General features: G+C 32.2%; 5 protein-coding genes and 1 long non-coding RNA gene across 9 annotated transcripts; 3 read left to right on the plus strand and 3 right to left on the minus strand.

The window, feature by feature from the left end:
• Positions 1 to 400: 400 nt before the first annotated feature.
• LOC123919588 lies at positions 401 to 5,448 on the minus strand. 2 transcript variants are annotated; one of them, XM_045971541.1, is made up of 8 exons: positions 4,762 to 5,422; positions 4,509 to 4,658; positions 4,034 to 4,186; positions 3,162 to 3,332; positions 2,808 to 2,972; positions 2,195 to 2,676; positions 1,026 to 1,408; positions 461 to 915 (listed from the first exon to the last, which is right to left on the minus strand). In XM_045971541.1, exons 1-8 carry the CDS (start codon positions 5,336 to 5,338, stop codon positions 861 to 863), a joined length of 2,136 nt encoding a protein of 711 aa, XP_045827497.1. In that variant the 5' UTR covers positions 5,339 to 5,422; the 3' UTR covers positions 461 to 860. The 2 variants fall into 2 exon arrangements, with proteins under 2 accessions (XP_045827495.1, XP_045827497.1); XM_045971539.1 differs by having other exon boundaries at positions 401 to 1,408; positions 4,762 to 5,448.
• A 9,531-nt stretch (positions 5,449 to 14,979) lies between these two features.
• LOC123921329 (1-aminocyclopropane-1-carboxylate oxidase-like) lies at positions 14,980 to 17,025 on the plus strand. The gene is made up of 4 exons (XM_045973821.1): positions 14,980 to 15,169; positions 15,310 to 15,536; positions 15,690 to 16,023; positions 16,406 to 17,025. Exons 1-4 carry the CDS (start codon positions 15,065 to 15,067, stop codon positions 16,691 to 16,693), a joined length of 954 nt encoding a protein of 317 aa, XP_045829777.1. The 5' UTR covers positions 14,980 to 15,064; the 3' UTR covers positions 16,694 to 17,025.
• A 5,262-nt stretch (positions 17,026 to 22,287) lies between these two features.
• On the minus strand, positions 22,288 to 26,281 carry LOC123924586 (probable tyrosine-protein phosphatase DSP4). The gene is made up of 5 exons (XM_045977531.1): positions 25,590 to 26,281; positions 25,183 to 25,276; positions 23,153 to 23,210; positions 23,002 to 23,045; positions 22,288 to 22,900 (listed from the first exon to the last, which is right to left on the minus strand). Exons 1-5 carry the CDS (start codon positions 25,871 to 25,873, stop codon positions 22,715 to 22,717), a joined length of 666 nt encoding a protein of 221 aa, XP_045833487.1. The 5' UTR covers positions 25,874 to 26,281; the 3' UTR covers positions 22,288 to 22,714.
• A 6,030-nt stretch (positions 26,282 to 32,311) lies between these two features.
• Positions 32,312 to 35,895, plus strand: LOC123882013 (DExH-box ATP-dependent RNA helicase DExH9-like). Of its 3 annotated transcripts, none has more exons than XM_045930790.1 (5): positions 32,312 to 32,917; positions 33,415 to 33,565; positions 33,683 to 34,021; positions 34,612 to 34,722; positions 35,386 to 35,895. In XM_045930790.1, exons 2-5 carry the CDS (start codon positions 33,461 to 33,463, stop codon positions 35,401 to 35,403), a joined length of 573 nt encoding a protein of 190 aa, XP_045786746.1. In that variant the 5' UTR covers positions 32,312 to 32,917; positions 33,415 to 33,460; the 3' UTR covers positions 35,404 to 35,895. The 3 variants fall into 3 exon arrangements, with proteins under 3 accessions (XP_045786746.1, XP_045786748.1, XP_045786747.1); XM_045930791.1 differs by lacking the exon at positions 32,312 to 32,917 and adding an exon at positions 32,946 to 33,127 and having other exon boundaries at positions 35,386 to 35,844; XM_045930792.1 differs by lacking the exon at positions 34,612 to 34,722 and having other exon boundaries at positions 32,350 to 32,917; positions 35,386 to 35,841.
• Positions 35,896 to 43,404: 7,509 nt separating this feature from the next.
• LOC123923760 lies at positions 43,405 to 44,283 on the plus strand. The gene is made up of 2 exons (XR_006814490.1): positions 43,405 to 43,852; positions 44,000 to 44,283. It is a non-coding gene; the product is annotated as an uncharacterized LOC123923760 (long non-coding RNA).
• Positions 44,284 to 64,811: 20,528 nt separating this feature from the next.
• On the minus strand, positions 64,812 to 67,372 carry LOC123921934 (ribosomal protein S19, mitochondrial-like). The gene is made up of 2 exons (XM_045974671.1): positions 67,233 to 67,372; positions 64,812 to 65,383 (listed from the first exon to the last, which is right to left on the minus strand). Exon 2 carries the CDS (start codon positions 65,376 to 65,378, stop codon positions 64,998 to 65,000), a length of 381 nt encoding a protein of 126 aa, XP_045830627.1. The 5' UTR covers positions 65,379 to 65,383; positions 67,233 to 67,372; the 3' UTR covers positions 64,812 to 64,997.
• Positions 67,373 to 72,089: the final 4,717 nt, after the last annotated feature.

Here is a 72,089-nt window from a genome sequence, read left to right on the forward strand (position 1 = left end):
ATAATGTGATTCTCCATGTCACTATGTAGTGGGTCACACCACGAGTACGTGATATTGTCTGCTTTGAACCACATGTGAGGTGAGTTCTTACGGTTTTGTTCTTTGCAAAAGACATCTTGTAGCCTTTCGAGCGATATGGAGGGCATGTAGCTTTTGTGAAAGGCACCTCGTGAATATTGTATATAAACTACTTTAGCATCAACAACCAAACGATATGAGACTTTTAGGTATACCGGAACAGTTACCCCCTAGTCGAGGCCAAGGGGTTAGAGGGCAGGTAGTGTCTGCCCCTCCTCACAATTTTAGCCTTTGTAAAAGGCGCATCGTGGGTTGAAAAGTGCGAGTGTTTTATGTAAATTTTCTTTTGCCTAAATTCTCAAATAATGTAAGAAATTTTAAGTATACGGAACACCGATTATTATTACATTCTCAAACTCCACTCCAAGCTTAAATCAATTACACTCTTAAACATCATATTTGAATCAAAACTTTATCTCCAAATTATACAAAAAATTCTCAACTTTAACACAACCGTAACCACACAAACATAAGAATACACAGAAAAAATAAATCAAATCAAAAGCTCTAAATATTACATAGGAATACAAAGAAAAATGTCCAACACCACACTATAGAGAAGCTCTTGATTATAAACTGTCCTACTAGAAAAATCGGAATTAGACGAGAATATTCCGTCTATATGTGGCATAAATTCCACCGCCACGCAATAGAGACGGATTCAGAGACGGAACAAAATCTGTCTCTGATATTGGCGTCGCTAAACAAACAGCAACGGATTTTATAAACTGTCACCTTTATCAGTTGCCTTTGGCACCTTGGTTAAAATAGCCGTTAGAAGATCAAAGTACAGAGGAAACTGTGCAACAGCATAGAATGTCACAGGCAAACAAGTGGCTGCATAAATCGGAAACAAAATCGACTTAAAATTATGGCTTAGCAGAAAAAAATGTCCGGTGCAGAACGAAACAAACATAGAAGCAATGGCCACAAAAAGAGAACTCAACCCAAGAAGAAGTTTGAATGGCAAATCACGACGAAAATCTTTGGCTTGTTTCCGCGAAGTGAGAATAGAAAGGAACATGATGAGTCCGGTTACAGAGAAACAAAGACCAATGAGTGAAGAAATTGCGAAGACATCAAATGCAGGTTTGCCTTCTAGTATTGGTCTGCCTTCATCGGTTGTTCCACCGGGTACAGCACTTGCTGTCGCAAAGGAGACACCAGCGACAAGAGCAGCTACGACAGAGCAGGATTCGGATGTGTCTTTTAGCCATTCACTGCTTTCTTTTATAAGATCTGCATGTGATTTCTTGAAGATTTCTCGCGATGTTTTGCCATTGTTGTTGCTTCTAAAGTAGAAGTGTTGTGGTACAAGGCTTCTGATATACTGCTCCAAGGTAAAAACGAAAAAAAATGAATCAACTTATACAAACATTTTTACTTCGAAGATATAAAAAAATTATTATAAATTTTTGCTTCATAGTCATGTACTCTATTGTAAACTAATTTTCAAGTCCTATCTCATGATATTTTTAACACTTCCTCATACACATGATTAGTATGCGGAGTGTGACCCGAGTGACCAGATAACATGTGGTTGATGAATCTTAGATAAAATATGATATAATCTTAAAATTTTAGTTAGATTCAACTCAAATCCTAATATCATACATGACTTTCTAGTTACCAAAAAAATGCTTATAAGCTTATATGGAAATTTAAGATAAAGAAACTAATTTCAAAACAAATACTAGAAATATTTGATCGACTAGTGAGTTACCACTTCGGAGTTTTTTTGTTTTATTTGGGGGTCTGATGACAAAGTGATAAACATTAGTGAAACTCAGACACAATTGTGAGGTCCTGGATGAAGGTGTTCAGCCTAATAATATCGACATTGTCAGATGAGTCCGGACTTATAGTTATGGACACTTCGGAGTTAGTTATTACTCTATTAAGAGCTAGTTAGAGTTCATTAGTAGGTAGTTAGTTATTGGTAAGTAGTTAGTTTGTTGATTTTGTACAAACTCTATATATAAAGCATCTCATTTACTTATTAATCATTTTTATGAGATTGAATATTTATCTCTTTGATCATGTGATTTGTAACAAGAACTAAGAAATATATGTTGTTAAAGAATATGAGATTATACATAATTTTTAATTATTGTACCTGAAACCATTTTATATCCCACATCATTTGCAAGGCAGCACCAGCAATCTGCCAAGGTTTATCACCACCAAGTGCCTCTGCTGCCAAATGCAACACTGTATTCTCTTCCACATCCACTGCAAGAATCAAATTATTCCAAAGTTCTGGTTTTGAGTGCTTAATACTTCTCAATGTCTCAACAATAAGGGGTTGCCTATACTTCACTGCAACATGCAATACATTTTCTTTTCTTGAGTTTGTGTTATGGATAGCACTTGGTATTTTTATTAGTATTTCGTTCACCATTTCGACTATGCCATTTTTCGCTGCAACCAAAAACGGTGTCATCTTTTTGTTAATTTCCTTTTCATATTTCGCTTCCTTCTTTGTTTCATTTGGAGTTGATGCCTCTTCCTTTATAACATCCGACTCCGATTCTTGCTCTTGTTCTTGTTCTTGTTCTTGTTCTTGTTCTTGTTCGTCTTCAAACCTGCTGGGTCCACCTGCCATTCTCAAGTCAAAGTATGGACAGTAAAAATATCGTTTTTTGATTTAAGATGAGACGGCTGAAATTAACAATAATGACACGCAATAACTGCGTGTAATTCAAATTTCATAATAGTACTTTACGTACCTTGTTTCCATAAGGGAAAAACGTTAAACATGTCAGTGTCAATTTCCCTATCAGTTGGTCGACCACCGCTTCCGGTGAATGCTGCATAAGGTCTTTTCATTAATGCCTTCAACAGCTGACTACTCCATAAGTGCTTTTTCCTTGCAACCTTTACATCCTTTAACTCTTATAAAAAGAACATTCAAACATGTGACCAATTAATTATAGAAATAGAATTTTTTATTAGTATACATTTTTGTTGTAAAACGTTTAAGAAACGGAGAGGATCTTTACTCTATAAATACTACTAGAGATATTTAAAAAATTAATTTAACAAAATGACATTATATTATAATTTGATTGAAGAAGACATACCCACTCCTGAAAGGCCTAGAGTATGTACATATGCAGACTTGACAAATTGATGAAATGTTTCATAATTTGGTGGGAAAAATCCAACCCAATGTTTCTCTGATCTAATCGGACGATGATTATCGTTTGACGGGTCTTCTGTGTCGTGTTGTTTCTTTTTTGAAACCTGTTTTCCTGACAAAATTCACACAAATTAAAATGTTTTTACAATCAAATAAATATATTTTAACCATTAATCAGTAATGTACTCCCGCTTCCATTGAAATGGTAAGTTAGTAAGTTATAAATTACCTATGATCCAAAAAAAAATTACAAATATAATACATTCACATTCATGCACGTTTGGATTTTCTGCCGCGAATGTGACATATTGCTAGAGTCGTTGACTCGACGACTCTGCAGTATGTTGTCTAGTGGGAACGGATTATACCCAATTACTGCGTTAACACAGTGTTAACGCAGTAATTGTTGTTGACCGTTCAATAAGAAATGAACAATTAAGATAAAAAAATGTGTGAAACTGTATTGAATAAACTATAGACGTTTGATAATTTGGCTACTGTGTGAAACTGCATGTGGCAGTTACAGCAGACGAGCTAGGTCCTTGTAAGGTGCACGTAGCTGTGGAGTATTCAAATCTCATGTGTAATAAGGTAACAAAAGGTTATAAAAGCTTGTGAGATAAGCTAATTCCTTCTTTTTACATGCTCAAGTTAAGTTATTATCCCTTTTGGGGGACCAATATCTATGATGGTGTATCCATGAAAGACACATTAAATTTTGTTTCATTAAATTAAGTATCAATAAAGAATAAAGCAAAAAAAATAAAGAAGAATTAAGAAAGTACTGATGGAATGAGAATCTATATCACATACCAAATAAAAATGCAAATAACCATATAGAAACAAAATCATATAAAGTGGTATAGTTTTCTGGAAACTTCATCTTATCACAATCTGGATTAGCCTCCATCTTTCTCAAATTTGACTTCATTGTTCTTTCAGCATCCAGTGGTTCCACAAGTATGCCTAATTGGAAACAAATACAGTTAAAGACTCAACACGCGTACTCCAGGTAAAATCTGGTCGGGAAATGGATTAAGTGCGGTCAAGTTTGGTGTAGTCAAATCTTTGACACATTTTTTTATCTATATTTTATATAAAATCTGAGTTAAATCTAGACCGCCTGATCTTAACCAGAAGGTCACATATTATTGACTACATGCATGACTGCATGCTCCTCCGAATGCACATAATCCAGATCCATCTGGTCGTAGTTGATATATCTGGTGACCAGATACATCAATTTTTTTTGACTCAAATGTCAAACATAGGATGTATTATTACTTACAGTGATATAGGATTCTTTTATACCATGAAAGATTGCTAGCACTTTTGAAGGCTGAAGGTCTAGTTGCAAGGACTTTGAGAGGAGTAGATTCCTCTTTGTTCAAATGTGTGCTTAGAAAATCATAGTGATGCACTATTATCACAGCCAAATCTGTTTGATAAAAAAAATAACAAAACTTATTAATTTTTTCGTATGTAATGTATAAATAACATTAAAACGACAATTAAAAAGGAACAGAAAAAACATAACTTACCGAAATATTCTCCACGGATTGCAGTGTGAAGAATACTATCACCATCTTCTCGTACAAGATCTTGCAAAGTGACTCTCTCTTTAGAAATATGAGCAAGATAAGCAAAAGTTTGTTTTCTCCAATTAATAGCAGCTTGAAAAAGAGGCGTCTCACCGTGTTCATTTTTACGACTCAACAAATATATTCTCTCATTATTTCTCCCAATAATAAACTTACATATTCTAGCAAAACCTCTTGATGCTGCAAAATGCAATGGCGTGTCACCGCGTTCGTTCTGCATTTCCAATGCTTCAACTCTTTCATCAATATTTTCTTGTCGACTATTATGAATTAAAATTGCATTCACAAGCTCTTTAACAACATTTTCTTCATCTAAATCTATTGCTACATGTAATGCAGTGCCAGTTGAATCAGAGATTATTGCTCTGTGAGCTTGTTCTGGATATTCATAGTATAACATTATAACATTTTCCCATTTACCTTCCCATGTGTATTCACCTAGAAAATCATTTACTTCCTCAGGTGAAATGTTGAGTAATATGTTGTCTCTATCACCAGACATCATAGTTGATGTCATAGTGGCAAAAATGAAGGTGTTTTTGAAATGGAGTAATTGATGTAGTTATGTTTCAATGTTACTATATAGTATATATAGCTAGATTAATTTTGTTCTTGGTCCTATGTATCATTATTTATGAATTGCATGCTGCTATTTTTATACCAAAGAATCTAATGCTTCAATAAAAAATGATATCATGTGAATCATGTGATGTAACTTTATCCATATGACAAGGGAAGAATAAGTATTCACTAAAAGAGAAGAATGGATTGATAGAATGAGTAATTAATTAATGGTTTTTTTTTAATAGAGTGAAATAGATCGAGTGCAGTCAACTGCACGCAGTCAGTATATATGGACCGTCTGATAAAAATCGGACAATTAAAATTTTAAGTTTAGATTTTAGTTAATTTTTAAATATAAAATTTACTTTTAAATTTGACCGTTCGATTTGACACTATGACTCAGATCTACCCGAATGCACTACAGTCAAAAAGCACTAACTGTATTCAATCCTAGTCAGTTAATAGATGTGAACTTAATAGAAGGGAAAAATTACGGATTCAACGTTAAAACATGTACCCAACATATTAAACTTCTCCACGGCCTTTTTATTATTTTTTTTGACAGTAAAAAAAAAAAAAAACTTTACTTTGCTTGTTAAATTCAATTTGCTATTATGTGGTGTAAAACTTTTTTTGTTTTTGCTGGCTTCTTCCTTTTTATGAACTATTCATTTGTCGTTATTGTTACATTAATTTTCTAGCTTTTCACTGTGTGACCGAGAGAATCAGGCAAAAAGAGAGAGTTTAAAATATATATAGGACAACATAAGAACACTTGTGTAAGGTACAAATACAAACTATATAAATTTGAGATCCGATTTTTCTAAAGTGACTGATTCACTTAGAGTTAAAATCAACCATTAATTTACAAATTAAAGGTAAATTTTATAAGTACATCATAATAAATTACGAGGTTTGTTATAACTATAACCGTTGAATTTGTAAGAATTGAATTCTTTGCCTTTTCATTGATATGATTTGCAATAATATACAAGTATATCAATATCTAAATTTGGAAGCTAATAATATACAATTATATATGATTATCCTAATTATAGAGATACTATAATACTCCCCCACAGTCGAAGCGGGAGGTGGTTGGACGCTGAAACTGTCTCTAAAGTCTTGAAAAAGTATCAGGGGGTCCTTTGGTAAAAAAATCTGCAATTTGATGTTTGGAGGGTACGTGGAGAACCCGGACTTGACCCTGAGCTACTTTTCCAAGAACGAAATGAATGTCCATCTCAATGTGTTTCGTTTGTTTTTTTTTTATAAGCAATGTGTTTCGTCTGTTGATGCTGAACCAGATTACTTGAGGGATAAATTGCAATGATGTTGTCACATTATGCCATGGTGGCCTTATCAATAGGACAATGTAACTCGAGCAGAAGATTTCTTAAGCAGTAGGATTTATAGACCATGTTGGCAACACGACACATAATCTATCTTGGCACTAGATCGTGAGAGTGTGGGTTGCCGTTTAGACGACCAAGAAAGTAGATTATCTCCTAGGAACACATAGTAGCCAGAAGTGGAATGTCTACTGTCAGGACAATCCCTCCGATCTACATCTGTATAAGATATTAAGGAATTAGTAGATGAGGGATATAGATGTAAACCGTATTGTGTCTTGAATGTTGCGTAATATTCAGCGGAGAGCATGCATGTGGGTGTCCATCGGATTATGCATAAAAGACAGATTTGTTGTACTGCATATAAGATATCAAGTCGTGTGAAAGTAAGATAGATATTTATCTGATCTATCTATTAACGTGGTACGGGTCTTGGTCCCCTTAAACATGTGGTCAGTGATTCGATTCTGAGTTCATGCGTATGAAGAAAATTTAGTTGAAAGAAGAGAACTCATCTTGTGGGCCCCACAGGTTCCGCGATCGACAGAGATTAGTCATCGCTAATGTCGTTGAAAACTTCGTACCAATATCATGATTAAAAAAAAGTGTATATTTATTTTCTAAATTTTTTAATCCTTTTTTCCCATTTAAATGAGGTTTGGTGTATTAATTTATCCCAATTTTTTTAATGGCGCAAAACATAATTGTTCTTAATAGGTCCTAAAGCAGTTTTGCAGTTTTATTGTCCAAGTCCAAAACCACTTTTTTTTTTTTATAAGGTTTAAAGATATATTATTATTTTTTTAAAGGCCAAGAAAATTTATTAAAATAGGAATCAATCATCATCATGTCATAAAACAAGTCTAATTCATACGTTAACCCGATGTTAGGTTTGGTCCAGTGGTGAATGATTTGGGTAGTATGCGCAAATCCTATAACCGATTCTTTCTTTAAATTGGGTTTCCTGTAACCGATTTAAAATGTCTGATTTAAAATGTGTATTTTTCACTAGTGTTCATCAAATATGCCATTAAGTTTGGTCTAATAGTGAAAGATTTGGGTAGTATGTTATAGGTCATGGGTTCGATCCCTAGCTCATTGTAAACAAAACTACCCACTCCGCTATCCCTAAAGCCTACGTAAGATAAATCACCATATTTCCCGTAACATGAGATCTTAGAACAATGAACCGTGCAGGGGCGTCTCTGAGTTTTAGGAGGCTCTGTGCAAAATATAAAAGTGGCCCCTTAAAATGGAACATCATAATCTAAGATTAAATTTTATGCAAAGATTAAATTGGACTAGAACTATACGAGTATATAGATAACTAATATATTGATACTCATGATATTTATAAACATTAACAATATATAACTATTATTTTAGGGCCTAAAAATTAATCTATTAATATACATCTGATATTTTATGGGTATAAATAATATATAAATAATATTATAGGACCTCAAAATTTTGAGTTGAGACTCTCAAAATTTTGAGACCCTATGCCGTCGCACACCTGGCACATGCATGCGAGCCTGGAACCGTGTTGCGTGAGCCTTTTCCCCAAAACATTAATTTGAGTTGCCACAGCTAAATACAGGCCTAGCGATACGCATCTAACTGTTTAGGATCTCTGTCCGGCTGAGAGTCACGGATAAGCCGCGGAAATTTGAAGAGAATGATAGCCAGAAACTGCTCTCAAATAAACTCCAAGCACCTGCAACAAAGAGAAAGCATCCGGCAAACTCAATCATTGGTTCCTACACAAAAAATAATCTGCAGCATGCAAAACTAGCTCAATCACGCGATTCACTTGAAATATCATCCACTGTGAAATATCATAATTGAAACTTCTTGACTTTACTCTCAGTCAATTCCAAGATAGAGGTTTTGATTCTTCCATGATTGCTCTCATGAATTTTAATTATGGATATTAATAATTTAATAAATAATTTTATTTACTTAAATAATTAAATATATGTATAAAATGGGTGTTCGTCGATGGTTCACGGCAGTGCGGTGATGACCGGTGAGTTTCCGGCGTTGACCACGACGCCGGGAGGGGGAGCTTCGCGGTATTTGACATATTGTACTCCGACGTTAATCGGCACATTATTGTTTTTCAACTTTTAATATATTTTTATTAAAATGGCTTCTTCAAAAAAATTATTTCATGAAAAAAAATTAAACTTAAAATTTTTAATTTTTTTTTGAATAATTATCTTTTATTTATTCAATATTAAAATTTATTTATTTTTCCATTATTTTATTTTAATAAATTATTAAGGTTTTGCTTTTATAAATCTATTTTACTTTTTTTTTTAAAAGCAATCGAACTTAGTGCATTTCATTTATAATAATAGTTTACATAGTGGACAATAATCAAAAATTTGGGGACTAGCATTAAAACGAGTTGTCTGCGCAAGATCATGAGCTACTCGATTGGCTTGTCTCTTAACATAACTGACCTTACAGTTTTGACTCATATTTAATAATCTATGACACGACTCAATAATAACACCAAACTTGGTATTATTTCTAGACTTCTTATTTATAGCTTGTACCACTTGGAGACAATCGGTTTCAATTTGAACATTTGACATATTAGCACATTTTGTAACCATTGAAGTGGTGCCAGAACACCCAGTGCTTCCGCCTTTGCTATCTCTGGTTTTCCGTCAAGTCTTCTCGTGTATGCACGCACAAATTTCCCTTGATCATTACGAACACATGCCCCTATACAATATATGTTCAGCTCCGCATAGCATGATGTATCTATATTACATTTTAGTGCTCCCACTGGAGGTTTGGTCCATGTATGCCTCGCCGTGACTGCGTTACTACTGCTGCTGTTTGTCTTTAGCTTCACCCGTGCCACTTTAGCTGTTGCGCCAATTCTTAATTATAAAGTGTGTTTTTTGTTCTTCTAATTACCTCATACACCGTTGGTAATTTCTCGTGTCAACATTTTTTATTCCTCCGCCACCATATATTCCATACCAGCATAGCAATATAGGATAAATCATTAGCATTTATTTCTTCCATCATTTGAAACATCATAGGAACTATGCCAACTGCTAAACAAATATGTTTCTCTCCATACTTCTTCAGCTGCTAAACAACCAAAAAAACAGTGCCACTCATTCTCTTCATAACTACCATAATTGGGACATTTATTATCCCAAGACACATCTTTTCTCACTAGCCTACTTTTAACGGGAAAGCAACCTCTCAGCAAACGCCACATAAATTTTTTTACTTTGTTCGAGACTTGTATTTGCCGAAGTTTCCTCCAGTTACCTTGTTCTTTGAGATGATTATTGTCAACAATATTCTCCATAAGCTGGTAATAGGCTGACCGAACCGTGTAAGCCTTTTTTACTATACCTCTATATTGACTCATCATCTTGAGTAAACAAGTTGAGTTGTATTTTGAAAATTGCAGTCACATCCTTTCATTAAAAATTTGCTGCACAAATAAATCTATTTTACTGTCAACTAGTAAAAAATATTATTTATAGACAAAAGAATAATTTGTGTTACTAAATAATGATCCATTGAATTTTTAAAATAAGTTGGATGGATTTTATCCATCCATCTACATTAACTAATTTTATACTTGGTGGATAGATTGGATAAATAATGGATTAGTAGATCAAGTTGTCTCTCTTAATTGGTCTAGTTGAGAATTTGGGTATCGGGGGTATGAAAAGATATGGGGGGTATGCAACTATTCTGGTTGAGAGTTTGGGTAGAATTTTTCGCTATTGTAAATGGGTTGTTCATTTTAAAATAGATAAAATAAAGATGCATATATTTAGTGAGGTTAGGTCACACACACATTTGTGTCAAAAAAAAAAAAAGGTCACACGCATTTAACACGCTCATCACACTTATGGTGTGATACCATATACATACATATCCTTTATATAGTGTGATTAATTAAGATAAACTTTGACAATAATTTGGATGGTACGTGACGTTCAAGGGATTGTTAATGATATAATAAAGCGTTGTATTTCACAAAAAAAAATAAAATTTTAAAGCGTTGTAATTTATTAATCATGTTAGAAATGATGGAATTATAAGGATGAAGATAATATTCATAAGCAAGATAGAGTACATGAGTATTCATGAGAAAAATACTTATAAGAATTCATATTGAATAGGCATGGCAACAGAACCCGTACCTGCGGGTACCCGCCCGAACCCACCCCGAGTTTGACGGGGAAAAACCGATTTGACTGGGTTTGGGTTCGGGTTTGGGTTTTCCCCGATTTCAAAACATGGGGGTGGGGCGGGTAACGGAGATATTGGTACCCACCCCGAACCCGTCCCCGAACCCGCCCGTTTATATAAAATTACTATATTTTGGAATATTGGTTTGTACCGGTACTATTTTATGGTTTTGATAATTTTGGTTTGATATTTTGGAATATCATTTCATTTGTATGTTTAATGCATTGAAATTTTGGTTTGTACTTTATTATTTGAAATTTTTTTGTATTGTGCAATGGTTTCAGAGATATGTACTCCAAAACCATTAGATGTAATATACTTAATCATGTCAAAACCATTTTGCTGTAGAATAGTTTCAGAGGGTTATACTCCAAAATCATTAGATGTACTTAATAGTTTTTATGTTAATTGTGATAAATTAAACTATAATTACATTACATATTTTAGTATGTAATTTTAAATTATAATATGGCTATATAATCATGCAACATAGTTAATTTAAAATGAGTTCTTATAGCTAATATGTACTTCAAAGGAACAAAAGTAATTATTTAATTAAAAATGGTGGCAGTTAGAAATTTTGGGACCGCGCTAGAAATCTCGAGGAGAAAAAAAATTCGGGGGCACGTTACAAATCTGGGGAGGAAAAAAAGCTTTTGTTTTGTTTGGTTTAGCAGTGAAAAGCAGGCGAGAGAGCAAAACATGTGGGGTCAACCACCTTTTTCTTTTCTTCGCTGATATGGGAAGAAACACAACATGTAAAACATTTTTGCCTTATTTTCCACTATTGCCCCTGGGTCAACATTCTCTATTTCATATAACAAGCATTCTTTCTTTTTACTCGGACACGTACGTTGAGTTTGTTTTGCAAAGGTACAGTAAAATAGTTAAGTCAATTAAAATGTTAAAAATAAATAATATTAAATTACTCATTAAATTTTAGTAAATAAATATTTACTCAAATTAAAATTTATTTTTTAATAATAGAAACTTGTATATTGATTTTTTAGTATAAGGATATTTTTGTCCTTTCAAAAATTAAACACACTTCTCTCTTATTTATCTCTTCTTTCTCTTATACCAATCAACACATCAAATATACTCTATTTCTCACATCTTTCTCTCTTCTTACACTTTCTTTCACCTATTTCTCTCTTCTCATTTTCTTTTTACACTTCCTCTCACCTATTTCTCTTTTCTCACCATCGTTCTAATGGTGTTAACACATTATGTGGAGAAAAGAGAGTTGGATTTGATGTTTTCTATTTTTATCTAGCAAACAAATATTTCACATGAAAACAACACAAACAACATAATTATAACAAATAGTTAACATGTGTACCAAAAACACATGTTAAGAAGATAAATGTGGTAAAAAATTAAACTTTGTCCTCATTGTTATCATCATTATTATGCACCATAAAAAATAGTGAACAACAAAATCAAAATAATTGGTCCAAGTGATAAGGGTTTTGGTCTCCTTAATCATGTAGTAAGAGGGTCGATTCCTGGCTCATACGTATGGAGAGAATTCGGTTGGAATGAGAGAACTCATCTTGTGTGCCCAACATATTCTTCGACGAAGATTAGTCACCAATAACTATAGTAAAAACTTCGTACCAATATTATAATAAAAAAAAATCAATTAAAATTTCCTTGACTATACTTAAAATGAATATCAACTTCAATTTTGTAAGTTCCAACCAATTCAGTAATTTCATATCTAGCTCAAATATAATTAATCAAGTGTACGTAAATATATGAACCTTGAATTCAGTGAATTTTAAAAGTAGTTTGTACTCATATATTTTAGATTGTATGATCTTTATCGGACGGTTCAGATGTTATCTCAAATTTTATATTAAACAAAAATAAAAACTATCTTAAAATCTAAACAATCTAATCTTAATTAAGCTGTTCTAATCTTAATTAAATGGTTCTAAGTGTCGCTAACTGCTTGCGGTGACAAGTGCAGTTATTCCCACCATACAAGGCTCATTACAAGGTTACCATTAATGAGCACTCCATTTCCCACATATATGTGCTTGTTTGGATGAGCTTTTGAAGACATCAAACGTGCGTCTACAGAGTAAAGTTGTTTGGTTTGCAAAATTTAAAGCACTTCTATAGCTCAAAACGTGATTCTAAGTGAAGTTGGAATAGGGAGCGTCTGCGTCATTTACAATCGATTCCAATAAATTTATTGGTGTGTGGGACATCTATATTTCCTTTATTCCGTAATTATCCTCAATATCTTCAATGTATATTGCTTATTTCTCCTGAAGTATTTGTTGACCTTTAGAGTGTGTTTGATCCGCTAAAAAATAGGGGACTAGACTAGACAACTTTTACCGTACTCTGTTTGATTTGAAACTGGTTATGGGACTGGACAAATTAGATAACAAGGGACAGGACAAAAATAAGATTTATATAAAGATATTATCGCCCTATATCTCTCCGGTACAGTTTTGTTCTGTCTTGTATTATCTTGTTCTGTCATGTACTATCTTATCCAGTACTTATTGTTCTACGAATCAAACGCACCTTACTGTGTTAAATATAGCTTGAATAAATGAGTACTTTTGTTACAATAATTAGTATGACTATTGGTGGATTATTATTTTATTTTTTTTGACGTAATATTTGTGGATTAATAAGTGTTGCATAATTATTGTCAAAAGAAAAATAAGTTTTGTATAATTTTTGTTTAACGACAAATATATTATTAATGAGTTCCTCAAAAAAAATATTATTAATGAGATCTCTGCACAAGACGAACAGAAACCGGTATAAAATTAAATATATAATAGGACGCCGTGTATATACGGAACGCCAAAAATAATGTTGCATAATTTTGTACAGTATGTAATTTTTGTGGACCACTTCAATGTCTTTATTTTCTTTTTATCAATTTGTCTTGTGGCTAGAATTTTACCTTTTAAGGTGAATTAGTAGGAGTATCATGATTTGAACTCTGGTCCCTGCAATAATTTGCAATGTCCCTTGTCAATTGAGCTATAGTTACGAAGATATGTCTCTACTTATTATTTATAAAAATTAAATAGTTTTTTTAAGGGTTTGATTATATTTAAATATTTAACTATTAGTAATTTAGTTTTATGTTTTATGAAAATATACATATTAAAACCCAATATGATAATTATACATACAAAAGCAATTTTGGTTCAAATTGTTCAAACAACATCAAATTTTGAGAATCACTTTTACATTAATGTATCCAAATATAAATCAACTCTGTTCATCTCACTTATAATCAAACTCAATTATGTCAAACTCAATTATATCCACCGAAAACCAAACACATACATATTCTATAGAAGCTCAAGTCATTCCTTACAAGGAAGCATATAAGTAATTAAGAACAAGAGTAACATAAATTTGTCATTCTCCAATACAAAGATGCTATAATTGTGGAAGTGCTGAGTCAAAAAAATTATTTTGGAAGTGCATGGAGTTATCCTTCCTAGAAGTTACCTTTATATCATATGACCCCAAAATAAAAGTCACAACTCATAAGGAAAAAGTAAATTCCAGAATAGATAGATAGAGAGGTGGCAGCTTGTATTGTACTGTTTTAGTCAAACTTTTAGAAAGAGAAAAGAAATCAGCCACCAAGTGGGCCCATAACTTACACAAAGTTGATAGACAATTCAAATACGGAACCAAAATAAACCATAATAAAGATAAAACTTGACCAAAAAAATAGTAAACATAAAATATAGTCATCCAAATATTGAACAAAGTATTTTTTTTTTTAGTGATTGGTCCTCATCATAGCTAGGTCTATGGAATTAGATTCGTTTTATAACTGCGACATGCAGTTTCAACTCTCAGCCGTCCGATTTAGAATGTCGGCTAAGATTACTTTACTATGTGAATTGATAGTGATTTCGACCGTTCGACTTCAAATTAACAGCTGAGATTTATTAATACCTTAAAGTAGGACAATAGGTGATCTTGATCTCTAGGTCTATAAATACCATGCTGCCTAACTCCAACATGCATAAAGCAAAAGAGCAATAGGAAAATAGAAACTAGAAAGAGAGTTACTTTGAGTTTAAGAAAGGATGATGAACTTCCCAATTATCAGCTTGGAGAGACTCAATGGTGTGGAGAGAAAAGATACCATGGAAAAAATAAAGGATGCTTGTGAAAATTGGGGATTCTTTGAGGTACTTAAAGAACACAAAATTAAAATTTTTTTACTACAACTTTAATTTATACAATACATTTCCCTCTAAATATATATTCATGTTAGTTCATGTTACTTTCTTGGTTTAACTATTCTTATTGTTTGCTTTCAAAATTCTAGCTGGTGAATCATGGCATACCTCATGACCTTATGGACACATTGGAGAGATTGACCAAAGAGCACTACAGGAAATGCATGGAGCAGAGGTTTAAGGAATTGGTATCAAGCAAAGGCTTAGATGCTGTCCAAACTGAGGTCAAAGATATGGATTGGGAAAGTACCTTCCATGTTCGACATCTTCCCGAATCAAACATTTCAGAGCTCCCTGATCTCAGTGATGAATACAGGTTACACAAAACAAACATTATGATATCAAAACATTGCATAACATTTATAATATTTAGCACAAAATCATAAATAATTGACACAAAATTTTCCTCAACAATTTGAGTTGCATATATGGATATGACTCTAAATTTCTTATGGTAATTATGATGCAGGAAGGTGATGAAGGAATTTTCTTTGAGGTTAGAGAAACTAGCAGAAGAGCTTTTGGACTTGTTATGTGAGAATCTTGGACTTGAAAAAGGTTACCTCAAAAAAGCTTTCTATGGATCAAGAGGACCAACTTTTGGCACCAAGGTAGCCAATTACCCTCAATGCCCTAATCCAGAGTTGGTGAAGGGTCTTCGAGCTCACACCGATGCTGGTGGGATCATCCTTCTCTTCCAGGATGACAAAGTCAGTGGCCTTCAGCTGCTGAAAGACGGCGAGTGGGTTGATGTTCCCCCAATGCGCCACTCTATTGTTGTCAACCTTGGTGACCAGCTCGAGGTAAATTAACTTCCTATGCCAAGTTAACTCTCATTTAAATTCTCAACCTGAACAAAATTTTTCATATTAATCCTTATATTAAAAGAAATACATACATAAGTCCTCGACTTACTTTTCATCTGTTACTTTATCCCCTGGGAGAGGATTGACGATTATGGATCATCTGCAGTCTGCAGCATGTTGCACAATGCAAGATGCAGCAGGCTGCAAAGGATCCATAAACAAGATATACTAATGTAACCAAAAATATTAGACATTAATACCAAAAATCATCTAAGGTTATATATGAAAATGAATGTGTACTATTTTACATAGACATTTTCACAAACAAGTTATGTGCAAAAAACATGAAACTTTATCTAACACTCTTTTGTAAAAACAGGTAATAACAAATGGTAAATATAAGAGTGTGGAACATCGTGTGATAGCACAAACAAATGGAACAAGAATGTCTATAGCATCATTCTACAACCCTGGGAGTGATGCTGTAATCTACCCTGCTCCAGAATTGTTGGAAAAAGAAACAGAGGAAAAAAACAATGTGTACCCTAAATTTGTGTTTGAAGAGTACATGAAGATCTATGCTGCTTTGAAATTTCATGCTAAGGAACCAAGATTTGAAGCATTGAAAGCATCAAATGTGAAATTGGGTCCAATTGCAATTGTTTAAAATGTGTTCCTGAAATGAAAATAATCAAAATTAGGCTAAGATGTTAGTCAGCACAAATATAGTTTTTTTTTTTAGTCCCTATAAGTTTCTTTAATTTGGGTTGAGTTCAACTCCTGCAAATTCAAAAATTATCATTGTTAATCCTAATTATCATATGTGGCTTGATATAATGTGGCCTAATAAGTTGTGTTAGGATTAAAAATAACAATTTTAAAATTTGTAGAGATTGATGAACCCAAACAAAATAAATTATAAGAACTAAAACCAAAAAGTGATATATTTTTTAGGACTAATGCTATATTCAAATCTAAAAATTATTATTATATTTGTTACGGTGTTTTTGGATTCAATTTGTCTGTAGTTGCGAAATCAAATGGATCTGATCTGACCGTTTCTTTAAGGTTTCGATTAAGATTATACGATTTCAATTTAAAGTAATTTTATTCTTTTGTCTTAATTACTTATCATCTGAATCGTTCAATCTTAATCGAACGGTTAGATTTATTATGACCGAATTACTTATACAATCCAAATTCGATGTTTTTGAAGTGATCCATTGAACTGTTCATAATAGGCAACACATATTGTTCTGTACAAGATCTCTTAATGATAAAACCGGGACTTGGAACTCTAGATTTTTAATTTTTAACTCTTTTATCCTTAGCTTTTGTCAAGAGAAAAAAAAAATTCTTTTTATCCTTAGCTCAAACCAATTGAGCTATTCACCCCATCCATATGAATATATTTTTATGTGATAGTAATATACTTATTAGTGTTTATTTCTATGACTCAATTATATTCATTCTCCTTCTATTCTATATTACTCCCTTTTTGTATTGGACCGACCTTGTTACTACTCTGTCCATTCGATATATACTAGTACGGTATAGATGCTATTTTTGATTATTTTAAATACTTCCTTTGGTTTTAAATATAAACAAAAAATTGTTTTCTAAATTTGTTAAATAATTAATAAATCTAGTCTATAATTATTCAATGAATATGAAAAACATTAGTTTGTTTATATTTGAAATTGAAACTAGCGAGACTAATTATAGAAAGTATAATTTTCACTCGGTTACATTTAAAAAGTGCAATAATTAGAAGAAATATATTTTATCTCATCAGGATTGATATGTGAGATTTGAATTGGGTGATATGTTCATAGGCGGATAGACAGGCCAGCCAGCTCGAATATTTGCTCCGACTCTGGTAAAAGAAATTGGTATTTTAGGGGTTAATTTAGAGAAAAGTGTGATTTTTAGTGATTAGTTTAGAGTAAAACTATATTTATTTTTTCAAATTTGAAATTTTGCAATATAAAATTGAAATTTTTGTTTAATACTGAAATTTTTCTTAGACTTTATAAATTTTCTGGCTTCGTCAATGATAACACTATAGTAGTGTGATGTAACTGATATTAGATGAAGGAGCATTAATCATGGCATAATAACTTGCTCCTCCAAATAATGTAGGTCCAAGAATGTTGATTAAACCTATACTATACTATATTGAAGTCTTGAAGACATTCAATCAATGCCAATAAAGTAGGAAGTAACCCAAGTGGATTGGTTTGATTGCATTGTTTGTAGTACTACTTTACTGGTAGGTGGAGAGTGAGAAAATGATATTAGATTCAAAGTTGTGAATAACTGGATATATTGCTCCAAATAATGTAGGTCCAAGGATGTTGATTTAATTAACCAATTGAAAATTATTCTATGCCGATAAAGTAGGAACCAAAGTGGATTAGTTTGGTGGCATTCAACTAAGTCCAGAGTGAGAAAATGTGTAACATGCAATCTACAAATAAACTCTTAAATGCATCGGTATTGGCTTGGGACCTGGGAGTGTGCTCCTCTTGAGGTCTGAGGTTCGATTCTCTTTGGCGCCAATTTGGGTGGGCTAATTTAGCTTCTTCAAAAAAAATAATAATAAACTCTTAATTGAAATGTCTCATTTTCGAACTTTTGAAAAATGAGATGAGATTCTATACCGACAATAGATTTTCAAGAGCTTTGCTTATAAAAAAAAATAATATATAGATTTTCAAGAGCTTTTGTGGAATTTCTTTCTAATAAAAGCAGTTTTATTAGGAATGTGTGCGTTGAGTTTGTTAGGAGGTGGGGAGGAGGATTGACTTAGTGGGACGATGTGGAAAACTATCTATAACGAAAAATAATCAAGTTTTAAATTGACAAATAGGTCGGTGACTTGTTTCTTTGTGCAATTTTTTTTTTAGGTTTTTTTCGATTTCTCTTCAGTCGAGTTACCTTGTGTCAAATCTCAAGTTTGGGAGTTTGGGAAAATGATAAGTGGATTTGGAAGTTTATTTTTACAGAAAAGATTTTTTTTCGTGTTTGGAAGGAGGAATTAGTAAATAAGTTGTTGAATCTTATCAAAACTACAAAATCGGCCGGAGCAGAGAGAATTCTTACTATTATAAAATTGATGTCGGAGATTCCATTTTCGTGAAAGTGTCATATATTTTTTTATCAGGATTGGTTCCTCTCCTTTAGAATGGGATGAGGATAAGGGGAAGTGGATGGATTGTGGGGGGAGTTATGCTCCACCATAAGTGATTATTTTTTCTTGCCAATTGCTTCGGAGTCGACTCCTAGGCAAAACTTGAGCTGTGGGAATTCTTTGTGGCGGAAGAGGAGCAAAGGTTATGCTCCAATTAATATCCACATCATTATCTTAGGTTGATCCTGAAATTCATGAGCTGCTTGGTACTTGTGCCGGGTGATTTTGAAATGAAATTCATGGGTTTCATTTAAACACAAGGCTAAAAATAACAAATTCATACAACTTTTCCTTAGCCAACACAACGCAAAATACAAGGGATCATCCTAAAAACAATTACATTTGCTACCATAATTATGAGTTTAATTGTTAGAAAAAAAAATCATATTTTAATTAATTAATCATGTGATTGAGTTAACTAGTTAATGAGCTCTTAGGACGAATTGTTCAAAAAATTATTATTTTTTGTTTGAGAAATTCAAAGTATAATTACACTTGTCTTCCATTCAAGTGTAATTATCTTACGTGTATATATATATATATATATATATATATATATATATATATATATAAGTTTGACTTTTCTCTTTCTTCACCATCATAATCAAAATATACCGCGTCGTCATCCTCAATTTATGTTGAAACAAAGATGAATGAACTACATAAACACTAAACCTTAAAAATTTGAATTTATGTTTGATACATCCCCGCATGTAAGTTATGAGGCGAATCGGTGTAATTTCAAAAATGTTTATTTATTTTATGGATTGTGGAGGTAAGGAGAATAATTGTGGGTTATGGAGTAATTTTCCCATCTAGGTGTGCTTGTTTATGGGCTTACCTACCATTGTTTTTGTTGAGGAAACCTACCAATTTATTATTGTTTTTTATTGTTTTCTGAAAACCCCTACCAAGTTCCCATACCCCCCCCCCCCCCCCAACACCCACTAAAATTACAAACAAGTCCATCAATACTTTTACACCTTCGGCTGAGTATTTCTTGAAAAAAATAATAAATGTGGTTAAAAATTGAAAAGAGATAAAAATAAAAACTCAAACAATTGCCAAAATGATACTATATTCGTCCTTAATTATAATATAATTAGAAATTTATTTAGGAGAATTAAAAATATATTTAGCGCTTAGAAAATGTATTATTGGCATTTCTCTTCAAGGAAAAGTTTTCTTTACATTGAAAGGCCACCCAAGCAAGCTGTTCTTGCACCCCAAGCAACCTGTCCTACTTCACCAACCTTTGCTGTTCTGAAGCATTTCTTAGTAGTTTTGATCCAATCTATAAAAAATATCAATTCAATTGTCAAATTGAAAGAAATTTAAATTTAAAACTACCAACTTAAATACTTTTAGAATGTGTTTGAATGAGATTATTGACGTATATATAGTGTATTTTTAATGAATAATTTTTAATATAAATATTTTGTTCGATACAAATTTGATGATTTTTTTTTAAAAAAAAAAAAAAAAGAAAAAAGAGGAAGATATAGGATTTTAGAGGTATAGTCTAAAGGTAAGAACATCAAAGCAATTTGTTTTAGGCCTTTAAAAATATAAAAAATTTTACTTAATGAAAATGTTTCACTTAATTTGTTATTTTCAAAATTAATATTAATTAATACTATTTCAATAATGATTAAATCAATTGATTTAACCATCAGATGAAAAATAAATGTTAAACTTAATAGATTACATTAGTTTAACGAGTGAAAGTGAAAAAATTGTGGCCTATTGGAATAGGCAACGACTACATAGTTCATGATTGAAAATTTGTTACCTAATTGTATTTTATAGGTTATTTCTACCCTAATTATTAATTAAATTAAGAAAATCTTATTTAGATTTATCATTTTTTTTCAACAGTGAGTTCATCATTATTTCTAATAATCACTAATTTACCTCTTTTATTTATCAGATTCAGAATGGGGAGATATGTGAGCAAAAAACATGGACCATTGAAGCAAACAGCTGCTTATAATTTCATGATAATTAACCTCTCACCAATCATTTGAGAAATTGCTCTAAAATAAAAACTTAAAATATCATGAGCTTAGCTCATCCTTAAAAATCAATTTGTTAGACCTTATCTTTTTTTTTTATTTCAATGTGATTTGACATAAGCTATTTGAGGGTGGATGCAACATTAGAACTTTTCACCATAATAAAAGTACTATGCATTGAATAACTTGTAACAATTTTTTTTTTTTTTTTAATCAGGTAATCTAGTAGTTAAAAAATTCACTTTTTAAGGTGAATAAGTGGATATACTAGAATTCAAACCTCGATTCCTGCATATTACATGCAATGTCCTGAATATTTCAGTGTGGTTAACTCCTAAATAAATTAAGGACATTGTAACATTGAAGAAGTTAACCTTGATATTGCGGTAAAATATAAACAAATGAGGCCACAATCGCAGAGATATCTAAATTAGTTATATTAGAGCCAAGGTTTTAAATTGCGGTTGCGGTCGTGGATGCGGTTGCGGTTGCAGGTATTGCGATTGCGGCTAATGCGGACACTGCGATGCAATTGCGGCCGTTGCGACGTGAAATAATTTTTTATCCGCACAAACACAGAAAAAATACTATAATTATTGTAATTCCTTATATATCTTTTACTTATAATTCTATATAAATTTTAATTCATTTTTAAGTCATCGAGACATAAGAAGACAGAAACTCTAAAATGAAAGGACATAAAGGAAAAAATAAAGGTGAGATTCTCTGAATTTTTACGAAAAGGAATATTGGATTGAACCGTTGCGGCCGTTGCAGTCAAAACTCCGTTGTGTTGCGGTGAAATGCTGTTGCGTTGCGGTTGCGTTGCGGCATCACGTGTGATTCGAGTTCACACCGCAATTGCGGTCCAATGCGGTTGCAGTGCCTACCGCATCCGCAATATTGCGGCCGCATCAGGTGATGCGGTCCGCAATTTAGAGCCGCAATTGCGGTTGCATACCACAATTTAAAACTATAATAATGATACTACTTCCAAAACACTCCCACATTATCAATTATCACAAGATAATAATGATAATCACCACACTGAAATGGGCTTAAAAATCAATATATCAAATAAAATATGATAATAAGATAATTATGATAATTTCTCTGCTGACAAAACAATGCTTGTTTTTCAAGCTTTCTTGAATTTCTCTTAGCCTCAAGAAAAAAATCAAGACTAATCTACACTCATTGCTCATGAATATGGAGCAGCAAAGAAAACACAAAAACAAAGAGAAAATAAAGACAGATACATCTTAATACCATATACTACTTGATGAATTTTCTTATATCTTATTCTAAAAAATGGGAGAAAAATAATTATTCCTTTGTTGCTGCAATGCATTGAAGGAGTTCATCACTTTTTCCTATTTTATTATTCATAATAAGGTAGAACTTTGAATTCACTTTCACTAGCTATGATGAAAGGAAAATCCAATTTAGCATAACTTTTTTGTGTCTGTTACTGTTACTGTTACCGCTTCAAATATGAAAATGGTATAGGCAAATGCTTCAAGCTTGAAATATCAAACAATTCTACAAACCTCTGATCTGAAACTCGAGCTTTTGCAGCTGCAAAGCGCTGGTACTCATCGAAAACAGATGACAAGCACCATTTTTGTAGTTTTCTATAGCATCCGACTAAGCAACCTGTTCGGTGCTGTAAACAAAAAGAATCGAAGATATTACATTAATTATTACCTACTTTAATAAGAAAATACTCTTTCGTAACGGAACCCTATTGGCTTAATTAAATCTCACCTTTCCTCGCTTACAGTGAATTATAACCGGATGGTTCCTTACATCTGCGTATAATTTAGATAAGCAAAGGTCATTACTTGCAAAGTGAAGAGATGAATTTGTAGTTAAGGCGAAACTAATTAAAGAGTTTCTTGACCACAAGGTTACATACCAAGAAGAACTTTTAGCGCTTCCCGGATTGTGTCTTCTGGAATGTTTACAAATGGCTCCTGGATGCACGATATAAGGTTAGATACAATTTCATATTATCAAAAACTTGATATATAGTTACTATGTCAACATAATATAAGTTTCACCAATCACTTTGTTATCAACTAATCTTAAACTTAATCGTAAAGGGAGCGAGAAAATACAATTTGCAGATAATGATTAGGCATTTATCAACTGTTAGGTCTTCAAGTCAAATTCAAATTAAAGTTACAGAAAAAATATGAGATAGGCCTAAGATTGATATCAAATCAAATTAATAGATAGACTTAAGATTCTAATAATTGCATAAAGGGAGAAGTATCTATAATAATTCAATATATTATATGCCCTAATCCACCAAAAACATATCATTAGTTCCATTTTCCAAAAGAACTAATTAAAGCAGTATTCTCTAACTTTTATCGATCGAATTACCTGCCGGCAGTTGAGAAATAACAAACTTGCCACAGTCAAGCAACATAGTCAGGCGACCAGAGTTGCTTGACTGCGGCATGTTTGAGATTCGTCAGCCGTAGAGAATCCAAATCCAAATTTTAAGCTATGTTTTTCCTTACTATTTTTTATCTTTTTTTCTAGGGTTGATCATGATTTTGATGCTAATTCTGTACTGTTATCAACTACTTTTCCCCTTTCTTTATCATGATGGAAAAACTGTGCTTCTTGAACAAAATCGATTTTCAACAAATTCATAATGGTCCCATTATGCAGACAGCAAGAATACTATATGATCTCCTAGCCATTAAATATTCACAAAAAACAAATGAATTGTGATAATTTGAGATAACCATGGAAAAGACATCACAAGCCAGCTTAGATTCCATCAACAGTGATTTCCATTTTCCATATTATAAAGTTGGCATAATTTGGATTTGCACATAAAGCTGAAGATTGAAGAGGATTCTTTCACACAGAAATGTCAAATATGCTCAAGAAAGAAAACAGTGGATTCAAACAGGACCAATAACAAGACCAAAAAGTGACATGAAAATATAATAATCATATCTAAAAAGCTATGATCATAAAAATTTAGCAATCAAAAGTTTTTTTTTTTTCTATTCCAAACAAAAGCACTATATAAAGTTGGGACATTTTAAAAAGTTACTCGCTCTGAGCTTAAATATAAGCAAAAAAGTACATGTATCGGATACATATGTATTTGGTACATATTTAATTCGAGAGTAATACATCAACACATATGTATCTAGTACATATTTAATTCCAGAGTAGTACATAAGAGATCGATCAAGTATAGAAGAAGGTGAATAAGAAATTGTAATGACAATAACCATTTTTTTTAACGGTCATGTTAGTAAAAAAAAAAGTAGTTATTAAGTTAACTTTTTTTTCCTTTGTCCTAGTTTGAACCCGAGACCTCCGACAATAATGGTCCCATTTCACCTTTTTTAACCTCTAGCTCAAACCAATTGAATTATCCACCTTATACCCCCGACATTAACCAACTTTATGACCCCTCTTATACATGCCATAACAATTCACTGGATTGATAAAAACACTATAATTCATATAATGGTCCTATTTCACCATGTCACAACTCACAACTAACAAGGTATCCACACATACACACCTACTTGAAGAAAATAATTGCATACCACAAAGATGGTGAGAAAGACATGTCAATTGGATTAGATATCCATTAATCTTTGTTCAATCATCTCTTCAATTATTAAACCTTTATCACTTTGTGCATTTACTTAATTGATCTTTGTAATGAATCATAAAAAAACATAAGAGAAAAAGAACATGAACGATGCACGACAATGTAAAATAATTTTACACTTTTGACTAATTACAACCATGTTTTCTGCCACATTATCTCACTTCACTCCACTTTCTTATGATTGTCGGTTTAAAATTAATTTACACCGACAGTGCGTATCCTTTGAACTCAAAACATAAATTAAAAATATATAAAGATATATGTTATGATCTTAGTAAGAGATATATACAAACCTTATGACCCTCAATTCCAAAGTGATAAAGCTTGATCCCATTTGACTTGAGAAACTCCATGTTAGCTTCTGGATATGGTTCAGGACACAAATATCTATAACAAAAAGACCGATCAAACAAATAATCAATAAAAGCAAAGAAGGAACATAATTTACTAATAAATCATCAATTGGGTATTTAAAACCAAACCCAAAAACATCTTGAACATAACTCAATCAGTAAGATATTATAATATGCAGAGTCATAATTCGAATTCAGAATTCACCACTTATTCATTTTAAGCGTGAAATTCTGACCGATATACTACTTAACAAAAAAAACAAAACCCAAAAGCAAAACACATGCAAAAAAAAAAAGATTTTGATAAAGTATAGAAAAAAAAAAGTGATTATGATGAGAGTATATACATGATGGAGCGAAGGCCAAGGGTTTGAAGGAAATAGAAGTTGGAAGGTTCAGGAAAACCAGAACGGAAAATGCCATTATCAACCATAGCAAAATTGAGAGGTGGAATGAAGAGATCCTCGCCGTCTATTTTGTCACAAACATCAATATCATCAACGGTTGTTGTGTTTTTGAGGTTGTTGTTATGATCAGAAATACTGAGTTTGATTTTCCTACACATCTGTGTTTCTTGATTCTTTTTCTTCAACTGGGTATGTTGAACTTTTGATGCCACTTGTTGTTGCATATCAAAGTTTGAATTTTTACTCTTTAGGATTCAAGAGAGAGAGAGAGAGAGAGAGAATAAGAAGTGTTTTGGAGTGTGTGTATGAATGTTTGGATATATAATATAATAATGATGATAATTATAATAATATTAATTTAATTATTAATTTAACAAAAATAAAAAGAGGAAGAAATTAAATAGGGAAAGGGGGAAGGTTTTTAGGATCAAAGGGTATATTCCTTTTGTTTGTTGATTTAGTACTATTTGGAGGGAGAGAGTGAGAGAGAGAGAGAGAGAGAGAGAGAGAGAGAGAGAGAGTTTGAATGGTCTTATGTGAGAGGTGAAACAAGAAGAAACAAAATAAAAGTGTTTGTTTCCTTTGAAGAGAGGAAAGAGTGGAAGTTAAGAAATGGGATTTAGTTGAGGTGAAAGAAGAGGTGAAGTTGTTACCTATATATATACAAATTTGAGAGAGTGGTCACCAAGGAGAAAATGTCAATTAGTGAGTAAGAGAGAATGTAGTGTTTGGTTTTTCTTTTGTTTCACAAATGAAATGAGAAGTTTTGTTAAAAAAAGGGTAGAATATTTAATTAGTGGATTTTGATTTATTTTCTTAACAATGTTTTCAATAAAAAATTAGAAAACACTCATGAAGCTTGTGGTTTGATGGAAGCACTACATTGAATTAAAATTTGAGTTATACTAACGTATCCATAAAACTAGATTGTAAATTAGTAGTAGACGGTGTTGCCGGTAAACTCAACTTTCGAATTTATTAAAAGACAAGTCAATAATGTTGTTTAGATGATAATTTGAGCATCAACTGCTAGTTACTTAAAATTGGACTATATACCATCTTGAATAAAATAAGTTAAGTTTTTTTATTGTAAAACATAAGGTCTAGTAAAATATATTTTACTCGCTCTGTTCTTTTTTAAGTGTTCAAAAACGTCGGATTTAGAGTTTCTATTTAACTGTCTATTTGGTGTTTTAAAGATACAATTTGTCAATTACTTTTATCTTTTTCAATAAAACTAATTAATATTATATATTTAGAAAACTAAATACAAATAATCTCTATTTGGTGTTTTAAAGTTTTATCTGATGGATATTAGACAAAAACACTTATGTAATTTTATATACAAATAATGTTTAAATGGTGAGGGGTTTGTCTCGTCGCTACTTTTAGGGTCTGTTTGGTAAAAATAAGCTATAAGCTAGCTGATAGTTGATAAGCTAGCTGATAGCTGAAAAGCTAGCTTATAGCTGATAGCTGAAAAGCTAGCTAATTGAAATTAAAGTGCTTGGTAAAATTAGCTTTTGAAGTGGTTAATAAATATAAAATGACATAATTGATAGTGGGTAGTTTATTTTTTAGAGTGAGTAGTTATTAAATTAAAGGGTAAAAATGGAATAAAGTGTAAAAAGCTATAAGCTATAAGCTCAAACGCTACTTGAAATAGCATCCGGAAAAAAGCTATAAGCTAGTAAAAAAAGCTTGTTACCAAACACCTCTAATTTTTTGAAACAAGTCTATAAGCTCATAGAATAAGCTATAAGCTAGCTTATTTATGTTACCAAACACACCCTTAGCTTATTTTTATTTTTTTTAACAGTTTAGCTTATTTTTATTGATATGCTATGTTCAATTAATGATCTGATAAGTCACGGAGAGATATGATCATATGATAATGCATATATCTTAGATTTTTTTTTTTTTTACAATTAGAAAATTTTATTTTAAGTTTTACATATTTTATTTTAATTTTTAAAACATTATTTTAACGATATGAAAAATAAAATAATAAGATTTGATCAACATATATATTGTCAAACTTAATACATCAGCAAAAAAATCCCTCAAATATACATGAATATTAGAAATAATTTTATTTTGGTACGGTCCTAATAGATTCAGAAGGTACCGAGTCACCTCACCTTTGTTTTTATGTTGTTAATATTAATAATATTCATCCTTTAAAATTTTATAATTTTATCGATGGACGCTGAACAAAGATCACGGTTCGATCCTCCGTAACTACGATCGAGAGTGTGCTGAATCAGAACTGATCTCTAAATCAGATTAGATGATTTAGTGAACCAGAGATGATGATTTGTTTTTTAAGTTTTGATGATTAAAAGTCAAATATAAATGTGTCAAAAAAAGTCAAATATAAAACTGGACTTATTTAATGATGTAAATATTAAGCACTCGCGTGCACTTAAACTTCAATAAATTCATAACAAAATATACCAACATTATACTGGAGTATTAAAATTATCTTACAAAGGATTTCAATTGAAAAACATTTTTCAAAGTTAAAATTTTAAAGCGTGCAAAGGCAATATTAGTGGTTTTAGCGTGCAAAGGCAATGTTAGTCATTCATTCAATTTTTTTCTCTCGTTATGCTCTTTGTGATTTATCAACCATCAGATTAAAAATATGAGAGAAAATATGAGAGAAAAAAATTGAAGAGAATCCAAATTCGTGGTTTTATTTTTTAGCGGTGATATTCAAACACACAAATTTGCAACCTAAAGTAAACTGAAATATATTGTGTGTTTATTGGATTAAGGCCAGGGAAAATTTCTTAAAAATACGGAAACTATATGTGTATGTGAGATGTCTGAAGTTAAAAGTAATTTGACACCTTCATTTTTTTTTTTGGGTTAAAATTTGACATGAATGTATAAGTATCTTCTTACTACACACAAAATTCTCTAAGCTCCCAATTCTACCTCTTCCCATACCAAGGACCCTCTCTATTTTTGATATTCTCCATTTTTGAAATTACCAAAGTTTTAAAAATATAAATACAATAATGTGACATTTTGTGAGTCTAATTATTTAATATTGATTCTAAAACTCTTTAAAACTAGTAATGAAGAGATAAAATAAAGAGGATCCTATTTCACCAGTTACCCATTGACGCTGCACTCTTTTTGCAAAGAAATATTTAGGTGAATCCCTTTTGTCAATAAATTTCATATGTACTCGACCAACATAAATATCTTCAAAAGCCTCAAGTCTTTGACCACAAGACCACCACCATTAATAGGTCGACACTCGACACATCCTCCCATTGAACCCAAAAAAAGTCTTACTTCCACCCTATAAGAAACCCTTTAAATATGAAGAACAACCTTCCATATATACTTGCAAAAGTATTTTAAAGAAAGATAAGTAGACGATAGAAATTGCAACCAACACCGAATTAATAAGCATCAACCGACTACCTAAGCAACTTGTATGTCAATTCTTCCACGACGATGACCTCCTTAATGACCCCTCCGGTCTACATAAAAATTCTCCTATGGTTCGCCCCAATCGATAGTCCAAGATAGATGAATGATAACCTTATCACCCTACAATTTTAAAAGATGTCGTCGAGGAATATATCAGATATCAAGATTGATGCTAAAAAGCTTGCTTTTGTAGAAACTAGCATGACACCCGTGCGTCCGCACGGGAGTCGCGGCGTTGCCGCTCCTCATTTGGTAAGATGAAATTTATTGGAAAGTAGATTAAAATATTAAAAAAAAAATAAAAAATAGAAGGCATATAATATTTGGTAAAAAAAAAATAGAAAAAGAACAATGGTAAAATCATCACCAAAATCTCAGATCTCCATATTAATATAGGAATATAAATATAGATAATGTCAAAATTATAAAAAAAAAAGCTACCTTATTAAAAAATAATGTTAAAAATATAGGTCTTGTAAAAATCACCAAAAAACCTATGTTAAAAAATATAGATAATGTTAAAAAATATAGGTCTTGTAAAAATCACCAAAAAACTTATGTCAGTGTATTAATATATGAGTATAAATATAGTCATGTAAAAATTATTAAAAAAATAAGTAATCGTATGTGAAAATATAGGTCTCACAACAATCATCAAAATAATTAGGTCACCGTATTAAATATGAGTATAACCTGTAAAATTGTAAAAATAAAATAAAATAGACAACTTAATTTTTATTTTATTTTTGTTACAAACAACTTAATTAATATATAATTAAGAGTATAAGTCTCGTAGAAACCACACAAACAAAAAAGTTTCCATATTAATATATGAGTATAAATATAGGTCCCGCAAATATTATAAAATATGGGCAAGCTTATTAATGAGTAAAACACATATGTCCCCATATACCCAAAGAAAAAACACATAGGTCCCAGAAATCACACAAAAGATTAGGTTCTCGTATTAATATATGATTATAAATATAGCTCAAAAAAGAATAGTAAAAAATTGAAAACTAAAATTTATTTGAAAAAGTGCAAAAAAATAGTAATTTATTGGTGAATTAAGATGAGGGTATAATAGGAAGATAGTGTGCAAAAATCCACTTTCTTAATTTAGTGTTATCATTCTAACTGGACACTTATAAAAAAACGGAAGGAGTAAAATATTAAAATTGAATTAACCACCTCAAGAAATTTTTTAAAATATTGAAATTATTTACTAACTTTCAAATATGACACAAAATACCCATGAAAATGATGATGTGTCAAATTATTAAGTAGGGGTAACATGAGATTTTCACATGTATCTTATTTTTTTAGGTCTTGTAATAAATATATATGTGAGTATGAATATAGTCCCGTAAAAATTATTAAAAAAAGGCAACCTTATTAATATGTTAGTGAAAATATAGGTCTCACAACAATCATCAAAATAATTAGGTCACCGTATTAAATATGAGTATAAATTTAGGTTCTACATAAATTATTAAATATCAGTAAACCTTGTTAATAAGAGCATAAATATAGGTCTCGCATAATTCACATAAAAGATTATGTCCCCGTATAAATATATGAGTATAACTCGTAAAATTATAAAAAAAAACAAACAACTTTATTAATATAGGAGTAAAAATATAAGGTCCGTGGATATAACAAAAAAAAGAGGTTCCCATATTAATATGAATATAGCACGTAAAATTATTAAAAAAAATAGACAACATAATATATTAGTAAAAACACAAGTTCTTTGAGAATCACAAAAAACAGGAGATTTTCGTATTAATATATGAGTATAAATACAGATCTCACAAAAAATGGTAAAAAACTGAAAACTTCATTAATAAGAGTAAAAACATAGGTCTCGCAGAAATCCCACAAAAAATTAGATCATTATATTAATATATGAGTATAAATATATGCCATGTAGAAATTATGAAGAATGGACAACTTTATTAATATATGATTAAAAATACAAATCTCGTAGAAATCGGAAAAACAATAGGTTCTCCCATTAATATCTGAGTATAAATTTAGGTCCTACATAAATTATTAAAGATCAGGAAACCACCTCAAGAAAATATTAAAATATTAAAATATTGAAATTACTTATTAAAATATCTGACCAATGTATTGATGACATAAAATATTAAAATGGAAGTAAACACCTAAAGAAAAAAAATTTGGGTTACATACAAAAAATTGGATTTTTAGATAAAAAAAAAATCGCGGGAGAAGTAACAAATAAAGTGGAGTTTTGTGGTTACAATTGGGCATTTAACTCATATTGGTTCCAAAAATATAACAAATTAATTCGTATGGCTTAGTGGTAAATATAATAAGAAGTGTAACTAAAAGGTTAAGGCCTCGAATCCAGCTGAGAAATGTTAGAAATTTTTTAGCATTTTTCTACTGACTTTTTTTGATAAAGACACAAATACCCTTAAAAATGATTATGTGTCAAAAAATGAAATAGGGGCAAATTGGTGATTTCTTATGTATCTTCTTTTCATATATTGTAGATTCACTTTTTAAACCAAACATTATAGTTCAAACTCTTTCAATCTAACTTTCATCCTTTACAAATTCTCCACATAAACCTCATAAAAATCGCATTATCCGCATATTAAAGATACGATAACACACAGTATTCGAAATATAGAAATATATAAATAGATTATTATAATTATAATATATTCTTCAATTGAGACAGTTGTTCATGGCATACGTACCTAATGTTCACTAATGTTAGTTGATTACTAATTAGTTAGATTATATAAAGGCTTAGTGTAAACTATTTTCATTTTTGTGCCAAATTCATCTTAATCAATACACTACACAAGTGATCAATCATTTCTCTCTATTCTCTTTCTATTTTATGGATGTCATTTTTACTATAACTATAACACACCACCTTCGAATTACTCATCGGATTCCTCTTAAAAAGCTATAAGGTCAACACACTAGTAGAAAAATGACTTTTGGATAAGGGATTCCACTACTGGTATGTGAATACCAGTAGTGAAATACATTTGACCAAAGGATTCCACTACGGATATTTGTATACCAGTAGTGAAAAGTTCATAGACAAGGGATTTCACTACTGGTTTTCTTAAATCAGTAGTGAAAAGTAAACACGGTGGCAATGTTGTAATTACGTTGAAATTTGTTTTAATTGGATTTCACTACTGATATGCGATTTCCACGGTAGTTAAATCCCTTAACTTAGAATTATACGCTAGTGTGTTCTTTTGTTCATTCAATTCATTCCCATATGCAGTGTTCATTCAATTCTCCCAAAAGCAGTGTGTCTTCTTCATCTTCTTCGTCCCACAAATCCCACAAATCCCAAATCGTTAGACTTCGAAATCCCAAATCATAGCATAAAACTCTTTGAAATCCCTAAATCCCAAATCCCTAAATCCCAAATCACAGCAAACACGTAAAATTATTCTCTTTGAAACCCTAAATCCCTAAATCCTCTTTCACTGTAAGTCAATTTAGAGTCTTCTAAACCTCCCGAACAAACCGATTTCTCCTCCCTCCCTTACGACGTTCTCAACAAAATCGCATCCTCCTTCGACCAGCCGAATCTCCAATCAGCTTCTCTAGTATGTCGGTCATGGTCGGAGGCGTTACGGCCATTAAGGGAAGCGATGATGATGCTTATGTGGGGGAAACGGTTCAAGCACGGTAAACGAGGTGTTCGTTAGAATATAGAGAAAGCGCTTGATATGTTTACCAAAGCTGCTGCTCGTGGTTCTACTCTTGCTATGGTGGATGCTGGGCTTATTTATTGGGAGAGATGTGAGAAGGTTAAGGCTCTTGATTTGTATCTTATGTTTTGCTAGCTTAGTTGATTTTTTTGTTGCCGTCGTCGGGTGGGAGGAGTAGATGACAATGAAGCTATGATGCTAACAAGTCTCTGCAAATTACGAAACATATTAGTATATTGTGATTGTAAATTGTGCCTATGTTCTGTGCAGGGATTTTAATAAATTGGGTTGAAGGAGTATGATTATGAGGTTTTGTTCACATATTCCATCATTCCATGTCTAATTAATTTTTTAGTACTGCTGGATTATGTGTAGGGCTTATTTCTTTGGGTTAATTAAGTTTGTTTGTAGGGATTTTATTAAAGTGTATTGATGTTTTGATCTGATATATTTGTTAGTAATGCTATTATTATTGGTTTGGCTGTCCATGGTTATTGTGAGGAAGTTTTCCATTTGTTTTCATTAGGCCGAATGGGTTGACGTTTACTGGTGTTTTGGTTGCTTGTAGTCATAAGGGTTCTCTTTGCAATTTGCAGGTGATATTCATCTGATGTGAGTTGATTATAAGAACTCAATGGAGAAATGGTTTGGGAAGAGAGCATTGTTATGTCGCCAAAGAATGCCCGTTTTGTCTTCCTATCTGCCACTGTCCCTAATGCCAAGGAATTTGCTGATTGGGTGGCAAAGGTTATTTAATCTCAACTTGATTTCATTGAATCTCTAATGATCGACTTATTGTTGGTTATTTTTTGTGAATGAAGGGATGTGTATTGATGATGGTCTTATGATTTGGGTTGATTGCAGGTGCACCAACAGCCTTGTCATATTGTTTATACAGATTACCGGCCAACTCCCCTTCAACATTATATTTTTCCTTCTGGAAACGAGGGTCTGTACTTGGTTGTTGACGAAAAGGGAAAATTTCGCGAAGACAGCTTTCAGAAAGCTTTGAATGCTCTTGTTCCTGCTGCTGATGGTGATAGGAAAAAAGAAAACGCCAAGTGGCAAAAAGGTTTGGTGCTGGGCAAGGCTGCTGAAGAAAGCGACATATTCAAGATGGTGAAAATGATCATCCAACGTCAATACGATCCCGTTATACTGTTCAGCTTTAGCAAGAGGGAGTGTGAATTTCTTGCAATGCAGGTACGTTCTAATTGATGTTTATTGTTAAGAGTATAACTTTATTGTTTATCTCTCTGGGCACATTTACCATGCCTCATGCACATCTCTGATTTTTAGCAGCGTTATTAATTTAAAAAAAAAAAATCATCTCTTAAACCGAATTCTATTTTCTCTCGTCAATTCTATCACACCCTACAATTTAAGAAAACAACGATTCCGTAGGACTAGTAGATTTCAGATTTATTAGGTTTGCCTTATTTGGAGCTTTACCTGTTCTTTGCTACATAAGCTTTGTATGCTTTATTTGGAGTTAAGAATTTGTTTTTCTATATCGGATTATACTCTGAAGTCACTCATGAATTTTAATTTTTGCTTCTCTTTGGTTCTTTGATCATTGTTGTTTTCTAATTTCCATATATTGCATGAGATTGGGATGGGAATCCTTAATGCATTCTTGAACAGTCTCATTTCTTTTTTATCTATCTTTTTCTGCTTTGGAATTGGAGAATATATCATCCCTTTGTAGTTATGCGTTGCTCCAAAACTAATTTAAATGGGTTCTTCTATTACAAAATATAGTATACCAAAATGGTTTTGTGTTGATTTTTTAGGTTTCAAACATGCTCCCCTTGCTGAAACGGGGAATTGGAGTGCATCACTCTGGATTACTCCCAATTCTAAAGGAAGTGATTGAGATCATATTTCAAGAAGGACTAATCAAGGTTAGTGAAAAAAGCATGAGATATAGATACTTCATCTATATAAGTTTTGAACATGTACATAACCGGACACCCGTATCTTATTTTTGTCAAAGTGATTGGAATATTGTGTAGAATAGTTCAATAAGCAATAGTAGGCTAGTTTATAGCATTGGTAGCAATTTGTCAGTGGGCTTGCATGCTACTATCCTTGAGCCAAAATGGCTCCAAATTCCAACAAAGCCAGGATTAGACTCTGATGAAGGGTCATGAACAATGAGCAGAGCATTAAAAAGAGGCCACCAACAAAATTCTAACCATACATACCACTACGGATATGTGTAAATACCCGTAGTGGAATCCCCATGATTTATATTAAAAAAATTTGAAACCCATTAATGTGAGTTATAGAATAGTTAATTAAGAAGCACATTAATGTGAAATTTGGTCTTAAACATGTTACCTGGCTTATTGAGCAGAACAAAGCCCAGCTTGTTGTGATTGCTCATGATGTGGACCCAATTGAATTGGTTGTCTGGCTTCCAGCATTGTGCAGGAAGATGGAAATTCCATACTGTATTTTTGTAGTTTACTTAAATTGAAGTATTTTTGTAGTTTGTCTCTGAAAGTAAGCAGTGGTCTCTGTTGATGCTATTGGCTTATTATTAAGTGTCTTTGTTTTTGCAGATAATCACAATGCTTTGACAATTGTTAGCATATGGTTCCCAGTGGTTTTCGTATGTGCGTCACTGTTTTGGACTGTTTATTTTGGACTATTTTAGGATGGTTTTATGAAGATCGAAGTGTTCGTTGATTTTGAAATGTTGAGAGCATTGATGAGGTTACTTGGAAATTCAACATCACTAGCTTCATGTCGTTTTCATTAGTGGTAAATTAGTTGGTTCTATGGATAGAGTTTTTTTTCATATTAATGGGCTGTATGCTTGGAATTAGACTAGATATAATTAGTGATAATGTTAAGCATTGACTTTTAATGTGTTGAATGTAACTTGTTAGGAATTGACAATGACTTGTGGAAAATATATTCGGAATTATGTCAATTTTCTTTTGCGTTATTAGCTACTAGTAATTTCTAGGTTGTACGTATAATTTCTGCGCCGGAAGACCATATAATTAATATGCAGGCACAGGAAGCTACAAAAAAACGAAAAAATGAAAAAAAAAAAAAAAAACTAACATACCACTACAGATATTTACAATAATCAGTAGTGAAAACTACACATACCACTACGGGTAAAAGTAATGACCCGTAGTGGAATCCTCAATTCTAAAAAAAAAAAAACTGGAAACCATACATACCACTACGGATATGTGTAAATACCCGTAGTGGAATCTCATACATACCACTACGGGTATTTACAAATACCCGTAGTGGAATCCCAAATTCTTAAAAAAAAAAAACTAGAAACCATACATACCACTACGGATATTGTAAATACCCGTAGTGGAATCTCATACATACCACTACGGGTATTTGTAAAAACCGACGTGGAATACCCATAATATTAAATAATAACTACAGTGGAAACCATACATACCACGACGGGTATAATAAGGCCCGACGTGGAAAGTATATACTTACAACGTCGGCTGTGTTTACTACTGGCCGCGGCCAGTAGTGGAAAGTCTGTTTGGCCAGTAGTTGTATCTCCTTTCTGCACTAGTGACAGTTTTTTCCATTAAAGAGCTCAACCATTCCATTATTGGCCGTTAAGTATTATCATAAAGAATTATACATATGGTGACATATAATAAAATTTAGAGTACTGTAAACAATATAGCAAATTCAGATGCAAATTGGATCCAACTACGGCTGCAACATGTGCACCGCTGACTAGATTATTCCTACTGACTTAAGTGAGAGCAAATTTATTTCACATTTTCATCAAAGATAATTAAATATTAGCTATACAAGCCTATAAAACAATGAGTTAAGCTGTGGACATACTTTTGAAATCAATATAAGTTTCTTTCCTTAAGTAAAAAATTAACAAAGTTAAAATGATGTTTAATCTCAATTAGATTTCGATTCTTTGGGTTGGATAAATGTCAAGATACGTCAACGACTTCTAGCTCAATTGGTATAAAATTTCAAAGTTATTAGGTCGGACATCATTCTCAAGATTCAAACTCAGCTCTTCCACTTGAGTGTTTGAGTTTATAATAATTTTATCATTTAGTCTACGTAAATAATAATAATAATAATAATAATAATAAAAAAGAAATGCCAAAATGTTTCATAGTTTTTTTTTTAAGAAAAAAATACTTCATAGTTATTGTCATGGATTTAATTGATATGCATCGACGGTGTAAAATAATTTTACACTGTCAACCAATATCAACCATATTTTTCGCCACATCACCCCACTTCACTCCATTTTCTTGATATGACATGGCAAAATAATGGTAATTTATTGGACGATTGTGTAAAACTATTTTACACTGTCGGTTCATATCAATTAATATGCTAAAAACTAAAAAGACAAATTCGATTGTATTATTTTAAATTTTAATGCTATTACCTTCTTTTTTTTTGCGTTAGCCCTCCGGTTTTTAGGGAAAGTGAACTCTAGTAATTTAGAGTTTGACCGTGAAGTAAATAAAATCTGATCAATAATTTGTTTCACCTAAAAATTGAACTTGGATTCTTTCAAACGATCCGTCATTTGGTGAAACTTATTAAGCACTTGAATTCAAATATTTAGATTACACATTAAGCGGTTTGAGACTAAACAAAAACTAAAATCTTTGTGAGTCACTAAACTATGTCAACTTTTTTATCTAAAAAAATATAATTTGTATAAAATACTAAAATATTTTAAAAGTTTGTCATGTTCTATACTAGTAGTATTTAGTTTTTGCAAATTAAAATAATGACTCGAATGTTTATAATTACTTATTTTTTTATAATAGATTTATGATTACTACTCCTCCAATCCATTATTATAGAGTAGATGGTACATTCCCGGGAATATGCTGTACCAAGCCTTTTGTACTTTTTATACTATTTTGAATGAAAAATTCCTTTTGTACTTTTGAATTTTGATTGACGCTTGGAAAACGATCAAATAATAAATAAATAGAAAAATAAATAATGATGATGATGGTAAGTAATATACGAGGGCTATGCGCCACATAAATACATGATTTTACTTATTTCTTTTGCATCTCACTCTCACGCTACAAAGTGCAACAAAAAGTGCATATTCTTCTCTAATTTCTTTTGCTTGGACTTCGAATCTATTGAGATTGTAGGACCAACACAACTTGGTATTTTTTTAATCTTTTAATAGACAAAAATGTATTATTGATAAAAGCACAAGTTATGCTAATAGTAAGTAAACCCAATAGAATAACACTAAAATCACATCAAACAGGTTCGAATTTCGACGAAAGATATATTCACATTTAATGTTTAATAATATTTTGGACAAGATTTTTTTTTTTTCAATGGAGAAAATCTATAGAAAAAATCACCAATAAAAGTTGATGAATTGGTATTTTTATCTACGAACATTATAGAAAATAGAAGCATAACAAGCCAAGTAAAAAATTATGACTCAATAAATTGACAACATGAAGGCGAATCTACAACCGTGATGAACGCTCGTCTTTTTTGGCTTCGATGGATTTAAATCGTGAACCCGTGTATTATGACATTAAGTATACCTGGTTGCAAATTCAAATAGCCAGTGATCCAAACACCGCATAAAGCATTGATCGGAGAAGTTGAACTAAGAAAACTTGTCCAAGATAAATCATCTTCCACGGTCTAATAGGTTTCCATAACTTCTCTAGCTTAGACTACAAAGCAAAGGTAGGCATGACTGTTATTACATTTTTTTTTTTTTATTTTATATTGACTTCTGTTATTACTTATTACATTTGTTTATGATCAAAGAACCATACGTTATATGGATCTTCATTAATAGCAACCTTGCGTATTTGGAAACCTAAGCTAATTAATTAGTGAAAACTACTTGTGGGGATAAATATTATTTGACGTGGGTGTCAAAAAAAATATAGTAGAATCTTATACAATGGTTTTTTATGCGTGCAAACAACATCAAAGAACCAAAACTAATAAGTCAACAGTTATCGAATCCGATATTCAATTCCCATTATTGATGTAATTATAAAATCTAACATCACAAAGGTATTAGATTTAGTTTAGTAGTGAGGGATTTGCGTAATATGCATGATATTTTAGGTCTTATTTGCAGCTACATTGTAAACAAAAAAAAAATCTAACATTCACATATTTAAATTCAAATTAACTTCATTCATCTATCGTATAACTAAAGTTACCATGTGTATAGCTCAACTGGTAAGACATTTCACGCAGCTTATATCTTTGTAAAGATAATAAATTGAACAAAGATAAGGTGGTTATTTATTTTGATTTTATAGAATATAAGGTGGTTATTCTCTTAATTATAAGAAATTAATGAGATCCACTATTTGAATTTTTCCCTACTAGAAAAATACAATTTAAAATTAAAATAAATTTTGAAACAAATTTATAATTATTATTTCTAATTTTTTGTTGTAAACTTAAGTTTTTTAGTACTAATCAAGAGTTTTATAGTTTTATTTAGTGTAGTTTCGAGTGGTTAATAAACTCTCCTAAAAGACGAATAATTAGGAAGACTCATATTCAAGTTCAATTTTTTGGGTAAAATAAATTTTTGTTAGATATTATTTATCTTTTAGTCAAATTTAAATTATCGCGGTTCGATCCACCGTAACTGCGATCGGGAGGGGACTGAAACCACTTGATGTCAGAACTGACCCCTAAATCAGATTAAACTGGTGGTGAAAAATAAAATAAAAAATAAAAAAATTACCAGAGTCTCTTACTCTAAAAATCAGAAAATTAACACCAAAATTTTATTCTTTTAATATAGGTAAAATGCATTCACGAGTCCATTAAGTTTCGTGTTTGTAACAGTTAGCATTTAAGTTTTTTAAGTAATAAATAAATCATTGGGCCATGTTAACATGTAGACCAAATGCACATGTTAAGGTATCTAAAAATATAAATTTACATTTAATAACATAAAAGAATTTAATGTTCAAAAAATATAATGCACAAAAAACAAGAGAGTATTACTATATTTGTATTGTTAACATATGTCTTTAGTGCACAAGTTAACATTTTCCTAAATCTTTAATTTGTGTTTTTTTAGCTATCAATTAAATTGGTCATTTAAGTTTCTAATTTGTTGCATCATTACCCTTCTTTAAGTTATTCTCCCTTTCAGTTGAGTCTCAATTGTCTAGGCCTCATGGTTCACATCAACTTGAACATATGATAATATCACCTCAAATTCATCATGATTAATATCAAAATTAATGGTCAAGTCAATGTTCTTATGAACATATGATAATTTGAAGGATAACGATGCAACAAGTTAAAATTTAAACTACCTATCATATTTATTACATAAAAAATTAAAAGACCTAAACTATTACACTTAACCTATTATATTTGTTTAAAAAAAAAAAAAAAACCTATTATATAAAACCAAGTTGCTAAGCTAAAGCAACGGTTTAGAATTAACTTTTGTGGAATGTGACTTGTAATTAATATGGTCCCCTCCAACGGTGCGTATCAATTAATATGAATGATTGAGGACATGTTATTTATTTATTTGAATCAGTATTGAGGACATTTTATTAAACTCTTTTTTTTTTTTGACCAAACATTTTATTAAACTCTTGATAGTTAGTTTCAAGCATTATCTAGAATAAAATATACATTTTCAAATTAAGCTGCGGTGGATAAGTTAAATGGTCATTTAATTGGCCAAAATTAGAGCAACCCTCTCTATAATTGGCATAATTTGTTGATGTCACAACAAGGTAACCGAAAGACAAAGTTCCATATGAGCAAACCAATGAAGGTGCATTTGGTATTGTGTTTTTAAAAAGTGATATTATTGCCTGTTAAAGTATGCAATATTTTATGAATCATTGGTTGGTTTAACGATAATTGCTGCGGGACATAATAGGAAGACTACAATTTGATCCTGATAACTATAATTGATTGGAAGAGGACTGAAATCACTTGATGTCGGAACTAATCCACGAACGAGATTAGGTCTAGTGAGCCGAATACTGATGATAAAAAAAAAGTATGCAATATTTTTATTTTGAACTAATTACTTTTGATATTTTTTCTTAAATTGTAGCATATTTTAGTTTCAGTATATTTTGATCGACTTTGTTTTTATCGGATTTTTTTTAAGTAGCTTATTGATTAGAAATTTCACTCTTGAATCTTAAGAAATTTCACTCTTTTATGACACAGTTGTTAAGGAGCTAAATATTTTTTTTGAACGAAAAATATATTATTAAAGGAGGAGCATATACCCGTAAAGGAGGAGCCACAAAACAGAGATACTGTATATATGCGGAACACCGATAAAAATATCAAAACAAATACCACATAATAGAGTTTAAATATTGTAAACAAGTCTTACAACTTTGTGTCGAGAGCACCGGTTAGCACGACCGTTTAAACCATTCATGCATGCAGGTGTTACAATTCAATTGCATCATTAATTAATTACTTGCACACGTGTCGTGTCCAATTAAAACACAAAGTAGCTAGCGCAACTAATACTCCAATTCCAATCCCAACCAACCAACCAACCAACGTTCAAACATGAAACTTGCAAATAATCTTCTTTTGAAAATTTAAATTTTACACTAATTAATTACTTTGTAGCATGCTCTCAGCCATGACGCTGTCAATAATCAATATTATTGAAACAAATATAAAATTGAAGTAGAATTATGATTCCATGAATACAGTAGTAGAATGTATAAATAAAAGTACGTACACTAGATTAATAAAACTAATGAAGTTAATCCTTGAAGTCATGAGGTGTAATTTTGGTACGGAAACCAAGATTATAAATATGAGATGCTTCAACAATAGTTCAAGTGACCACGTAAAGTACAAAAGTACTTCTCCTTATCCATATTGCTCAATAGTCAATAATAGATAGATCAAATTCAATTATTGTCACGTTAGTTGCAATGTTACATTGCAATTATTGCCAATGTACGTTGTGATTGTGAGGGTAATTAAGAAGCAAAATTATTGACTTTGAGATGAACTACAAGATGATAATAGTTGATGTTGTACACAATAAAAAAACAAAATAATTTAGAGTATTATTCATTTATTGATGATTGTAGACACATATTTCAAATCATAGCAATTTTATAGTTGCTTTTACTAGGCTTTAAGCAAATAGAAGCGTTCATGCTTTCGCGTGAGCAACTTTTTCCCATGCTTCTCGCGCTACTTCGATGTTATTCCGAGTTGTATTACCACTACTATTATTATGAATGAAATACTTTGAGTTTGCTTGCGCCAAAAAAAAAATTATTTGGGTTTTTGTCCTCTTTTGTACCAAGAAGAAAAAGCAAAATTATTGACTTTTCACTCTATAAGACTCAAATTGCAAAATATATAAATTCATGAGGTATTTAGTTCAACAAGAATTTGATTATTTTTTTTTTACCATTGAAGAAAATATAAGTTTATTTTTTTTTAACCTTGACATGATTCAAATATCAATTCTAAAATAGTCATTAGTGACATTTTAATTAGTAATAACTTCTTTTTTTCAATTCCATCAAAAAATCACGATTAGCAATGTTGTGACTCATAGATCTATGAAGGTTGATTTTAAAAGTATTGATTTTGTCATTAAAAAATGATGAGTGTTGCAACTTGTTCATTCATGTATAATTATCATATAATGAGTAGAAAGAGCATCACTTCATGTAAGATTTTTTTTTTTTTTAAAAAAGCAAAATATTAAGGAAACCATTTTAGGTTCTATAGCTACCATCAAATGACTTTCACACTATCTCACGTAATAATTAAACAATCCATTCATATTTTACTCTAATATTTGAAATTTTAAATAGTAATACATAAGCAACTCATTTTTATAATATTTGATTGTACTAAACCTTGTCACTATCTAGTATGGTCATCAATATACACAACAAATAATTTTTATGTGTATAGTATGATTCCTTATGTAAAATATATTTATAAAAAAAAATACAAAATCCAACTTAAAATTAACCTTCAACTAATAGAGAAAAAAGCTAAGAAATTGTTCAATAAAACTATACTTTGGAACTCATTTGGGAAGTTTTAGTTTGACTTGAATTGTGAAGAGCGCATGCCTCTTGAATTATTGGGTATAAAACGTACCATTCAAGGCATGAATCACAAATGATTTTAGGATGACATAGATAGGTTTCTGAATAATATATGTACTTTATGACTTGGAATGCCTTATTTTTCAAAGCTCCAACTCATCAAAAATAATACTGAAATTTAAAGGTTTATGATTTGTGGACATAGAACAGTGATAGCAACGGGTAGAGAAAGAAGAAAAATATGAGACATACTGATGATCATTAGATAAAAATTGATCTTTAGATATTATACATATCCAAATCATCATAGTAATGACGATGTCAATTTAATAGAAGAAATAGAGTGAATCTCTACTTTTTTTTTATTTTAGCGATATCCACTTTGTTAAGAGTGTCTCACATATGTTGGAAGATGGTCCGAATATATATATTTATAAAGTAAAGACAATTATCACCTATATATATGTTTGAACTAGCCATGTTTTATTGAGAGGCCGAGGCATGTTAGCATGTATAGTATATCTATTATGCTTCTTTTCAAAATTTTGATGCTATTTTAAAAAGAGAATGATCTTGGTTTAGAAGAAAACAATTAATTATTTAGTAACTCAATTAAATTTGCTTTGTTTGGAGATGAAACTAGAAACTTTTTATTTAGTAACCAAGCTAAAACTCTTGAGTTAGAATGTTATTGCATAGCGTTTTACAGTAGGCTTGGAGTTATCCAATGTTACAACAAATGAATAATGTTCCTTTGGGAATATTGAGATATTCTCATGACTTTTCACTTTTCAGGTACTAAAATGAGGTGGTGAAGGAAGATACTCATTGGAGTGGATTAGATATAGCACACTCTTTAATTTCAAATATTATAATCATGAATCATAGTTTTATAGGAATATAAGAGTAACAATCTCGCTTTTGCTTATGTAACTTACCAGTAAGTTCTTACTCTTTCTCCCTTCTCTTTTACGATGTATCATTTCTGATTTCTGAATTTGCATCAACCATTGCCCTTTGTTTGTCTCAGTTTTTCATTTGCAATGTCTTCTTATGTCTATTTTCATTTTCAATCTACATCTTTCAGATGTTGATGCTTTCAGCAAATTGAATCGATTATGGAGCAATTGAAGGCACTGAGATTTAGTTCATTAATTATAACACAGGTTTGACACAATGTATTTTTGTTTTCCAGTTCTGTAGTTTTTTATGTACAGTTTTGACACAATGTACAAAGTTATTTTGACATTATAAATTTTTGGTGCTAGCCTTTTGACAATCTAGTAATAAGTGTTGGAATTTGTCTTTATTATGATGTTTTGTATTTTGGATTACAATGTGGTTGTACTTTAATGACATTATTACTATATATATGTTGAATTTGGCTATGGATATTGAATGTTGAATTTTAGTATTATGTTCTTGATGCAAGTTATGTTATATTGTTGGCATTGTGGGTTAGATTTTTTTAATTAAAAAAAAGGATTTAAAATATATATAAAAAAAAAACGCAGGTTTTTCAAAAAAATAAAAATAAATAAAGTTAAGATTTCACATCTGGTGGGCTTGGTCAGATGTAAAAGGTCCAATTTAATTTTAAAAAAAATAATATTTGATTTTCGCCTTGGTCAGAGGTAAAAAGTGTTTTTTTACATCTGACTACGCCAGATGTAAAACATGTATACTTACTAAGTCTCGTGCGCCTACATCTGACATTTTTCAGATGTAAAAAGTGTTTTTCGCCAGATGTAAAAAAGCTTTTTTCTACTAGTGAAACAAATAAGCATAAATTTCAATGGAAAAAGTTTCTAAGCAAGATTTCCCAAACACATAACACAAATTTCAATTATTTTTAAGCTAACCAAACACACCCCTAAATCCAATCATTGAAACACAACACACATTTATTACACTAAAAAATCAATAGTACTAACATTAACACGAATGAACAATAACAATGAAGATAGTAAAAGTAGGTAAAGTTTTGATTTTTAAGTTGTAAAGTTAGTAAAGTTTTGATTTTTAAGTTGTTCTTGATTGTTGGCTCTCTAGTTATCTTGGTTTAACATTCATGGAGTGATCTTAAAAAAAAAAAAATTGAGTTTCTTTTTTGTATTTTTGTTCCTGTTAAAACATGACATTGAAATATAAAAAATCTCAATAGATGAAAAACAAGCATAAAAGATTGTGTTTATGATGGAGGAAGAACAAGCATTATCTAACCTACTTTTGCTAATAACACCTTCAAACTCATTTTTCATCTTTTATGCTTGTTCTTCATAAAAGCATAAAAGGTTGTTCTTCATAAAAGGTTGCTGATGGTGGAAGAACAAGCATAAAAGGTTGTTGATAGTGTTGTGCAAGTTTTAACAAAGATAGAAAACATACCTGAATTAGGACGTGATTACACTGAAATCCAAAAACAAACTCGTATAAAATCCAAAGCTGAGTTGAAGAGGTGAAGAAAGAAGAGAGAGGGTTTTGGTGTTGGTGTGAGGAAAAATAAGAAAAGAAATGATTTATGAGAGAGAAGAGGTGAAGAGAGAAGAGAGAAATGGAATGGAATTGAAATGTAGTAGTAGTACTGCTAACATAGATAAATTCAGAGCAATGAGAGAGAGAGAGAGAGAGAGAGAGAGAGAGAAAAGCACCATATTAACCAACCAGCTTCATCCATCCTTTTACAAAGATAATAAACAAAAAGTAAAACAAATAAGCATAAATTTCAATGGAAAAAGTTTCTATGCAAGATTTCCCAAACACATAACACAAATTTCAATTATTTTTATGCTAACCAAACACACCCCTAAATCCAATCATTGAAACACAGCACACATTTATTACACTAAAAAATCAATAGTACTAACATTAACACGAATGAACAATAACAATGAAGATAGTAAAAGTAGGTAAAGTTTTGATTTTTAAGTTGTAAAGTTAGTAAAGTTTTGATTTTTAAGTTGTTCTTGATTGTTGGCTCTCTAGTTATCTTGGTTTAACATTCATGGAGTGATCTTAAAAAAAAAAAAAATTGAGTTTCTTTTTTGTATTTTTGTTCCTGTTAAAACATGACATTGAAATATAAAAAATCTCAATAGATGAAAAACAAGCATAAAAGATTGTGTTTATGATGGAGGAAGAACAAGCATTATCTAACCTACTTTTGCTAATAACACCTTCAAACTCATTTTTCATCTTTTATGCTTGTTCTTCATAAAAGCATAAAAGGTTGTTCTTCATAAAAGGTTGCTGATGGTGGAAGAACAAGCATAAAAGGTTGTTGATAGTGTTGTGCAAGTTTTAACAAAGATAGAAAACATACCTGAATTAGGACGTGATTACACTGAAATCCAAAAACAAACTCGTATGAAATCCAAAGCTGAGTTGAGGAGGTGAAGAGAGAAGAGAGAGGGTTTTGGTGTTGGTGTGAAGAAAAATAAGAAAAGAAATTATTTATGAGAGAGAAGAGGTGAAGAGAGAAGAGAGAAATGGAATGGAATTGAAATGTAGTAGTAGTACTGCCAACACAAATAAATTCAGAGCAATGAGAGAGAGAGAGAGAGAGAGAGAGAGAGAGAGAGAGAGAGAGAGAGAGAGAGAGAGAGAGAGAGAGAGAGAGAGTGAAAAGCACCATATTAACCAACCAGCTTCATCCATCCTTTTACAAAGATAATAAACAAAAAGTAAAACAAATAAGCATAAATTTCAATGGAAAAAGTTTCTAAGCAAGATTTCCCAAACACATAACACAAATTTCAATTATTTTTAAGCTAACCAAACACACCCCTAAATCCAATCATTGAAACACAACACACATTTATTACACTAAAAAATCAATAGTACTAACATTAACACGAATGAACAATAACAATGAAGATAGTAAAAGTAGGTAAAGTTTTGATTTTTAAGTTGTAAAGTTAGTAAAGTTTTGATTTTTAAGTTGTTCTTGATTGTTGGCTCTCTAGTTATCTTGGTTTAACATTCATGGAGTGATCTTAAAAAAAAAAAAATTGAGTTTGTTTTTTGTATTTTTGTTCCTGTTAAAACATGACATTGAAATATAAAAAATCTCAATAGATGAAAAACAAGCATAAAAGATTGTGTTTATGATGGAGGAAGAACAAGCATTATCTAACCTACTTTTGCTAATAACACCTTCAAACTCATTTTTCATCTTTTATGCTTGTTCTTCATAAAAGCATAAAAGGTTGTTCTTCATAAAAGGTTGCTGATGGTGGAAGAACAAGCATAAAAGGTTGTTGATAGTGTTGTGCAAGTTTTAACAAAGATAGAAAACATACCTGAATTAGGACGTGATTACACTGAAATCCAAAAACAAACTCGTATGAAATCCAAAGCTGAGTTGAAGAGGTGAAGAAAGAAGAGAGAGGGTTTTGGTGTTGGTGTGAAGAAAAATAAGAAAAGAAATGATTTATGAGAGAGAAGAGGTGAAGAGAGAAGAGAGAAATGGAATGGAATTGAAATGTAGTAGTAGTACTGCCAACACAGATAAATTCAGAGCAATGAGAGAGAGAGAGAGAGAGAGAGTGAAAAGCACCATATTAACCAACCAGCTTCATCCATCCTTTTACAAAGATAATAAACAAAAAGTAAAACAAATAAGCATAAATTTCAATGGAAAAAGTTTCTATGCAAGATTTCCGAAACACATAACACAAAGATTTACCAAACACAAAGTTTCTTATTTAGTATTGATAAATATATCTATATAAATCAGTATGTTGCAGACCTTTGACTGGAGTGTCTGATTTATATATTCACTAAGATTTACCAAGAGCCACATTGACATAATATTAAGAGCCACATTGGTGCAATAGGGTTAATTTATATATATTCACATATGATTTACCAAACATAAAATGTAGTAAAATTAAAGTAGATACTTCATGTGATTAAGTAGGTATTATATGTGTGTGTGTGGTGTTTTGTTTCGGAAAAATTGATCACCACCTGAACCAAACAGATTAGTTGATTGAAAAAGTGATGCGAACATATGCAAACCAAAACGATTTTTTTTACAGTTTTTAGTTTGAGTTGGTTCGATTTTCATTTTTCTATTGGTTTGAATTTGATTCGATTTTGAATACCCCTAAACACCGCTCTAAGAAAGAATGATTGTTAAATGCTTAAAGCGATGATATATACTGCAAAATTAAAGATATGTTCGTTAATTAATAATGTTAATAGACTTACAAAATTTTCTGGCCAAGTTAGCCCCTATCTTCATCTAATTGAGTAGAAGTCGAGTTTTGTTCATATTTAAGTAAACCTTCATGTGATGGCTTTTAATACAATTTTTTCTAAAGCAAAGTATTTTTGTGAAATTTTATGTACTGTTTGTCCCAGCTTATTTTAGACTTTTTACTCTAAAAAAAGGAGAAGTCGGGTCAAACAATATTTTTTAGAAATCCTTAATAAAAAAAGTTACTTAATTTTTAAGTGTAAAATTGATGTAAGTTCAAAGCAAGTATGTAAATTATCGTATCCACAGGGACTAGTGTGATATTAAATGCATTTCAACAATTGCCATTGGTTTCAAGTTTGAGTTTTAAAAGGTTTCGTATTGTAATTTTTGATTGCGAACAAAATATAAAGTGCGATAAAATAAAGGTTTAGCTTCAGAGAAATAAAATTGCCGGGATTAGACTTTACATACTCATTCCTATGTATTAACTTAACCAAACGTATATATGCTTTAGATATTGATTAATAATTTCACATATTGCTCATCGAATGTTTCCGTGTCCGGAATACATCGCGAAATCTATTGTATCGATTAACATCCGATGTCTCGTTTATCAACATATACAATAGCATTAAGATTCAATATTAAAAGTGAATATCAAAACCTAAATCCATGTCTAGAGTTTAAAGTTTTGACATGTGATTATCCTATTTCTTAAGACTCAAACAATATATGTCTATATCATTTAAATCATTGAATAAATATGAAAAGCAAGGATAACACAAATATTAATGAATAATCTAAAACATATATATATATATATATATATATATATATATATATATATATATATATATATATATATATATATATATATATATATATCAAAAGATTAAGATCAATACATAGTCATGAATATTTACATCTAATCCCAACAATAAAGAAGTTTAGTCACTCATTGTCATGGTGACAAGCTTACAAAGATGAGTAGAAGCACAAAGGAAGAACATCAACTCTTGAAGTCTCAAGATAATTGAATCTGTAACGACCCGATTTTTAGTAAATCGATATTTTATATATTTGCATATATTTTGGGTTAGTGTTAAATATTTATTTACGCGACCTATTATTATTTATCGCGAACATAAGTTTGTGAGCGAAACCTTTGTCGTGTTAGTGGGCTTGGGCGTGTGATAGAAGCTTAATGGGCTTAGGCTATTGGGCTTGGTTCATGATCCAATAGAGAGTAGTATAAGTACCAAGTCAAACCAATGAATAGTCTCATAATTCATTTTTCATGAGAAGTTAGAAGTAGCAAGAGCAAGAGCAAGTAACCTAGGAGAGCTAGAAGAACTCGAGCAAGGAGAAGAGTTTAGAGGCAAGAATCATCATTCAATCTAAGGTGAGAGTGGTTTAGCATAAGCTTGGGTGATCCAAGAGAGGGGAGGTGTCTAGCCTCCATTCCTGAACTCTCTCATCCAATTTCTTTGGGGTTTGGGTGAAGTTTCTTTATCATAAACATGTCTTTTCATCTTAGTATGCTTAATGAACATCTAGGAGGGAATATGTATATGTTTGATGATGGTTTTGCATGTTTTTGCAACTTTGCTTATTTTGCAAGAAATTGACATGATTTTGTATGTGTGATGTGTTTTGGTGTTTTTGATTGTTGATACATGTATATATGTATGGTATATACATGATTGATCACTTGTTATGCATTTATAACATGTCTAGATGGATTTTTGAGTGGATTCAAGGTTAAACCGCCTTATTGAAACTCAAGAACAGATATTTTTCTGGTGTAGTTCGCTAAGCGACCAGGAGTTCGCTGTAGCGAACATGTTCGCTGAAGCTCGCCAAAGCTCGCCATGAGCAGGTGACTTCCTGGTGTGGTTCGCCAAGTCTCGCTAAGGCTTCGCTTAGCGAAGGCCTCAGTGACAGCAATTTTTGCTGATGTTTGTAAAGTGCGTGTATCCATGTATTTGGTTTCGTTTTGGTTTGGAATTATTATATGTTTAATAATTGTGTTGTGTGATGGCATTTATATAAAATGTCAAAGAAGTATATGTATGTTTGTATATCGGGTTGTCCGATAAAGAAGAATATCAGTTTGTCTGATAAAGAAGTTTAATGGATTATGTTATCCATGTAGTGAGCAGTAGCTTCGTGCTAAGTGATTATCATATGTTTGGTAAATGCATGGCATTCATAAACTCATGCATTATTTAGGGATATCAGACTTGTCTGATAAAGAAGGATATTGGACTTGTCCAATAAAGAAGGATATCAATGGTAAGTTCCTTGATAAAGAAGATGGTACCACATGCATTAGTCGTGTCTAGGTTGGCATGACATTGAATGTTTGGCATTAGTCGCATTTGAGTAAATGTGCAATTATGTGTTATGTGTTATGTGAGTTCTTTGTGTTGTCCGAGACGACGTGAAACTATCTGGTTGTGTATTTGTGAGTATGTGTTATCTGGTGTATTGCTTTTGAGGCATGTGTGTGAGTTAGTAATACGTGATAGGTTGAATATAGGTGCGTTTCTATATTCGTATGTATGTGATTATGTTTACTAACTCTCTACCTAATTGTTATGTGCTGGACCTTTGGGGGTTCAGGTATTCAGGTCGAGGTTTTCGACGAGTTTTAGCTGCAGATCGTTTTGGTGTGGAGCACTTTTGGTGAGGAGCTAGTGTAGGCTACCTTTGTATAGTTTTGATTAAGTTTAGATGGGTTGTGATGTATATTAGTGCTCTGGTATGTTGTAACATCGAGTCGGGGATCGTTTGTATTCCGTCGTATATCGATGTGAACATCTTAACTTATGTTTTATGTTAATGAATTATCTTTGGAACTATTTTGTTCATTGCTTTGAAAATCCTTTATGTTAATGTTTTCCGCTGCGACGTTTCGTGTCGTGTGCACGATCATTTTATAAAATGTTTTTCCGTAGCGCTCCGGCTACTTATCTTTAAAAAGTTTTTAAGATCACGTTTTTAAGGGTAGTTAGTTCGGGGTGTTACAATAGTTGGTATCAGAGCAGGTCGGTTCATGTGAGCCATTAGGATTTTCTTTCTCCTGTATGAAGCATGTGTTGGGTACACTGTTAATACATTCTAACGTCGAGTTGTGATTCGTTCAGGAATCATGGCTGCTGCTAGGACCAACGCTCAGATTGCACAAGCTTTGACTGCTTTGACTACATTGGTGGTAAGGGATAATGACCCGGGAAGGGATAGTGAGAAAAGATTGGAAAGGTTTATGTCGCATAAACCAACTCTGTTTACCGGAGGCTATAACCCGGAGGGAGCTATCAAGTGGTTAGATGAGGTTGAGATCATCTTTGAAGCAATGGGTTGTTCTGAGGAGAACAAGACTACTTTGGGAACTTATGCCCTTAGAGAGGAGGCAATCGTTTGGTGGAGGAATGTGAGACTCAGGATAGGAGTGGACGGTGTTGCTATCGTTTGGGAAACTTTCAAAAGGGAATTTTTAAGGAAGTACTTTCCGGCTGATGTGAAGAATAAGAAAGTGATCGAGTTCATGGAGCTCAAGCAAGGAAATTTATCGGTCGCCGAGTATTCGGCTAAGTTTGAAGCTTTGTGTGTGTTTAGTCCACACTACAACACGGTGGAAGCTGAAGAGGATAAGTGTGTCAAGTTCGAGAGTGGACTTCGTCCGGATATCAAGCTTTTGATTGGATTTTCTGAAATCAGGGATTTTCCGACCCTTATGACCAAGGCAAGGATTTGTGATGAAGATAGCAAAGCCAAGACCAACTACTATAAGGTTTTGAATGATAGGAAAGGAAAAGGTTTGGATCGCGGTAAGCCGTATGAGAACAAGGGCAATGGAAGTGGAAAGAAGAAGCAAGGAAGTGGAAGTTGTTACAAATGTGGAGAGCGGGGTCATATGTCATATGATTGCCCGAGGAAAAGCGACAAGTGTTTCAGTTGTGGACAGTTTGGGCACAAGGCCGATGCTTGTCGGGTGAAAGTGTTTTGTTTCAATTGTGGCGAGGAAGGTCACAAGAGTCCGGTATGCAAGAAACCGAAGATGCCGCGTTGAGGGTTCGTTCTCTGTTCTATCTCTTAGGTAATTTCGAGGGCGAAATTCTTTTAAGGGGGGTAGAGTTGTAACGACCCGATTTTTAGTAAATCGATATTTTATATATTTGCATATATTTTGGGTTAGTGTTAAATATTTATTTACGCGACCTATTATTATTTATCGCGAACATAAGTTTGTGAGCGAAACCTTTGTCGTGTTAGTGGGCTTGGGCGTGTGATAGAAGCTTAATGGGCTTAGGCTATTGGGCTTGGTTCATGATCCAATAGAGAGTAGTATAAGTACCAAGTCAAACCAATGAATAGTCTCATAATTCATTTTTCATGAGAAGTTAGAAGTAGCAAGAGCAAGAGCAAGTAACCTAGGAGAGCTAGAAGAACTCGAGCAAGGAGAAGAGTTTAGAGGCAAGAATCATCATTCAATCTAAGGTGAGAGTAGTTTAGCATAAGCTTGGGTGATCCAAGAGAGGGGAGGTGTCTAGCCTCCATTCCTGAACTCTCTCATCCAATTTCTTTGGGGTTTGGGTGAAGTTTCTTTATCATAAACATGTCTTTTCATCTTAGTATGCTTAATGAACATCTAGGAGGGAATATGTATATGTTTGATGATGGTTTTGCATGTTTTTGCAACTTTGCTTATTTTGCAAGAAATTGACATGATTTTGTATGTGTGATGTGTTTTGGTGTTTTTGATTGTTGATACATGTATATATGTATGGTATATACATGATTGATCACTTGTTATGCATTTATAACATGTCTAGATGGATTTTTGAGTGGATTCAAGGTTAAACCGCCTTATTGAAACTCAAGAACAGATATTTTTCTGGTGTAGTTCGCTAAGCGACCAGGAGTTCGCTGTAGCGAACATGTTCGCTGAAGCTCGCCAAAGCTCGCCATGAGCAGGTGACTTCCTGGTGTGGTTCGCCAAGTCTCGCTAAGGCTTCGCTTAGCGAAGGCCTCAGTGACAGCAATTTTTGCTGATGTTTGTAAAGTGCGTGTATCCATGTATTTGGTTTCGTTTTGGTTTGGAATTATTATATGTTTAATAATTGTGTTGTGTGATGGCATTTATATAAAATGTCAAAGAAGTATATGTATGTTTGTATATCGGGTTGTCCGATAAAGAAGAATATCAGTTTGTCTGATAAAGAAGTTTAATGGATTATGTTATCCATGTAGTGAGCAGTAGCTTCGTGCTAAGTGATTATCATATGTTTGGTAAATGCATGGCATTCATAAACTCATGCATTATTTAGGGATATCAGACTTGTCTGATAAAGAAGGATATTGGACTTGTCCAATAAAGAAGGATATCAATGGTAAGTTCCTTGATAAAGAAGATGGTACCACATGCATTAGTCGTGTCTAGGTTGGCATGACATTGAATGTTTGGCATTAGTCGCATTTGAGTAAATGTGCAATTATGTGTTATGTGTTATGTGAGTTCTTTGTGTTGTCCGAGACGACGTGAAACTATCTGGTTGTGTATTTGTGAGTATGTGTTATCTGGTGTATTGCTTTTGAGGCATGTGTGTGAGTTAGTAATACGTGATAGGTTGAATATAGGTGCGTTTCTATATTCGTATGTATGTGATTATGTTTACTAACTCTCTACCTAATTGTTATGTGCTGGACCTTTGGGGGTTCAGGTATTCAGGTCGAGGTTTTCGACGAGTTTTAGCTGCAGATCGTTTTGGTGTGGAGCACTTTTGGTGAGGAGCTAGTGTAGGCTACCTTTGTATAGTTTTGATTAAGTTTAGATGGGTTGTGATGTATATTAGTGCTCTGGTATGTTGTAACATCGAGTCGGGGATCGTTTGTATTCCGTCGTATATCGATGTGAACATCTTAACTTATGTTTTATGTTAATGAATTATCTTTGGAACTATTTTGTTCATTGCTTTGAAAATCCTTTATGTTAATGTTTTCCGCTGCGACGTTTCGTGTCGTGTGCACGATCGTTTTATAAAATGTTTTTCCGTAGCGCTCCGGCTACTTATCTTTAAAAAGTTTTTAAGATCACGTTTTTAAGGGTAGTTAGTTCGGGGTGTTACAGAATCCACCTTAAATCTCCTAAGAAAATAACTCTCTAGTGTTCTCTGAAGTTTGGCTGCACAAAGATATTAATTAACCTAATTTTCTGCATCTCATGGCTTTATATAGTGTCCAAATTTTTGATGTTCGCTGGGCGAAGAATGTGTTCGCTGCAACGAACAAGCTTAATTCACCCTGTAGATTGCTGACACGTGCCTTAAACCGCCTTGGATCTGAGATGTTCGCTACCATTCGCTGCAGCGACCTTGTTAGCGAATGTTCGCTGCTTGGTTCGCTGTGGCGAATGGTTAGCGAATGGTTGCCAAAAGCTCCTGGAGATGTTCGCCTCTCATTCTCTGCAGCGAACCTGATAGCGAATGTTCGCTGCATGGTTCGCTGTGGCGAATGGTTAGCAAACATTTATCAAAAGTTTCTGTTGATGTTCGCTGCATGCTCGCTGTGAGTTCGCTGCAGCGAACATTCCAAAATCAAAATTCATCCTTTAGCTTCAAATTTATTCCATGTGTTAAAACCTGGCAAAATGTTGGGAAAAAGTATCATTCGACAATATTTACTCAAATTTACTCAAAATACAAATATTTACACAAATAGGGGATAAATTAGTACATGTTTCTTAAAGTTTAAGTTAATAAGTGTCTAAGTTTGATATGTATTTGTACTACTTTTGGGCACTTATCAAAAATACATATATAATGAGCTTTTGGTTAAGTTGATATATGAAACTTTTTGGAACAAATTACAGCTTTTCTCTGCTCTAGCCACTTCCCCAGCAAATACATATTATAATATCCCACATTAATTGTCTTGAGTTCCAATTTTGGGTGTGACAAAAACTGTTTTTATTTCTTTTTTTTTTTGGTTTGTTGAAAAAGGCTAAGATTTTATTAAAAAGAGACAGAAGAGACAAAAGGCCCAAAGAAATAGCACATGATTAGAAACAACCCCACCTTTCCCTGATTGTTCGCCGAATCAAAAACAAAAGCATAACAAGTGTAGCAGTAGCCATCTCCTTAACCAACCAATAGAAAACGCAGCAAAAAAAACCGTATAAATGTGGGAAGAGAGAGAGAGTGAGAGAAACCTTTGTGAGTGGGGGAAAGGACCTTATGTGTGAGTGGTGAAACCAATGTTTTGAAAACCGGACCGGACCGGCCGGTCCGACCGGTTCGACCACGAACCGGTGCCCTCGGCGGTCCGGTCGACTAGCAAGAACCGCTAGTCAGTGGAACCGGTCAAAAACCGGTGTGAACCGGTATGAACCGGTGTGAACCGGTGTGAACCGGTGAACCGGTGAACCGGAAAACCGGCCGGTTTTTCTCTCACTTAAAAAAAAAAAAAAAAAACTGATTTTTTAATTAAAAAAAACAATGGATTGAAATTGAAAGGTTAAAAAATCAAAAATCTTTCCTTTCCAACCATAGACTCAAACACGTGAAAAAATTATATGAACGGTTCAATATAAACGGTTCAATAACGGTTGAACCGATCCGACCGGTTGACCCTTGAACCAGTTGTCACAACGGTTCGACCTCCAGTCCGGTTCTTAAAACATTGGGTGAAACTGAAAAGGGACCTTATGTGACTGAGTGAGAGAGAGAGAGAGTGAGAGAGAGCCACTATGCAATATAGAAGATGTGGTAGAAAGATTAAAATCGGTCGTGAATAATAATATTGGGGCACACTGAAAATGAGAAGAGGTTATATGAAAATAGAGGTTATATTGTAGGAGTAGGACCACACATATGATTGTGTGGAGATTCATTCATTCCGTACAACATAAAAGAAACGAGTCTTACTTTAATAAAAAACTATCGTCCAAGTCGGATCATCTATTCCTTTACAAAAAATATCAAAACTATCTATTTATTTTAATTATGTGAATAAATTGATAAATTAAATTTTATTCTCTCAAAAGCAATGTTTTGAAAACCGGACCGGACCGGCCGGTCCGACCGGTTCGACCACGAACCGGTGCCCTCGGCGGTCCGGTCGACTAGCAAGAACCGCTAGTCAGTGGAACCGGTCAAAAACCGGTGTGAACCGGTATGAACCGGTGTGAACCGGTGTGAACCGGTGAACCGGTGAACCGGAAAACCGGCCGGTTTTTCTCTCACTTAAAAAAAAAAAAAAACTGATTTTTTAATTAAAAAAAACAATGGATTGAAATTGAAAGGTTAAAAAATCAAAAATCTTTCCTTTCCAACCATAGACTCAAACACGTGAAAAAATTATATGAACGGTTCAATATAAACGGTTCAATAACGGTTGAACCGATCCGACCGGTTGACCCTTGAACCAGTTGTCACAACGGTTCGACCTCCGGTCCGGTTCTTAAAACATTGCTCAAAAGTTTACTAAGTGAAGATCAATTTTATGGAGTTTTAAAAATTATCCTCTATTTGTCAAGTCTTTAATATTCTGAAAGTCGATCCTCTAAAGATTTAATCTTATCTTGCACAGTTTTTCCTCGCAAATTAAAATATAGAGGAGGAAGTTGAAAATATATAGTAGTACCCAAAGTACAATAGTAAGTAAAAGTTATATGCAAACGCGACCAAATATAATTAAACAAAATGCTTTTAAAGTTATATGTTAGCGAATGGTTGCCAAAAGCTCATGGAGATGTTCACCTCTCATTCTCTGCAGCGAACCTGATAGCGAATGTTCGCTGCATGGTTCGCTGTGACGAATGGTTAGCAAACACTTATCAAAAGTTTCTGTTGATGTTCGCTGCATGGTCGCTGTGAGTTCGCTGCAACGAACATTCCAAAATCAAAATTCATCCTTTAGCTTCAAATTTATTCCATGTGTTAAAACCTGTCAAAATGTTGGGAAAAAGTATCATTCGACAATATTTACTCAAATTTACTCAAAATACAAATATTTACACAAATAGGGGATAAATTAGTACATGTTTCTTAAAGTTTAAGTTAATAAGTGTCTAAGTTTGATATGTATTTGTGTACTACTTTTGGGCACTTATCAAAAATACATATATAATGAGCTTTTGGTTAAGTTGATATATGAAACTTTTTGGAACAAATTACAGCTTTTCTCTGCTCTAGCCACTTCCCCAGCAAATACATATTATAATATCCCACATTAATTGTCTTGAGTTCCAATTTTGGGTGTGACAAAAACTGTTTTTATTTCTTTTTTTTTTTTGGTTTGTTGAAAAAGGCTAAGATTTTATTAAAAAGAGACAGAAGAGACAAAAGGCCCAAAGAAATAGCACATGATTAGAAACAACCCCACCTTTCCCTGATTGTTCGCCGAATCAAAAACAAAAGCATAACAAGTGTAGCAGTAGCCATCTCCTTAACCAACCAATAGAAAACGCAGCAAAAAAAACCGTATAAATGTGGGAAGAGAGAGAGAGTGAGAGAAACCTTTGTGAGTGGGGGAAAGGACCTTATGTGTGAGTGGTGAAACTGAAAAGGGACCTTATGTGACTGAGTGAGAGAGAGAGAGAGAGTGAGAGAGAGCCACTATGCAATATAGAAGATGTGGTAGAAAGATTAAAATCGGTCGTGAATAATAATATTGGGGCACACTGAAAATGAGAAGAGGTTATATGAAAATAGAGGTTATATTGTAGGAGTAGGACCACACATATGATTGTGTGGAGATTCATTCATTCCGTACAACATAAAAGAAACGAGTCTTACTTTAATAAAAAACTATCGTCCAAGTCGGATCATCTATTCCTTTACAAAAAATATCAAAACTATCTATTTATTTTAATTATGTGAATAAATTGATAAATTAAATTTTATTCTCTCAAAAGCAATGTTTTGAAAACCGGACCGGACCGGCCGGTCCGACCGGTTCGACCACGAACCGGTGCCCTCGGCGGTCCGGTCGACTAGCAAGAACCGCTAGTCAGTGGAACCGGTCAAAAACCGGTGTGAACCGGTATGAACCGGTGTGAACCGGTGTGAACCGGTGAACCGGTGAACCGGAAAACCGGCCGGTTTTTCTCTCACTTAAAAAAAAAAAAAAACTGATTTTTTAATTAAAAAAAACAATGGATTGAAATTGAAAGGTTAAAAAATCAAAAATCTTTCCTTTCCAACCATAGACTCAAACACGTGAAAAAATTATATGAACGGTTCAATATAAACGGTTCAATAACGGTTGAACCGATCCGACCGGTTGACCCTTGAACCAGTTGTCACAACGGTTCGACCTCCGGTCCGGTTCTTAAAACATTGCTCAAAAGTTTACTAAGTGAAGATCAATTTTATGGAGTTTTAAAAATTATCCTCTATTTGTCAAGTCTTTAATATTCTGAAAGTCGATCCTCTAAAGATTTAATCTTATCTTGCACAGTTTTTCCTCGCAAATTAAAATATAGAGGATAATAACTTGAAGGATAATAACTCTTGAGGTTAGTTTCAAGCATTATCTAGAATAAAATATACATTTTCAAATTAAGCTGCGGTGGATAAGTTAAATGGTCATTTAATTGGCCAAAATTAGAGCAACCCTCTCTATAATTGGCATAATTTGTTGATGTCACAACAAGGTAACCGAAAGACAAAGTTCCATATGAGCAAACCAATGAAGGTGCATTTGGTATTGTGTTTTTAAAAAGTGATATTATTGCCTGTTAAAGTATGCAATATTTTATGAATCATTGGTTGGTTTAACGATAATTGCTGCGGGACATAATAGGAAGACTACAATTTGATCCTGATAACTATAATTGATTGGAAGAGGACTGAAATCACTTGATGTCGGAACTAATCCACGAACGAGATTAGGTCTAGTGAGCCGAATACTGATGATAAAAAAAAAGTATGCAATATTTTTATTTTGAACTAATTACTTTTGATATTTTTTCTTAAATTGTAGCATATTTTAGTTTCAGTATATTTTGATCGACTTTGTTTTTATCGGATTTTTTTTAAGTAGCTTATTGATTAGAAATTTCACTCTTGAATCTTAAGAAATTTCACTCTTTTATGACACAGTTGTTAAGGAGCTAAATATTTTTTTTGAACGAAAAATATATTATTAAAGGAGGAGCATATACCCGTAAAGGAGGAGCCACAAAACAGAGATACTGTATATATGCGGAACACCGATAAAAATATCAAAACAAATACCACATAATAGAGTTTAAATATTGTAAACAAGTCTTACAACTTTGTGTCGAGAGCACCGGTTAGCACGACCGTTTAAACCATTCATGCATGCAGGTGTTACAATTCAATTGCATCATTAATTAATTACTTGCACACGTGTCGTGTCCAATTAAAACACAAAGTAGCTAGCGCAACTAATACTCCAATTCCAATCCCAACCAACCAACCAACCAACGTTCAAACATGAAACTTGCAAATAATCTTCTTTTGAAAATTTAAATTTTACACTAATTAATTACTTTGTAGCATGCTCTCAGCCATGACGCTGTCAATAATCAATATTATTGAAACAAATATAAAATTGAAGTAGAATTATGATTCCATGAATACAGTAGTAGAATGTATAAATAAAAGTACGTACACTAGATTAATAAAACTAATGAAGTTAATCCTTGAAGTCATGAGGTGTAATTTTGGTACGGAAACCAAGATTATAAATATGAGATGCTTCAACAATAGTTCAAGTGACCACGTAAAGTACAAAAGTACTTCTCCTTATCCATATTGCTCAATAGTCAATAATAGATAGATCAAATTCAATTATTGTCACGTTAGTTGCAATGTTACATTGCAATTATTGCCAATGTACGTTGTGATTGTGAGGGTAATTAAGAAGCAAAATTATTGACTTTGAGATGAACTACAAGATGATAATAGTTGATGTTGTACACAATAAAAAAACAAAATAATTTAGAGTATTATTCATTTATTGATGATTGTAGACACATATTTCAAATCATAGCAATTTTATAGTTGCTTTTACTAGGCTTTAAGCAAATAGAAGCGTTCATGCTTTCGCGTGAGCAACTTTTTCCCATGCTTCTCGCGCTACTTCGATGTTATTCCGAGTTGTATTACCACTACTATTATTATGAATGAAATACTTTGAGTTTGCTTGCGCCAAAAAAAAAATTATTTGGGTTTTTGTCCTCTTTTGTACCAAGAAGAAAAAGCAAAATTATTGACTTTTCTCTCTATATATAATGTTAGATAATAAAATAATAGTTTATGTTATTGAGCCTGTTAGTTTAGAGTCCATTAGGTTTTATTATATATTCTCTAGTAACCTTTTTGTAATGTTAAGTTATTGGTATTCTATTGAAACCCTAGCCGTCTTTCTCTTTTCCTACTATTTGTGTATATTTGATTGTAACATGGTATCGAGAGCTTGTTACGATCCGCCTTGATCCACTTGTCGCTTCCGCCGTCGAGTTCCCGAATAATTTGGGAATGATGTGTTGTGTGATTGATTTGATTAATTTCTATTGGTTGGTCAAAATTGTTTTCTATTGAATTTAAGTGCAGCACGTTGCTTTTGTTTTTGCTGGGAAGAAAGTATCGTTGTTTCTTTTGGTTTTCGGTGACTTGCTTCTGGTTCCATTTTCGATGCTTCTTTGGTGGTGGGATTTAAGCATTCTTCAAAGTAAAGGGTGAAAGACATGTTTGTTGCAACTACTTCATTGTGTAATTTGATTTTGAATTGGCACGTGCACAGTAACTATTGGTTTGCAAAAACATTTGGTTCGGCAAGTCAGGACAAATACTTTGGTATTTTCATGGTGTTACTTTGTTACTGGTATGCTACTTCGTTTGTTTGTTTTGTTTGGATCATTTGAATTGAATTTGTTGGATTTGATTCAGTTTGGTTCTAATTGATCGACTCTCTCTGTTAATTCTTCCGATAGCATTGCACTTCTCTCCCTATTGCACTTCTCTTCTGATTTGCATGTCTCCCCCTATTGCACTTCTGCATTGCACTTCTCCCTATTGCACTTCTGATTGTATTGCACTTCTCCCCTATTGCACTTCTTCTGATTGCATTGCACTTCTCCCTATAGCACTTCTTCTGATTCTATTGCACTTCTTTTCTGATTGCATTGCACTTCTCCCTCTATTGCACTTCTTCTGATTGCATTGCACTTCTCCCCCTATTGCACTTCTTCTGATTGCATTGCACTTCTTCTGATTGTATTGCACTTCTCTTCTAATTGCATTGCACTTCTTCTAATTGCATTGCACTTCTCCCCCTATTGCACTTCTTCTGATTGCATTGCACTTCTTCTGATTGTATTGCACTTCTCCCTATTGCACTTCTTCTGATTGATTGCACTTCTCCCTATTGATTCTTATGATTGGTTTAGTTTGAATTTGTTCGATTGATTTGGTTTTTGGTTAGCTTGGACTGCATTGGATTGGATGTTGGATTAATTTGTTTTGGTTCTCCCCTTTTTGATGGTAAATGGCTGCTCTTAGTTGATCGTGATCTTAATTGGGTTGATTTGTTGTCAGGGCTAGTTTGTAACAAGCTTAAAGCTTAGTAAGCTTTAGCTTGAGGGGTGATGTTAGAAGTTTATTTTATTTGGTAGTTTATTTTATTTTCGTATTTTGTTTGACAAACTCATAATGCTTCTTGTTGATGCATCATGAGTTTGAGAGTAGGTGTTAGATAATAAAATAATAGTTTATGTTATTGGGCCTGTTAGTTTAGAGTCCATTAGGTTTTATTATATATTCTCTAGTAACCTTTTTGTAATGTTAAGTTATTGGTATTCTATTGAAACTCTAGCCGTCTTTCTCTTTTCCTACTATTTGTGTATATTTGATTCTAACATATAAGACTCAATTGCAAAATATATAAGTTCATGAGGTATTTAGTTCAACAAGAATTTGATTTTTTTTTTTTACCATTGAAGAAAATATAAGTTTATTTTTTTTTAACCTTGACATGATTCAAATATCAATTCTAAAATAGTCATTAGTGACATTTTAATTAGTAATAACTTCTTTTTTTCAATTCCATAAAAAAATCACGATTAGCAATGTTGTGACTCATAGATCTATGAAGGTTGGTTTTAAAAATATTGATTTTGTCATTCAAAAATGATGAGTGGTGCAACTTGTTCATTCATGTATAATTATCATATAATGAGTAGAAAGAGCATCACTTCATGTAAGAAATTTTTTTAAAAAAAAAAACAAAATATTAAGGAAACCATTTTAGGTTCTATAGCTACCATCAAATGACTTTAACACTATCTCACGTAATAATTAAACAATCCATTCATATTTTACTCTAATATTTGAAATTTTAAATAGTAATACATAAGCAACTCATTTTTATAATATTTGATTGTACTAAACCTTGTCACTATCTAGTATGGTCATCAATATACACAACAAATAATTTTTATGTGTATAGTATGATTCCTTATGTAAAATATATTTATAAAAAAAATACAAAATCCAACTTAAAATTAACCTTCAACTAATAGAGAAAAAAGCTAAGAAATTGTTCAATAAAACTATACTTTGGAACTCATTTGGGAAGTTTTAGTTTGACTTGAATTGTGAAAAGCGCATGCCTCTTGAATTATTGGGTATAAAACGTACCATTCAAGGCATGAATCACAAATGATTTTAGGATGACATAGATAGGTTTCTGAATAATATATGTACTTTATGACTTTGAATGCCTTATTTTTCAAAGCTCCAACTCATCAAAAATAATACTGAAATTTAAAGGTTTATGATTTGTGGACATAGAACAGTGATAGCAACGGGTAGAGAAAGAAGAAAAATATGAGACATACTGATGATCATTAGATAAAAATTGATCTTTAGATATTATACATATCCAAATCATCATAGTAATGACGATGTCAATTTAATAGAAGAAATACGAAAGAGGAGAGTGTCGGAAAAACCTTCGTAAGATTATGAATGTCTACAACTGTTTTGAATTGCAAATGAAAAGAACACTGCATTTGAACTACTTGAGTTGCAAGAAATGAGTTTAACACGATAATATCTGTGAATGATTTATCCGTGTTGAAGGTAATTAATCTCATAAGGGTTGCCCTTAATTATCTCTGTTCCATAATTGAACAAGCACCAGTATCACTTGTAAAGCCAAAAGAAAATTATCTCTGTTCCATAATTGAACAAGCACCAGTATCACTTGTAAAGCCAAAAGAAAAATGACAACTACCATTTCGGACAATACCTTCCGCGAAACTGCTATTGTGAATGTTACAAACAACGCCATCACAATTTAGCTTAACAAAATCAACATGAAAAACGGAGAATTAGGAGTTCATCCTAACTCACGTCTTCCCATCTTTACAAGTCAACAATAGCTTTTTCTTTCCTATTAGTAAGTAAAATCTGGTTGGTCTGTTATCCCAGCCTTGCATTCATCTGGTAAGAAATTACCTTATTCATTCCTTCTTTTAACCGCAACGCAGTTGTAACCACCACACAACCTTTGAGAACTTGGGAGACACATTTGGTGAAAGATTCTCATACAATGAGGTGACTTTCTTCATTTTATTTTTGGAACACCACTTCATTCCTACTTATCTATAGATTTGTGAGGCAACTATTCCAACACTATTTCTCTTGTGACATTAATTTTCGTTTAAAAATTGCATATTTAGTGTTGCTAATTTCACCATAAACACACTTGAATCCTCACCCATGAAAAAAAATTAAAAATAGTGACAGTGACCATAACATAGTAATTGAACATTTTTTGAACAAATACAGGATTTTATCTAAGATTTTACAAATACATTTTTTAAAAATAGTTACAATTCATATAAGATTTTATCTACGAACACAACCAATATGATAGCTTATTCACATAGTATTAGCCTATTTGATGTTATAGTAAGATTATCACAAGTGTGTTTTTCGGAAATGGATTAGGTGCAGTCACGTTTTCTGTGCAGTCACGATATTTGTGACGGTCCGATCAAGAACAAAAGGTCTAATAAATGTATGTTATTTATGTTTAATAATTATGCGCTTAAATTAGGACTTTCCGATCTTAATCGGTCAGCTAACGATGTTTGACTGCATAACTGCATGCACTTTATGACTGCACTAAATCCTGGTCCGGGTTTTTCTTTCTCATTACCGACCATCAGAAAGGGCAATTCATTCTAGGGGGAGCACAAATTTTTGAAAGCTAATTATCATATATAGACACTATGGTAAACTTTGAACAACTAAGTTTGACAAGCAAATAAATTCCAGAAGAACCACCCTGTTACATATATAACTACTTAACTGAACTGCATTGACATCAAATTACATTGCAACAACAATGCATACAATCAAACAAATGAAAACAGATGCATGATTGATTGATACTATTAAATCCTCTCGACACTCCCTATTTGCATTTAAATTAAGTTCGGAGAAGCGGAGGAACACAGGCAAATACACAAACAAAAGATAAATTATAAATGACATACCTGTGTAGTGGCAGGACATTCAATATAAACAAATAACTCTTAAATTCACATCCTAAAAACCATAAACTGATAAATCCGTCCATGATAAAAATTAGAACGACAAAAATGAAGAGATAAATTTATTTTTTTGAAAAAGCAAATGAAGAGATCAAATAGGCAATGAACCTAATGGATGCAACAGCAACCATTGTCAAATTTCATGAAACCCTTGTTGTCAATACTCAAGTTAAACACTTCAGATGTAAATAAGCTATGCTGTTTATCCACGTAGATGTAACCAACTGCAGAATATAAACTATTCATAAAATCAATTTCCTAAAAAAAAAAAAAAAAAAAATATCACTTCTTTTTCTTGAGTTGTTTAACTTTTGCATTAGGTTGGTCTTTGGATTTGCGTTTCCTGGTGAGAGCGAATTCACCAAACTTATGACCCACTTTTCCTTCAGTGATCTTACAGCGAATAGTGGTTTTCCCATTGTAAATTTTGACCTGGGAATCAACAAATTCTGGCAAGATAGTGGATCTCCGCGACCAAATGGTTTTGTTCTTCAAAAGTTCTGGATTCTTTTTCATCTTATGTAGGAATGCATCTATAAACGCTGGTTTGCGCGACACAACAGGAGCCGACGACGCCAGCTTCTTAGCAACAGGATTTGCAGTGTCACCGGCGATTCCAAGAAACTGCTTGTTCAGAACCCTAAGCAAATCGGTTGGCCTCATTCTTCCTATTCATACACAAAACTCACTCAAATTCAAAATTGTAAAACTAAACATCGAAAATCAAACCAAAATGAGGTAACTTTATGGAGCATTTAGGAAAAAGATATTGCAAAATTTAGTTTATAAATCACTACTTAATGACATAACTAATACACACAAAAAAACATTTCACTCATACAAAAACAGCAGTACACAATAATAATCCTCACACCTTGAAGGAGCAAGTGATTCCAACCCTTCAAAGTCCCCAATAACTTTTAATAATTTGTTGATTCCCTAACAAATTCACTTGCACCTTAACAAATTATTAGTGTTAGCCTGTTACGTACACAGACACCGGACACAATATGGACATTGACACGTCGACACCGCTAATAATTTGAAAATATGACATAATATAATTTGATCATAAGTGTCGGTGTCGTGTCTAACACAAACGCGTGTCCAACACCAGGACACGCCTAATCCGATAAGTGTTTGTTCTTCATAGTTTACAATACAAAATGCCACCCCTATTTTTACCTTAACAGGCTAATAATAACACTGCAAGCTCTCCTCCAACGCAACCTCTGATTATCAGCAAAAGCAACCACCCATATACTTTACAAGCTGAATAATAAACCTACTGCATAATCCTCAACAGCAACCAAAGAGAAAAAGAAGTACAGTATAAGACAGATGAAACAACCAACACTGATACCAACTAGTACCCCAAGCCGAAAATCTTATGATAGAGCTAAGGGATGAATAGCTCCATGTGCTCTTCCATTCTCAATTAAATCTACTTCCTTCTTGACTAACACAACCACACAAAACCATTGTCCCACTGAGATCGCCAATAATGCCTAACACAAACGCTCAACGCTAATGACGTTACAGAGATCTCAAGCCACTAAATTTAGACCCTCCACACTTCTGTAGAATCAGACTCCAACCTAGTAATCCCCAAACAAGCAAGAGGGTTTGCAAATTATTGCTCAATTTTATTGAAGGATCAAGCGATATGAATGACACTGTTTAAACAAGTCCTTCCTCTTCGATCAAGGACTACTAAAATGAAATCATTTGTATCTGTTTTGGCAACTTTCTGACATGTATATTTCTTTCACCAAATAGGCTAACAGGTATGAAATATGCGCAGAGAACTTAAAAAAAAAAAAAACCATAATACTATATACACCAAAGTTGCTATATAGAAGCTATAGAGGAGCTTTACCAATTACCACTATAGCATAGCAGAATTTGGACAAACCGCTATCGTTCAACGATATGCTATGCAGTAGAAAATGTTGTCAAAATAGCGGCTATAGTGGCACCATAATACTATTGCATAGCAGAATTTTAACAATCTGGTATCCGCAATTGACAACACTAGTTAATACAATGAAGCCAAACACAATGTCAATGTCTAACACTATGCTTTTATTTACAAGACACCTCACATCGAACGCATAAAGAATAAAAACAGCGCGAAAGGGAAAATACTACTCAATTTTTTTCTTTTTTGTATTAAACCTCTGGTTCCCAGGAGAACGCCCCCCCAGTAATCCAGAATTCGGCAGCGAAGTAAGTAACGTCTTGCAAAAAATTGTTACCACCAGGAATCAAACTCAGGATCGGCCAAACGATTCATTCTAGGGAAGCTCATTAAGCACTTTTGTCCAATAAGAATTTTTATTTACATGACACTATACAATAAAAGCAGGATGAATTAAAACAAATTCAAGTAAATACATATATGCAGAACATAAACATATAAGTGCATAGGAAATAATATTCATATCTTCAATTTTTCATTTTCAGATTATGCATAAGTGCTTTTTTCTAAGTAACGATTTTGAATGATTGACTTACAAGGAGAGAGGTGCGAGTGAGACGGTGAAGGGAGGGCTGGCAGCTAATGCGATCGAGAAGAGGACTGACCGAGCGAGCGAGATTGGAGACAGGAAATGGAAAAATCAGGGTTCTAACATTTATTTTAAAAAACAAAAAAACTAAAAGGTGGGTTTGTTTTATTTAAAAAAAAAAATGATTTGTATAGGGTATTATTTTTGGTTAAAAGTTTTTTAACAAAAATTTTTTTTATAAAAGTTAAAATAGTTTATCTTAAAATATCATTTTAAGTATTTCATCGTTTTGTTATAGATTTTTTGGATTATAAAATTTTAGAAAAATCTTTAAAAAATTATTTTAAATAGTTTTTTTAATAAAAAAAATTTTTTTAGAGATATTTTTTTTAAAAAAAATCGTGATTTTTATTAAGTAAAAATGTCTAACATGAATATTTAAGTTATTTAATTTCAAATTTATTTTTTTAATTTATGAAAAGATGAGTTTGAAACAAATTTTACTATTTTTAATTAAGTTATCATAAAAATTATTTTTAAAAAAAAATCTATTTTCTCATAATTATTTTTTATTTTGAAGGGCTTTTTTTTGTGTCAAGTAGTCTATGCTAGTTTAAAATATAATTATTATCAAGTTTTATAATTTTTCAACAAGTTTGAAAGTAAACTTCAAAGCCATCACGTCCTGAGACAATATCTTTATTTAAGGCAAAAATAGTAGAATGAATCTCTAATTTAGAAGGCAATTTTTTTTCAACAAGTAAAAGTGGGATTATATTGACGCTTGCTGGAAGTTCTGTCTAACTAGCACAAGATGTGTCAGACAGAACCTCAAAAGTTTACAACCTTTACACAATTAGAAACTGCAAAACGTATGCTTAGTCAATGTCCAGACAAACTAAAGGGCTCGACCACCACATATGAAAGTTAAGACCAAGATAAACATTATAGGTCTTCAACCACGAAAAATAATGTAACTTAACCTTATCTAGCATTTGAGAAATTGTAGTTGCCTTTGCCTTAAACACATAGTTATTTCTCTTGGTTCACATAACCCAGAACAACATAACCTAATCAGTTGCAGAAAAGAATGGCGAGCACGTAGTCCTCATGCTAAGTAAGAAAACTGAAGAAGATGGTCTCGTAACAAGTTCGGATCAGCCGATGAAGTGTTGATCCATGATCGAACTAAACCCCACAGGGGGGCAAAAATAGGTTCCATTCCGCCGCACCCTGTCACACACAATTGGGAACCGTGATGAATGGTGTTGCACCTCACCAAGTTGTCTCGAGTGGGTAACCTGTTGCAAACCAGCCTCAAAGCCAAAATTGAGACCTTCAGGGGTACTTGTTTATGTCATATCAAGTTTGATATATCATCCACATCCTGGGGATCTAAAGTAGTGAGCAATTTATACGCGCTTTTGACCGAGTAACCACCACCGACGTGATGCTTCAATATCCACTGATCTGCAATGTTAGGCTGCAAAATAATATCCACTAGAAGATTCCTACACTCCCCTAATATCTCCTCTTCTCATGCCCACAACGAACGACGCCACTGCCAGGCCGTCCCTCCTACCTCCCAACCTAACGCGTGAACCTGACACTTAAAGTCAACACCCCCTAACCACAGATCAGTCCATAAAAAAGTTTCCACTCCACAACCAACCCGCCTCGCGATACTCTCCGTGAATCACCACCTAAGGCCAGCCTCACCATCGCGAATACTCGCAACCTCCCTCCACCACGAAGACCCGCGCCGACCCGCTACCAATTTAGAAGGAAATTTGATAAGCATATATTGTTAACTTCTTTGATGGAATGACTTCATCAATCAAATTATTTCTCTACAAAGAAGAGTTAGTGAAAAATAAAGTTTTAAAATGATCAACCTGCTCAACAATATTTTGAGACTAACTTTTTTTTTCTTTTTCTAATTTTAGCCACTCTATTACGTCTTAATTTTCGGATTTAAAAAAAATTGATTACTTTTACCAATTTTTATATTTTTTTAGCTTATAAAAATGATTTATTTGCAGATTCCTTCTTCTAATAATGTATGCTTCAGGGTTCAGGCTAGGTCACCGTTAAAATAAAATAAAAAATTGTATGCTTCAGGTTATATTTTAATTTCAAAATTTTAATTTCAAAGTGAACTTATTTTGTTTATCAGTAAACTGATTATTTTGTAAGCCAAAATTGAATTAATAGAGAAGAGCCTAAAAACTAATTAAAGCACTAAGGTGTCCAAAATAACACTGAATAAAAATTGAAATAGTACTGTTTGGTTAGATATATGTAGTTTCTTGGGATTGAATTGAGATATTTCATTTGTTTGTACATATGAGTTTCATGTGGAATTTATCACTTTGTTTACAAATAAATAAATGCTTAAAAAAATGGAAACGGTAGCAATAAGTGGTTGGAGAAGGTTTGGTCCAAAAAAAAAAAAGTAGTTGAAGAAGGTGAACATTAGTTCATTTTGTTAATTAAAAAATGTGAAAAGTAGGTTTGAACTCTAGGAAACTAAAATGGGAAACATAGTAACTTACCATTACTGTATCTGTAAAAATTTCTTAGTAACATTAGTAAGTACTTCTGTTTTCAGTAAAAATATTGTGACATATGGAACTTTCATGATCGTTTTAATTGAAAACGAAATTTAGGCAAAATTATACTGAAGGTGCTTTATTTTATTTTTTTGTAACACTTTGATTTTTTATCTTTTTTTTGTAACACTTTGATTTTTTTTTTGTAACACTATGATTCTTTATTATTTTTTATTTGTAACATTTAGGTCCTTTATTTTTTATAAATAAATAAGATAAGGACCAAAGTGTTACAAAAACAAAAGGACTAAAGTGTTACAAATAAAAAAGATAAAGGACCAAAGTATCACAAATAAAATATAAAGGACCAAAATGTTACAAAAAAAAAAGATAAAGGAACAAAGTGTTATAAATAAATTAATAAGATAAAGATCTGCGATGTAATTTTGGCGAAAATTTATATAATAAAATAGTGAGGTGTCCAAATCATTAATTGATACAGAGAGAATGAAGCTTGTTTGAATAGTTTTAGTTTTTGCAATAGCTTACAAGAAGTGCTAATTAAAGATTATTTCTCTGGTTGCAATTAACTTGAGGTGTTATTTGCCATACAAACTATTGATTAAGAGCCTTTGATGAATTTTTAATTTTAAGGATTAAAAAAAAGTTACATCCGTGCGTAATTATATCCTTTCTCCACTTATTTTTTTTAGGTTTATAATGTTGCCAATCAAATCGAATCTAGAACAATAGAACTTTATTCATATTGTTCAAATTGCTCAACACTAGATCAAACCTAACCTAATGACTTTATTGAACCTTTTTTTTTGTTACCATGAATTTTAAGTGATTTTTTTTTCGCTCATCTTATGTTCTTGTAATGACATATTAATTGTCATCTATTCAATTTATGTTTAGATTTATCGTGAGTTTAACAAATTGACAGTGAACCATTTTCAGTAGTTTAGCATTGCATAAGACCTCCCCCCCCCCCCAAACTTTAATCAACAAAAGAAAATGCACCAATCTCTTATTATTATTATTATTATTATTATTTTTTTTTTTTTTTTTCTTCATAGATAGTTATATAAATAAATATTTTAGTTTGGGTAAGCCTAGTTTCAGGCTTATCCGTGTGTAAGGAGGTTTTGGCCTAGTCCCCCTCCTTCTTTTGTTTCTCTCTCTCTCTCTCTCTCTCTATATATATATATATATTTTGATTTTTGAGCCAGTAGCACTTTGTTACTCCTCTTTTTGAAACTAATTTGAAAATGATTAAGGTTAAAAAGTGTACATTATATTCAATAATAAACATATATCCCACGTTATCTTTTTCTTTTCTCACAAATATTCCTCATTCAAAAATAATCTTATTTGACTCTCAGAAATTAACCGTAAACATCTCTCAACCAAATTCAAACATTAAATTGTCGCATTGTGAAACTCGATAGCCAGTCTATTCCGCTAGACCCAACTTACATCGGTCCACAAACCTTTTTATGTAAGATTATACTACCACCGTCCCCAATTATAAGGTCTTGTTTGACCACTGCACGTACGCCAATGCATAATTTTGATTACTAATATCTTTAATTGTCTATTAGTAAAAATTATAAAAATTTAATATTTTGAAAATACTCATCAAAACAAATTGAACAAGATCTTATATGTTAATATTTACATTTATAGATTATTAAAAAAATACGGACAAAACAAGGTAAATAAATAATACATTTTTGTTAAACAGAATCTTATAATTAGAGACGGAGGTAGTAGCGCACAAAGAAAATCAAAATTCAAAAACAGATAAAATCTGATTTTTGCACAAATTGAAGTTCATATATCACAAAGAAATTTAGGGTTGACCTAGCAAGCATGAGGATAAAATTTCATGATGATCACTTCACGAGCTAGGATGTTGAATCAGACATTAAAAGGTTGTCAGTTAGAGCACTAAATTTGGGAATTATAAATTGCAATTGCCTTCACTATACTATACACACTGTCCACAAATCCAAAAATTGTTCAGTGTTTCAGTGTTACAGCCATGGTAAATATTTGCTTTGCTATGCTGGTCCCCAAACAATACACCACTTTTTTTTTTCATATGATAATAATTATTACTTGGTCAGTGTATTTATTTTTGTAAAAAAAGAATATATAAAAAACTAAAACACAATCATCAAAAACAAAAAAAAATCAAGTAGTAGTACATATTTAATTTTTTACAGTCTTAACTTCGTACTTTTTTACCTTGACTTACCTTTATGTTTTTGTTTCCATTTTTGGTCATGTATATTTTTTTTTCTTAT

Source organism: Trifolium pratense, linkage group LG4 (assembly GCF_020283565.1).
Source record: "Trifolium pratense cultivar HEN17-A07 linkage group LG4, ARS_RC_1.1, whole genome shotgun sequence".
Lineage (NCBI taxonomy): Eukaryota > Viridiplantae > Streptophyta > Magnoliopsida > Fabales > Fabaceae > Trifolium > Trifolium pratense.

Coding starts and splice junctions, on each gene's coding strand:
- LOC123919588 (XM_045971539.1), bottom strand. CDS start 5,338: ATGACATCAACTATGATGTCTGGTGATAGAGACAACATATTACTCAAC. Junction 3,333..4,033: donor GTTATTTGCATTTTTATTTG/GTATGTGATATA, acceptor GAATTTTGTCAG/GAAAACAGGTTTCAAAAAAG. Junction 2,973..3,161: donor TCTAGGCCTTTCAGGAGTGG/GTATGTCTTCTT, acceptor TCTTTTTATAAG/AGTTAAAGGATGTAAAGGTT.
- LOC123882013 (XM_045930790.1), top strand. CDS start 33,461: ATGGTTTGGGAAGAGAGCATTGTTATGTCGCCAAAGAATGCCCGTTTT. Junction 33,566..33,682: donor TTGCTGATTGGGTGGCAAAG/GTTATTTAATCT, acceptor GGTTGATTGCAG/GTGCACCAACAGCCTTGTCA. Junction 34,022..34,611: donor GTGAATTTCTTGCAATGCAG/GTACGTTCTAAT, acceptor TTGATTTTTTAG/GTTTCAAACATGCTCCCCTT.
- LOC123921329 (XM_045973821.1), top strand. CDS start 15,065: ATGATGAACTTCCCAATTATCAGCTTGGAGAGACTCAATGGTGTGGAG. Junction 15,170..15,309: donor AAAATTGGGGATTCTTTGAG/GTACTTAAAGAA, acceptor TCAAAATTCTAG/CTGGTGAATCATGGCATACC. Junction 15,537..15,689: donor GATCTCAGTGATGAATACAG/GTTACACAAAAC, acceptor ATTATGATGCAG/GAAGGTGATGAAGGAATTTT.
- LOC123924586 (XM_045977531.1), bottom strand. CDS start 25,873: ATGCAACAACAAGTGGCATCAAAAGTTCAACATACCCAGTTGAAGAAA. Junction 23,211..25,182: donor TTGGAATTGAGGGTCATAAG/GTTTGTATATAT, acceptor TCGTGCATCCAG/GAGCCATTTGTAAACATTCC. Junction 23,046..23,152: donor AGCGCTAAAAGTTCTTCTTG/GTATGTAACCTT, acceptor AATTATACGCAG/ATGTAAGGAACCATCCGGTT.
- LOC123921934 (XM_045974671.1), bottom strand. CDS start 65,378: ATGAGGCCAACCGATTTGCTTAGGGTTCTGAACAAGCAGTTTCTTGGA.